Source organism: Aegilops tauschii, chromosome 3 (assembly GCF_002575655.3).
Source record: "Aegilops tauschii subsp. strangulata cultivar AL8/78 chromosome 3, Aet v6.0, whole genome shotgun sequence".
NCBI lineage: Eukaryota > Viridiplantae > Streptophyta > Magnoliopsida > Poales > Poaceae > Aegilops > Aegilops tauschii.
Window position 1 is genome coordinate 317,019,982 of NC_053037.3, and position 72,089 is coordinate 317,092,070.

At 49.6% G+C, this 72,089-nt stretch overlaps 1 long non-coding RNA gene across 1 annotated transcript; it reads right to left on the reverse strand.

The window, feature by feature from the left end:
- Positions 1 to 14,253: 14,253 nt before the first annotated feature.
- Positions 14,254 to 30,842, reverse strand: LOC120975765 (uncharacterized). The gene is made up of 3 exons (XR_005771281.3): positions 30,525 to 30,842; positions 28,677 to 28,702; positions 14,254 to 14,757 (listed from the first exon to the last, which is right to left on the reverse strand). It is a non-coding gene; the product is annotated as an uncharacterized lncRNA (long non-coding RNA).
- Positions 30,843 to 72,089: the final 41,247 nt, after the last annotated feature.

The window sequence follows — 72,089 nt, forward strand, 5'->3', positions numbered from 1 at the left end:
AGCCAAAATTATGCCATGACTTGTTAGAATTGCTCTCTATGCTTCACTTAAATCTTTATGAGCTATGGAATTGCTATAGTGCTTCACTTATATCTTCTTGAGCATGGTGTGCTTTGTTATTTTTGAAGAAATTCTCTCTTGCTTCACTTAAATTAATTTGAAATAAAGAAATATTATGATCATGATCTTCACTTATATTTGTTTGAGCTTATCAAAATCAACACATGAAAATTAGTCCCAAAGTGATAGATATCCAAGAAGGATATAATAAAAACTTTCATGAAGATCATTGGACAAATAAACTTGATTCTTTGTAATAGTTTTGAGATATGATGATGTGATATGTGAGTCATGTTGATGAGTAATTATGCTTTAGTAAGAATATTGGTGTGAAGGTTTGTGATTCCCTATGCAAGCACGAAAGTCCATTGTTATGTAATGAAATTATATCCTACTTGTGGTGCATTATTCGGTGTTAATTATGCTTAATGCTCGCTTATGAGATTTTTGGTTTCTTGGTTGGTCGCTTCTCAATCTTTTGCTAGCCTTCATTTTGCACTAAGTATGATCACTACTTGTGCATCCAAAACCCTTTAAACCGGTTTTGCCATATGAGTCCACCATATCTACCTATATGCGGTATTCTTTTGCCATTCTAAGCAAATTTGTATGTGCCATCTCTAATTTTCAAAATAAATTTCTATTTTGTGTGCTCGTACCGCTCGCAAGGCGGTGAGGGGTGGCCGATATTTTCCAAGCTAGATGTGTTATTCTCACGATGAGTGTTTATTCACTTGTCATTGCACGAGAGTAAGGCAAAGGTATTAGGGATGCCCATTCTCGAAATGAAAAATGAATTTGCTTTATGTTGTCAAATAATAAATTCCTTGGAAAGTGTTGGTATGGAGGGCACCCGTGGATACGGTTAGCCATGGAAATTGAAAGTATGGTGGAAAAAGGAATAAACTTTATTTTCTGTTTGGGAACCGCCTATGATATATCTAGCATGGAAAGTGTGGGTAACTCTAAGTCATTTTCGTTGGTCGGAAAAGCATGCCTCCCAAAATGTTTTTATCTCTATGTTTTTCGCTTTGAGCTCTAGCACCTCTATAAGTCCCTGCGAAGGGCCTTTCTTTTACTTTATGCCATTTTTATTTTTAATTTGAGTCTCCATCTTCTCTTATAAAGCACCAACTAAGGGGCACTATGATCATACTTGAGCATTAGGTGTAGCTAATATGTGAGTGTGTTTCATGAATGGATCAGTAATTGAGCATGATGGGCTAGGGATAACTTATTTTAGCATTGATATTTTGAAAGACATGGTTGCTTGTTGATATGCTTGAGTATTTAAGTTATCATGTCAAAACTAGACTATTGCTTTGAACCATATAAAAGTCCAAATGTCCATGGTATGAAGAAAATAATACGTGATGAACATGTTAGGCAGCATTCCACATCAAAAATGTTGTTTTTATCATTTACCTACTCGAGGACAAGCAGGAATTAACCTTGGGAATGCTGATACATCTCCAACGTATCTATAATTTTTTATTGTTCCATGCTTTTATATTACCATTCTTGGATGTTTTACAATCACTTTATAGTCATTTTATATCGTTTTTTGGTACTAACCTATTGACATAGTGCCCAGTGTTAGTTGTTGTTTTTTGCATGTTTTTTACATCGCAGGAAATCAATACCAAACGGAGTCCAAACGCAGCGAAACTTTTTGTGGATTTTTTTTGGACCAGAAGACATCCAGTGGGCCGGAGAAGCACCTGGGGGTGCTCCGAGAGGGGCACAACCCACCAGGGCACACCTGGAGGCCCAGGCGGGCCCAGGTGGGTTGTGCCCACCTCGGTGGCCTCCCGCACGGCCTCTTTGCTCTATAAATACCCAAATATTCCAGAAACCCTAGGGGAGTCGACAAAAATCAATTCCAGCCACCACAAGTTCCAGAACCACCAGATCCAATGTAGACACCATCACGGAGGGGTTCATCATGTCCATTGGTGCCTCTCCGATGATGCGTGAGTAGTTCTTTGTAGACCTACGGGTCCGTAGTTAGTAGCTAGATGGCTTCCTCTCTCTCTCTTGATTCTCAATACAATGGTCTCTTGGAGATCCATATGATGTAACTCTTTTTGCGGTGTGTTTGTTGGGATCCGATGAACTTTGAGTTTATGATCAGATCTATCTTTTTATCCATGAAAGTCATTTGAGTCTTTGATCTCTTATATGCATGATTGCTTATAGCCTCATATTTCTTCTCCGGTATTTGGGTTTTGTTTGGCCAACTTGATATATTTATCTTGCAATGGGAAGAGGTGCTTTGTAATGGGTTCGATCTTACGGTGCTTGATACCAGTGACAGAAAGGGAACCAACATGTATGTATCATTGCTATTAATGATAACAAGATGGGGTCTATTTCTACATAAATAGATCTTGTCTACATCAGGTCATCGTTCTTATTGCATTACTCCATTCTTCCATGAACTTAATACACTAGATGCATGCTGGATAGCGGTCGATGTGTGGAGTAATAGTAGTCGATGCAGGCAGGAGTCGGTCCAGTAATCTTGGACGTGATGCCTATATAATGATCATTGCCTGGTGTCGGTGTCAAAACCGGCGGATCTCGGGTAGGGGGTCCCGAACTGTGCGTCTAAGGTCGATGGTAACAGGAGACAGGGGACACGATGTTTACCCAGGTTCGGGCCCTCTCTATGGAGGTTATACCGTACTTCCTGCTTGATTGATCTTGATGAATATGAGTATTACAAGAGTTGATCTACCCCGAGATCATATGTTGTGGTCTAAACCCTAGGGGTATGATGATTAATGTAAAAATGATCTATCGACTAGCCTGGCCTTGGCTTATATAATGCACCAGAGGCCTAGGATAATAAGAGTCCTAGCCGAATACGTTGGTGGAGAGGAGTCCTTGTCTTGATCACCAAGTCTTGTGGAATACTCCTTATATAATGCACCAGAGGCCTAGGATAATAAGAGTCCTAGCCGAATACGTTGGTGGAGAGGAGTCCTTGTCTTGATCACCAAGTCTTGTGGAATACTCCTTGTATGCGGCATGGGCTGCCCGAAGCGGCCCATGAGTGAACCGCCATGGGGGTCCTCGGCCCGATCCACCTAGTCGGGAGACGATGTGGTGAGTACCCCCCAGTCCAGGACACCAACAGTAGCCCCCTGAACCGGTCTTCAAGTTGGGGACGCTCCTCGATCCTTCCGAACTGTTCTTCATCTTCGGTCGTCGGTCTTGAAAACTGGTTCAACAAATCTTCTTATCTTCGATCTTGAGGATCGCCGAAGTAAATCCAAAGAGTGTACATGTCGAGTATCCGAGGAGCCCCTTTAAGTTATCGGCTTTTATCAATGCCTTGTATTTTTACGCCCACCTCGGGTTTGAAGTTGTTCCCGGGCGGCGGTGTCCTCTTGCATCCGAGCTCCAACGCTGGAGTGCATTCGAGGTATCTTTTGCAGCCGAGCACCAACACCGGACTGTATCCGAGCTCCCATGCCGGACTGTATCCGAGCTCCAACGCCGAACCGTATCCGAGGTGTCATCGATCACCTTGGCTTGAAGCAGTTTAAAGGAGGTTAGCCAAGCTTAATGCCGGAAATGCCCTCTATAGAGCCAGCCACTTGCGTTCGAGCTTTATGCCGAACTGCTTCCGAGGTGATGCACCACCTCAGGCTTGGGCTGATTGTTTACAGATTTTATTTCCGATGCGTGTAAATTTATTTGCTGTCAATATGTATAACTAGTAGCCCTCAAGGTGCGTGTCAGTCTAAAACCCGAGATGCACCTGAAGGAAAACATGAAACCGCTGATCCTAGTAGCCCCTGGTACTCAGGTCGATGCGCGAAATCGGCCTGAGGATCAACTCCTAGCTCGGCAGCATACGTAGGAATAGAAACGCAGTGTAATATAGTAGAGATAATAGTGATCGGCGAACGGGCCCTTGAGAGAGGGTCTTGAGAAGTTGCTGTAATATATTAGCTTGATGCCAGATAGGTCCAGATGGTACCTGTTGTTGTCCGAAGTCGCATTTGCCTATAGTTCGGTCAAGCCAAACACTAAGCACTTTGAATTTTCTACATTGAACAGGCAATGCAGTAGCCCCCGAGACACTAGTCGGGTGGCAACACCAGATCAGGGGATCGATGTGCCCCTTTAATATTTGTAAATAATAAGCCCGAAGCCCAGTATCCCCCGAGCCTTAATGCGGGTGGCCGAATTAAGGATCGATATCCATAGTAAAATCACAAATTATGTGTAATGACTCTATCTATCCAAGTACTTTACATCATTAATGCTCAGATACGCATTGTACAAAACTTTGTTGACCGATCATCGGCTTCAACCTCTTCGGCCAGTAGCCGAGGAGTGTTTTCCTACTTTATAAATCCGTTATAAGGGCAAAGATTTATGGAAAACAATGCAATCCGGCCATACGGTTTTATAAACAAAGGTACACGGAGAGATATGTTATATTACATTGTAACATAAGAAACATCTTCCAAAGAAAATAGTCTCGCTATCGGTACCTTTCTTTGGGTCGTCATGCTTATCATGATCATGAAACCTCACCTTTGATCAATGTGGGAGGAAAATATTGAGGATTTAGTTCGGGGAAAGTTCCCGAACTCTATGGTATTAATGAACCAAAATTTTCACTTCCGTCGTTGCCGACCAATGTGATCCTTGAAGATTGCTAGCTTTCGGCTTCACCCAGTCTGAGGTACTTACTCGGATGACCCGGTAGTAACAATCGCATAGGTGCTCCCTTTACCACCTAGCCGAACAATCGGGAACGTAGGGGTAAGCACAGGAGCCAGGCAACCCAGCTTGGCCAAAATCTTAAGTCAAATTGATTGCATATTTATGGCTTTATAACGATGATTGTGGAAGGAGGCCCTCGTATATTAAATACAAACGCCGATGATATGTTTATTTTGACTCCGTTGCGACCGTTTATCATTTGAAAGTGGCCCATCATCGGCTTCCACCCCCGTGTAGATGCTATGCAGGGTGTTTTCACAATAACAAAACAACCCTTAGCCGACGTCTCGGTGCCCGAAGGCAGTTGTGTTAGCGGAAATGAGGCAATCAAATATGCGGGCTTTATAACTTTCACTTAGTCATAGGAGCTTAAAGTTGGGAGGCCAGTTACTAGCCCCCAGTTAGTGTTCGGCGACAGTCGAGGTCAAGCCGTAAATACTTTGGCCAATGTTATGAACGAACTGTCTTTAACATGGGGTGACCTCTATCGATCTTATAATTTAACACAGTCATTGGATCGCTGACCAGTTACACTTATTGTGACAGTCAGTGTTCGGCTTTCTCCACTGAGGTGCTTAACCATGCTAGCTGGAAGTACAATCGCAGTGGTTCTCCCTTTGCACACCTAGCTGAACAAAGCGGAACATAGGAGACAAGCACAGGAGCCGGGCAACCCAACTATTGACCAAAGACACAATTCGAAACCGATGCATATAAAGCAATACCAGAGAATGTTTTGCCGAATCTCTAAAGGTGTCCGGCGTTGCACTGCGAGACTTATGCTGGAAACACACAAATAGTTTAAAAGTGCCATAGGCTTAAAAACCAAAAGATTTATGCGGAAACTCCATGTCCGAAGTAAATCAAGTCGATTGGTGCCAATCCGAAAATTGGTCTAAAAAAATTTTGTGCTTTTGTCGTGCTTTAACATGACACATCTGATCTCAAGACTGCAAGTGGGTCAAGATCGGACCCAGGCTATCCGGCTATTGACCACACACTCGAGTCGAGGAAGGAGTGATAGAAAAAGACTTTGCAACGAACAAGAAGAAAACACACTTATTATAAAACGGCTCATGTAAATTTAAGAGCCCCCAGCTAACATGGGTAAATGGTGTTTCTTTTAACAAACAACTCAGGTGAGCACGGTCGAACCAACCACAAATTTAAAATTTAAAACTTTGAGCATGAAAGTGACTTAGCTGGTTAATGTGCTCGGCATCGATGACGCTGTCCGAGTTTACGGCGGACGAGGTCCCAGCCCCTAAGCCGGTCCCGAGATGGAGTAGCGAAGAGCTCGGCACTCCGAAGTGGCGACACAGCACGGCCAATGTCGGAAGGTGGAACCCCCCGTCCATCTGAGGCGACGCAGCAGGCCGACAGTATGACGCCGAAGTTCCTGGGTGGGTTAATGAAGTGATGACGAAGCCCCTGGTCCAGCCGAGGTGACAGCGCTGCCCAATCCGGATCATTTACCTGTGCACGGAAGATAGTGCAAGCCGGAGATAACAGTAATAAAAAAGGTTGCATGATTAATAATTCATGCAAAGTGAGTAATAAAAGAAATATGGCCCGTGCGCCAAACACCCAATGAGGTAGGACCCTCTTGATGATTCCGAAGTCCCCGAGGCAACCGAACATGTCGGTATGGCAATTTAATCAACAAGATGATCATGCGAGCCGATTTATGCCAATTGGGACGACGACGTTGGCTTGCCGAAGTGACCGCGTGACGCAGTCGAAGTCGATCACCTACACACATAAAATAGTGCGGTCCAAAAAGAATAATATAAGTATATATAAAACCTTGCATAATTGCTTTTCGCAAAAATAATTTATTTAAAGAGATGTGGCCTGGCGCCAAAGTCAATGTCGACGCAGGGCGTCGGCGTGATGCGGTAAAGGCGTGGCAAAGCCCGAATTCACAGGTCGGTCCGAGTTCCGGATGCGGCGTTCGCCGAACTATGTACGAAAAATGACCGAACCACCACGTGACTATCGTTAATGCGGCCACCATTTGATAGACCTGTGTACAGATGATGGAACAAACTAGAGTAATAATTCCTTGGGAAAAATAAACCCAAACAAGCAAAATTTGCTAGGATTAATAGCACCTGGTTTATTTGTTGTAGCAGTCCGAAGAAAAGTGACTCCCACAGTTGGGACTCGATCCGCATACCCATTGCCTAATGGGCGGTGAAGCGACGGCATGGCGATGCTGGTAAAGGATGGCTCACCGAGGCAAAGCCCCCGGTCCAGCTAACGTGATGAAGTTGGTCGGTTGACGATGCCGAAGACTCCGAAGTAGGTTGATGAAGGGATGGCAAAGCCCCCGGTCCAGACAAGGGGACAGAGCAGGTAGGTAAGGAGACGTTGCAGCTGCCATGTCAGCCGAGGTGTTGAAGTAGTTCGGCGTGATGGACATCGGCTCGATGAAGCAACGGTGCGGCCATGCCGATGCAGGTCGTAACTCGTGACGTGGTCAATGCTGGCTTGATGAAGTGACCGTGCGGCGATGCCGGTGTGCCCGCTCCATGTAATCCGTGGGGCGGCGATGTTGGTGATGATTTATCCTTCGCGATGCCGAACTCTTGTTCAGCTTGCCGAGATGATGATCCGAAGAAGTTGAGCTCGGCTCAACAAAGCGAGGACGTGTCTAGCGCAGGTTGGCAGTCGTAGAGCAATGTTGTCGGGCTGGTTTGACACCGACGTGATGGTGAAGATCATATTGGAAAAGACTTTAAAATTAGTGGGATGTGTTTGGGAACAAAACACAATACCCCATACAAAACTTCCTTCAAAAAGGATGTCCAAAATCCCGTTCATAAAAAAGATGAACTCGGGTCGGATTTGTTCTCGCGCAGAAAACAGATCTGAAAAGTGATGCACTAATCGGAAGGTTCCCAGAGTTTGGACGGTCGGATCGAGCTGAAATTTTGAGGGGTGGTAGATATAGGAATTCCACAACCGATCAACGGTTGGATCTTCCAAAGGACGTCCGAGCTAGGTGCTGGACACCATGCTCCAAACTCGTCCAGATTCCCATCCAGATTCGACGGGGCTCCGGTAAATCGGAGACCGGCGGAGATCGCTCCGTCGGAATGCGACGAAATTTTACAGTGTTGTTGTAGATTTAATTCTGCACAATTCCACTGAAGGAATCGTCAAAGCGATGCTCGAGGAGGTGTTGGTAGCGGATACAAGTTCCCTGTTCGAAAAAACAGCACGGTCGCCCAAGGGCAATGTTGACGTTGAGCCCCCGAGCTCCATGGATGATTCCTCCATGATCTTGATAGAGATCGGAGTTGATGTTGATGAAGGCCCTTGTCCGAACATGATGATTGGAGGTAGGGCATAGTCCTTGGTGAAGCCAAGGTGACCAGTCGAGGCGACGACGAAGACGCGAACGTCGCAGTTGATCTGCAGGCGAGCCATTGATCCTTTTGCAGACCACACAGCGGAACTCTCAATGAAAGCACCAACGTCGGTGTCAAAACCGGCGGATCTCGGGTAGGGAGTCCCGAACTGTACGTCTAAGGTCGATGGTAATAGGAGATAGGGGACACGATGTTTACCCAGGTTCGGGCCTTCTCTATGGAGGTAATACCCTACTTCCTGCTTGATTGATCTTGATGAATATGAGTATTACAAGAGTTGATCTACCCCGAGATCATATGTTGTGGTCTAAACCCTAGGGGTATGATGATTAATGCCATAATGATCTATCGACTAGCCTGGCCTTGGCTTATAAAATGCACCAGCGGCCTAGGATAAAAAGAGTCCTAGCTGAATACGTTGGTGGAGAGGAGTCCTTGTCTTGATAACCAAGTCTTGTGGAATACTCCTTGTATGCGGCATGGGCTGTCCGAAGCGGCCCATGAGTGAACCGCCATGGGGTCCTCGGCCCGATCCACCTAGTCGGGAGATGATGTGGTGAGTACCCCCTAGTCCAGGACACCGTCACCTGGATATCGTCACGATTATCTGAAGTTCTATCAATTGCCCAACAGTAATTCGTTTACCCACTATTTGCTGTTTTTCTCGAGAGAAGCCACTAGTGAAATATATGGCCCCCGGGTCTCTTCTTTATTATATTTACCTTTGTGATCTATTTTATTTGCTTTTATTTTTAGATCTATTAAACCAAAAATACAAAAATACCTTGCTGCACTTTATTTGCTTTGCGATCTATTTATCCAATCTATTACAACTTTACCCCGTCCTTTTGCCAATTTCTGGCGCCGTTACCCGAAAGGGATTGACAACCCCTTTAACATGTTGGGTTGCGAGTATTTGTTATTTGTGTGCAGGTGTTGTTTACGTAGTGTTGCTTGGTTCTCCTACTGGTTTGATAACCTTGGTCTCATCACTGAGGAAAAACCTACCATTGTTGTGCTGCATCATCCCTTCCTCTTTGGGGAAATACCGACGTAGTTCTAGCAAACATGAACGTTTGATAGCACACAAGGCATTCCTCCAGTATCCGGGAGTTGCATAATCTCATAGTCGAAGGAATATGTATTTGACATGAAGAAAGCGATAGCAATAAAACTGAAAGTCTTCATCTTTGGGCCTTCGTTAAGACGGCCCATCAAGTGACGTCATTGAGCCGGCCTTCACTTAATCGTCTGGGTCCCCACCACATGGTGATCCGCCAAGTCGAAGTACCAATGACCCGGTGCACTCTGGGCTGGGTTATTCCTCCTGCCGGGTCATAGTGCTAGGAAAGATCCCCAACATTAGCCCCCAATTTAGCTTGGATTTATCCATTCTAAATTACATATCTGAAAAATAAAAATGAAGGAAAGGAGAAAATCAAAAGATAAACCCGAGTCTATATTGTCAAGCCGGGAAGGCTGGTCTTGTCATCTTCGCCCCTGCCTTTCCATATACTTTGGCCGGGTCAATTATTTTAGCCAGCTTATGAAGACTTTTCACACTTGGTATCTTTCCATCCTGCTCTGTCCCATGACATCACTTGTTCGTTTCCCAAATTCAATAGATGACATCATAACAGATCTTTTTGAATAGATATGTGTCATCTTATTGGGCGCGAGAATCGAGGAGCCTCTTTAGCAAAAATTTAATGCGCATCCGGGGCTTCGCACCTGCCGCTTTGGGTTCTCATCCCGTATAAAAGTACGACAGAACCTCCGCTCCTCTTTTACTCCTTCCTCTCACACTGGTCTTCTTCCTCTTGCCACTGACACCCCGCGCCGCTCCGAGCTCGCCGCCCCGTTCAACCGTCGTCCACGCCAGCGAGGAGAAACCGCCGGAGCTTTCGTCGGAGGAGCCGCGGCCGTGCCGTCAACTTCTCCCAAATTCGAATCTCCTCCACATATCTATGAGTAACCATTGCCTCCGTTATGCCACTATCGTTCATAGCGCATTCACCGGAGTTCTTCGTAGCTCGTGGTCATTCATCCCCATAGATCTAGGTTTACCTTAATGACGTACTGTCCAGCTTTCATTTCAATGTAGTTTTCATTGATCTTTTCTTCAATATCTGGTAGATCCCATTAGCTCTTATGTTCTTACCGACCCCGCCGTAGTTAGGTCTTTTTATTTTGTTTTTCGGGTAATTTCTAGATCTGCTTTGATAGCTAAACCTCGTATTTTTCTGTTTATGACTTGCTTCATCGTGAAATCCACTATCACTTTATCGATCTCGAGCCTTATCAGTGTCCTATGCGGGTTTAATCTTTAGCCAGCTTGTGAATCCAGTGTAGACAGTATTTCATTGAACCGTTTAGCTTGTCTTGTAGTCACGGCCCGGCTACCTCCAGTCAATCTTAATGCTTGTGTCATTAATTGAGTTGACCCGCTATACTTCAAGATTTGCCGGCTCATGGTCGTCTTTTTATTTTTTGTAAATTCAGGCTTCATCGAAAACGAGCAAATTGCTAGGACCAGCAAGACAGTCAACCGGGCCAAGTCCACTTCTACCCCGTTGAAACTGGAATCTTTGGTGAACTCTGGACTGTTGCTGCCTCAACATGAAATCCATTGGCGCGCACCCGAAGAAGAGACTCATCCTCAACCGAATCAGGGTGAGGTTATTGTTTTTACCGATCACCAGGAGCGAGGATTTTGCCCTCCTGGCTCAAAGTTTTTCCGGGACATACTTCATCATTTCAGCATCAAGCCTCAAGATCTACCCCCATTTCCATTCTGAATTTATGTCAGTTCCAAGTATTCTTTGAGGTGTATTTGCAGATTGAGCTGTCCATCAGCTTCTTCCAAGAATTTTGCTATCTCAACCATCAAACAGAGTCCAAGAACGACCCAAGTCTTGAACTTGGAGGCGTCACCATCCAGAGCCGGCAAAATTTTGTCTCACCAGGAGTCAAGCCAGCGAGCCATCCGAAGGGATGGCACAAGACTTTGTTCTATTGCAGAGACACTTATCCTGCTGATGAGAATTGAGTGTCGGTTTATAAGCTAGACCGGCTTGACTCTTCAGTCATCTTTCCAGGCTTTTCTTCCCATAAATAAAGGGAAAAAATTCAAGCCGTTATACTTAAAGATGAATGCTTTGACAGCTCACGACATTACCGGCGTTGGATTGACCCGGTGTTGGATGAGCTGGCGGGTCCAACCCCTCAACATGAGGAGTCAGCTCATGCACACTTGCACCAGCCATCCAGACGACGCCCTTTGCTTTAGCTGGGTCAACCTCTCACCTAGTGAGTTACTAATAGCCACCATTGAATTACTTGGTGAATCTAGGGAGACCATCAAGACTGTGGGGCTCGCCCCCTTCTGCACAGGCAACCCGGCACCTCTGGTAAATCACTTTTCCTTTTCATATACTCTACTTAAAACCTTTTGAGTCATATTTTTACTTAATGTTCGGCTCATCATTTATTTAGGAGAATTTTCCATGGTGGAAAACCGAACGGGTCCCCACCCCTCCAAAGGATGCTAATGTGGAAGAGCCGGCTGACAATGGCAAGGAAGATAATGAGGTAGCAGATCTTGACTCCCTCAGCCATCTATTTAACCAACTCGCTGATGCAAGAACGGCGCAGAAAAATGCCGAGACCAGCCAAGCCAACAATTTGGAGGTAAACCCTTCTTATTCTGACTTAGAGCCATTTATCCCAAAGAGAACAAGATGAGCCATCAGAAAGGTGCCCTTTCACATCCAGATGCTCACTTAGATCTGCGATTTCTTCTGAAGAAAACTTAGTGTGCTGGCACTTCGAAGTGGAAGACCCGGAACAGCTCTAGTAACCTTAGTGACGGCTTGTCGAACTCGCCGGTTCATTGCAGGCCGCGTGTTGAAGTGCCTCATAGCCCAACCGAATCGTGTCCTCGAGCCAGTTAGATCAAAGAACCTCTTTGTCCGTCTAACCGGGACTACCACCTAACCTCACGATCTTCCAATGAATCAAGCACCACTCAGGTGCCAAAGTTTGCCATCAACCATGGGTAAGTACATGATAGTATATTTTTTCATTTATCTTTGTATTTCTGCTGCTTAATCACTTATCCAATTTTTAGAGCCAAAGCCTTGATAAGGGGGATGGCTCAAATGTTGCTGCTCCAGAAACCGAGGACCCTTCTCTTTCAAGGGTCAACCCAGAAGTCCAAAACGAGCTGGCGGATGGGGCTCGTGTTGATGGAGCGTACCTGACTCGTGAAAAATCAGCCATTTCAAGATGATATTCATGTAAGTCCAACTAAGGCCACCTCTCTTGTCATGGAGATAGAAATTTTGATAAGTGAGCCGCCTATGGATGCGGCTCATGATGAAATTGCCATTACGGGAGAGGTGCACAGAACGCCAGAAACTCCAAATGTCCTGGCCAAGATCACCAACAAGAAGGAGTCGCCCATGGTGGAAAAAGGAAAAGCCAAGCTTGAACTTCCATCCTTGGAAAGTTTAGATGTGGGATCCCTCCACCAAGCTTTTTTGACCCGGTTGTCTGAGAGCCGGGAAACCGAAGCTACCATGGTAGATACTTTGAGGAGAAAATATGAGGTATGCTTCCCTGTTCCTTCTTCCTTATATGCCTTTATATAGCACCCCAAGCTTTAAGAATTGAGAATTATAACAATACTTGAAACTTGCATGAATCTTGACCCGCTTGCAACATGCTTCTGATAGTTTCATACTTGTATAGCCCCCAAGGGCCGGGTCATTATGATATAATGATCTAGGACTTGTATATTGTAGTAAAATTTTGACAACTGGTAACCCCCAAGGGCCGGCTCATCATCACATGATGGGCCGTGTCTTATGTCATGATACTTAGCAAAAATTGAGGATGCATTTGCAACTCCCACGATGCGGCTATATCTCCCACGTGTCAAGGCACGACTTGGAGGCATAACCGCATGGTAGTTTTGTCGCAAGAAGGGTCATCTTCACACAATCCCATGTAATGAACAAGAATGGGATAAAGAGTTGGCTTACAATCGCCACTTCACACAATACATAAATTAAACATACATCATTCAGAGCACAATCAAGGTCCGAGTACGGAACCAAAATAAAAGAAGACAACCCCAAATGCTAGATCCCCGATCGTCCCAACTGGGCTCCACTACTGATCATCAGGAAACGAAACATAGTAACGACCAAGGTCCTCGTCGAACTCCCACTTGAGCTCGGTTGCGTCACCTGCACTGGTATCCTCGGCACCTGCAACTGTTTTGGTAGAATCTGTGAGTCACAAGGACTCAGCAATCTCACACCCGCGAGATCAAGACTATTTAAGCTTATGTGTAGGAAAGGGGTAATGTGGTGGAGCTGCAGCAAGCACTAAGCATATATGGTGGCTAACATATGCAAATGAGAGCGAGAAGAGAAGCAACGCACGGTCGAGAAGCTACAAAAGATCAAGAAGTGATCCTGAAGCTACTTACGTTCAAGCATAACACAAGACCGTGTTCTCTTCCCGGACTCCGCCAAAAAGAGACCATCACGGCTACACACGCGATTGATTCAGTTTAATTAAGTTAAGTGTCAAGTTCCCTACAACCGGACATTAACAAATTCCCATCTGCCACATAACCGCGGGCACGGCTCTCAAAAGTTTATACCCTGCAGGGGTGTCCCAACTTAGCCCATCACAAGCTCTCACGGTCAACGAAGGATATTCCTTCTCCCAGAAAGACCCGATCAGGCTCGGAATCCCGGTTACAAGACGTTTCGACAATGGTAAAACAAGACCAGCAAAGCCACCCGAATGTGCCCACAAATCCCGATAGGAGCTGCACATATCTCATTCTCAGGGCACACCGGATGAGCAGTCCGTACAACTAAAACCAACCCTCAATTTTCCCCGAGGCGGCGCTGCAAGGGGCTCTAGTTTGGACCAACATTCAGAGGAGCACTGGCCCGGGGGTTTTAAATAAAGATGACCCTTGAGTCCGCGGAACCCAAGGGAAAAAGGCTAGGTAGGCAAATGGTAAAACCAAGTTTGGGCCTTGCTGGAGGAGTTTTATTCAAGGCGAACTGTCAAGGTGTTCCCATAACACCCAACCGCGTAAGGGACGCAAAATCAAGGAACATAACACCGGTATGACGGAAACTAGGGCGGCAAGAGTGGAACAAAACACCAGGCATAAGGCCGAGCCTTCCACCCTTTACCAAGTATATAGATGCATTAAAGTAAATAAGAGATAACAATGATATCCCAACAATATCCATGTTCCAACAAGGAACAAACTTCATCTTCACCTGCAACTAGCAACGCTATAAGAGGGGCTGAGCAAAAGCGGTAACATAGCCAAACAACGGTTTGCTAGGAAAGGTGGGTTAGAGGCTTGACATGGCAATATGGAAGGCATGATATAGCAAGTGGAAGGTAGCGCGGCAAAGCAATAGAGCGAACAACTAGCAAGCAAAGATGGAAGTGATTTCGAGGGTATGGTCATCTTGCCTGCAAAGTTCTCAGAGTTGTCGAAAGCTTGATCCTCGTAAGCGTTCTCAACAGGTTCCTCATGTCGGAGTAAATGGCCATGGGTAGCCTAGCCGACTACCCCTAGCTCTTCAGAAAATTTATCAGGCCTTTGGGCCTTCAAGCACTCCAAGCACTTGGGCCGCCTTCCCTGGCCGGCTACCACTAAAGCCGACTCCCGGAAGGCGACCCAGCCTCACCGACTCCTCCCTAGGACGACTGGGGGGTGGCCGACTCTAAGAAGCCGGCCAAGAAGGACGCCGACTCTTAGAAGCCGGCCAAGACCACAACCACTCCTACATAACGGCGACCTGACGGGGTATGGCCACAGTGCGGCTCACGACCCCCGAAGCCCGAGGCGGGCATGGCTACAGGAGGCCGTACGGGAGGGACGTCTCCCGTGCGGCTCGGCACTATAGCCACGCTAGCCTCGACGTCATCCACGACCCACTCCTGTACGGCCCAAGGACTGCGGGCCCCTTCAGCCAGAGAGAGGCGTGAAGGCGGCCCGACTTTTCCTAGTCGGCCAAGAGTATAGCCGGTACTCCCTTCCTCGAAGCAGGAGCCCCATTAAGGAGACAAGACGAGGTGAGGCTACATTGATAGCCCCCGAGGCGGCCCACTGTAGCCATGCTCACCTCGACAAAGCCCTCATCATCAGAGGCGCGGCTACAGTAAGCAGCCGCCGACAAAACCCTAGGCGGTGGGACCGGCCTGTCGACCAAGTAGCCGGCAGCCGGCGGGACCCAGCAGCCGGCGGAGAAGCCGGCGAGCGTAGACACTAACGGCTGGGACCAGATCCCAGTCGGATTACCATTGTACCCCGGGGGGTAGGCCTATATAAACCCCCCGGAGCACCCATGCAAAGGGTTGGCTTCTGGATTGGCCTTGGAGCATAGTTGGCTTCTAAGTTAACACCCATGCATAGCACACACACCATAGATAGAGAGAAGCAGGAGCTAGCCTTGTTCTTCTTCTCCCTTGATCCCAACAGCTCTAGGAGCAATTGTAGCTACCCTTTATCGATCTAGTGATCATGCGGAGACCCCGCAGAGCAGGACTAGGGGTGTTATCTCCTCGGAGAGCCCCGAACCTGGGTAAGATTTGCCGGCGTGCATGTCTTCGCCTCATCCCGTTTCCAGGCACCGGCGACGTTTTATTGGCTCCCACAATGATAGGCCATCCCTTGGCATATGTCGCACCAACCACCCGACATTTGGCGCCCACCGTGGGGCCAGGTGCACCGTCGTCCGGAGACCTGTTCTGGACGGGAACCCTCTTCCTTCCCCGCGAGCGCAGCCAGCCTGCTGCGCCCGATGGCGCTTGCCTCGACGCGCTGCAAGGCTTCGATGACGCCTGCGCAGCGAGCCGCCTCGCCGATCTGCTCGGCGAGACTCGCATCTCCGACAAGCCTGCGTCCAACGCAGGCACCGACTACCCCGAGAGCCGCCTCGTCAGCCTCCTCGACCAACTTCACGTCTCCAGCGAGCCTGCTGCGGACATGGAGTCGGTCGGCTCCACCGACCCGATGATCATCGACTCCGACACCGCGTCGCTCGACGCCTACCCCTCCGACGTGGTGGTCTTCGACGACCCCCTCCCTAGAGCTGACAGCGGCAGCAGCGCTGTCACCGAAGTGCTGGTCATCAGCCACGTCTCCAACTCGGGCGAGAATGCCCGCGACGCTCAGCAAGCGGCGATGCACGACCTCTCCGCCCCCATCCCGGCCGACGCCGACGCCGAGACCCTGGAGGCACGCCGCCTTGCCCTCATCGCGGAGGGCAAGAAGATAGCCTCGATGAGACGCCTCACCGAGGCCCACCAGCGCGAAGTCGACCGCGCCGCCTTCGGGATGCCGCCGCCTAGCGGCCCGAGCCGAGCCGGCTTCGTCCAGAAGCGCGGCGCAGCCGTTGCCAGCATGCTGGGCGCAGATCGCCCCGTTTACGCCACCCCGCTCGAGAATCTGCGAGCCGCTCAGGCGGCTGCAGAGGAGCTCAATGGGCTGGGAGCCGACGAGCTCCCCTACATGACAAGACGGATCCAACAGCTGATCGACGCGGCTGCAGAACGGCACGAAGCTGGCGCCCGAACTGATCGCCATCCCCCGCACCGGGAGCATGCTGCGACGTCCCGCTCGTCGACTGCGAGCGGTGCGCGCCAGAAGAAAGACAAGGAGCCGGCTGCCAGCCGCAGCCGGACTCACATTACCATCGAGCGCGACGCGGATGGCCGCCCTCGAGCTGTAGAGCACCAGGGAAACCTGCCTCCTCCCCCGCCTCGAAGAGAAAGACGCCTCACTCCACCGCCTGTCACCCATCCGACTCTTGGCGACCGACTCGGCCGCCGAGAAGGAGTCAGAGAAAACGACGCCCGCCACAGGATCGACCGCCTTGCTCGATCCTTGGCGCTAGAAGAAGAAGACGATGTCGGCCCGCCATGCTTTGGCCCCCGCATCCGCGACGAGCCCTTCCCCAAAGGGTTCTCGCTCCCCAGAGACACACCCAAGTACAACGGCTCAGTGAAGCCGGAAGATTGGCTCATCGACTACTCCACAGCCGTCAGCATCGCCAACGGCAATCGGCGCGTCGCCGTGAAGTACGTCCCCTTGATGCTGCAAGGCACGGCGCGCACGTGGCTCAACAGCCTCAAGCCCTACAGCATCAACAGCTGGCTGGACTTCACCGAAGTTTTCGTCCGCAACTTCACCAGCACCTACAAGCGGCCTCCCAAGCCTCGCCAGCTCTCCCTCTGCGTCCAAGGGCCCAACGAGTCGACCCGCGACTACCTCATGCGATGGGCCGAGCTCCGCAACTCCTGCGAGGGAGTGCACGAGGTCCAGGCCATCGAGTATTTCACCGCCGGGTGCCGAGAGGGCACCCTCCTCAAGCACCGACTCCTCTGCGACGAGCCGGCTACCATCGATGAGTTGCTGATCACCGCCGACAAGTATGCCACTGCCGACTCCTCCATGAAGACCGAGCTCCGAGTGGACGCCTCAGGGAAAGTAGTTGCTCCGGCTCCCAAGACGCCGGCTGGCGACCCTAACCGGCGCCCCTACCAGAACGACCACAAGCGCAAGGGCCCCATGCCGACTTCCTCCAGTCGGCAGGTGGCCACCATTGAAGACGAGCAGCCCGAAGAGCGGCCCGCTCCCAAGAAGAAGGGAGGCCGGCCGCCTTGGCAGCCGTCCTTCTCCTACGAACAAGCACTCGATGCTCCCTGCAAATTCCACAGCGGCGCGAAGCCGTCCAACCATACGTCACGGAAATGCCACTGGCTCACCCGCATCACCAAGGGCGAAGGGATGGTGCCGCCTCCGCCTCCCGGCCCGCCGCCTCCAGCTCCCCAGCAGCCGGCGGCCCGGCCGGCAGTCGGCGCCATCCAAGACGAGTTCCCCGAAGCGCACGACGCCTACGTCGTCTTCACAAGTCAAGTCGACGACAAGCGCAGCCGACGCCGGCAGCACCAAGAAGTAAACGCAGTCGCCTCTAGCACCGCCGAGTTCATGCACTGGTCGGAAAAGCCCATCAGCTAGAGCCAGGCCGACCACCCAGAGGTGATGCCTTCGCCTGGCTCCTTTGCTATGGTCTTGGACGTCACCCTTGCGACGGAGAGGCGAGCTGCCAGATTTTCCCGCGTCCTGATAGACGGCGGAAGCAGTATCAACATACTGTACCGCGATACCATGGACAAGCTGAACATCAAAGCAAAGCAGCTCATGCCGAGCCGCACCGTCTTCCATGGTATCGTACCCGGCCTATCTTGCTCTCCAATCGGCAAGATCAAAATGGATGTTCTCTTCGGAGACAAAGATCACTTTCGCCGGGAAGCAATATGGTTCGAGGTGGTGGATTTGGAGAGCCCCTATCATGCGCTACTTGGCCGACCAGCGTTGGCCAAGTTCATGGCTGTGCCCCACTATGCCTACCTGAATATGAAGATGCCGAGCTCGAAGGGGATCATCACGGTAGCCGGCGACTACAAGAAGTCCATCGAGTGTGCCATGGCCAGCAGCCGGCTGGCCGAGTCCCTCGTGGTGGCAGAAGAGAAGAAGATGTTGGAACGGGTTGTGGCCATGGCCGGCAAGCAGCCGGCCTTGTCCCCCAACCCCAAGGACTGTGATGCGCAGGGCTCCTTCCAGCCTGCCAAAGAGACGAAGAAGATACCTCTAGACCCGGAGCACCCGGAGAGGTTCGTCGTGATTGGGGCGAACTTGGACAGCAAATAGGAAGGCGAGCTCGCCGACTTCCTCCGTGAGAATCGAGACATCTTTGCATGGTCCCCAAAGGACATGCCGGGTGTCCCGAAGGATTTCGCCAAGCACAAATTACATGTCCGAGCTGATGCGAAGCCGGTCAAGCAACCCCTCCGCCGACTATCAGAAGAGAAGCGAAGAATCGTGGGAGAAGAGATAGCCCGGCTCCTTGCAGCCGGCTTCATCATGGAAGTATTCTTTCCAGAATGGCTTGCCAATCCAGTTCTGGTTTTGAAGAAGAATAACAAGTGGCGCATGTGTATAGACTACACAAGTTTGAACAAGGCCTGCCCAAAGGATCCGTTTGCTTTGCCACGGATTGACCAAGTGATAGACTCCACAGCCGGATGCGAGCTGTTAAGTTTTTTGGATGCATACTCAAGGTATCATCAAATCAAGTTGGACCCGGCTGACCGCCTGAAGACTGCCTTCATCACACCCTTTGGAGCTTTCTGCTACCTGACAATGACATTCGGCTTGAGAAACGCCGGTGCCACTTTTTAGCGTTGCATGCAGAAATGTCTCTTGAAACAACTCGGAAGAAATGCCCACGTCTACGTAGACGACATTGTGGTGAAGACAGAGAAGCGCGGTACCTTGTTGGAGGACCTGAAGGAAACATTTGCCAACTTGCGCCGATTCCAGATCAAGCTCAACCCCGAGAAGTGCGTGTTCGGAGTCCCAGCCGGCCAGCTGCTAGGCTTCCTGGTCTCCGAACGCGGCATTGAGTGCAACCCTGTCAAGATCAAAGCCATCGAGAGGATGGAGATTCCCACCAAGCTGCGAGATGTGCAGAAGTTCACTGGCTGCTTAGCCTCCCTGAACCGTTTTATCAGCCGACTAGGAGAGAAGGCTCTCCCCCTGTACCGACTCATGAAGAAGTCCGCTCACTTTGAGTGCAATGATCAAGCCGACCAAGCCTTCCATGAGTTGAAGAAAATGTTGACCACTCCGCCTGTCCTGGCTGCGCCGACTGAGAAGGAGCCCATGCTCCTCTATATCGCCGCGACAAGCCGAGTCATCAGCACTGTTGTTGTGGTCCAGCGCCCGGAGGAAGGCCGAGCCCAGCTGGTCCAGAGGCCGGTCTACTATCTCAGCGAAGTACTGTCCAGCTCAAAGCAAAACTACCCGCACTACCAGAAGATGTGCTATGGGGTGTACTTCGCTGCCAAGAAATTGAAGCCCTACTTCCAAGAGCACCCCATCACGGTCGTGTGCACTGCCCCACTCGCCGAGATCATAGGCAGCCGGGATGCATCCGGCCGGGTGGCCAAATGGGCCATTGCCTTGGCGCCCAACACGATTTTCTATCAACCCCGCACCGCCATCAAGTCGCAAGCATTGGCCGACTTGCTCGTCGACTGGGCCGAGACCCAGTACTTACCGCCGGCTCCCGACTCCACCCATTGGCGGATGCACTTTGACGGGTCCAAGATGTGCACCGGCTTGGGAGCCGGCATCGTCCTCACCTCTCCCAAAGGCGACAAGCTCAAGTACACGCTGCAGATCCACTTCGCCGCCTCCAACAACGTGGCCGAGTACGAGGCGCTCGTACATGGGCTCCGGCTAGCCAAAGAACTCGGCATACGCCGGATCCTGTGCTACGGCGACTCAGACTTGGTGGTCCAGCAATCATCTGGCGACTGGGACGCCAAGGACGCAAACATGGCAAGCTACCGTTTCCTCGTCCAGCAGATGAGCGGATACTTCGAAGGGTGCGAGTTCCTTCACGTGCCAAGGGCCGACAACGACCAAGCAGATGCCCTAGCACGGATCGGCTCCACCCGACAAGCCATACCGACTGGCGTCTCCCTCCAGCGCCTCCTCAAGCCGTCCATCAAGCCGTCTCCAGAGTCGGATTCCATCTTCGTACCGCCTGCGCCAGAAACAGCCGGATCCGGCTCAAGAAATCCCGCAGGCGGCACGGGGACTTCGACGACTGCCCCGGGGACTGACGTAGTCGCACCCGGCCCAGGGACTTCAGAACCCGGCCCGGGGACTGCAGCAGTCGGCCCGGGGACTGCAACGACACAAGAAGCGGTGGTCGACTCCAATGCAACACCCAACCCACCCACCCGAGTCATGGTGGCCACATTAACAGCAGAAGAAGTCACAGCTCCCTCATGGGCCCAGCCCATCCTCAAGTTCCTAGTCAGCAGAGAGCTGCCGGCTGATGAGATCGCAGCAAGACTAGTGCAACGACGAGCCGCAGCATACACAATAATCAACAGGGAGCTTGTGAAGCGCAGTGTCACTGGAGTCTTCCAGCGTTGCGTCGAGCCAGAAAAAGGAGTGGCAATCCTCAAAGACATCCACCAAGGCGAATGCGGCCATCACGCCGCCTCAAGATCCCTCGTGGCCAAGGCTTTCCGCTATGGGTTCTTCTGGCCGACTGCCTTGGAGGATGCTAAAGAAATAGTCAAGAGCTGCAGAGGATGTCAAGTCTTCAGTTCCAAACAACACCTGCCGGCTTCTGCCCTCAAGACCATTCCCCTCACCTGGCCTTTTGCCGTCTGGGGACTGGACATGGTGGGCCCTTTCAAGACAGCCCGCGGTGGCTTGACACATCTACTCGTTGCTGTGGACAAGTTCACAAAGTGGATTGAAGCCAAGCCAATTAAGAAGCTGAACGGGCCGACTGCCGTGACATTCATCACCGACATCACTACTCGGTACGGCGTGCCGCACAGCATCATCACCGACAGCGGCACGAACTTCGCCAAAGGCGCACTGGCACGTTTCTGCGTGACGCAGGGCATCCGACTGGACTTAGCGTCCGTTGCCCAGCCGCAGTCAAACGGCCAGGTCGAGCGAGCAAATGGACTTATCCTTTCCGGCATCAAGCCCCGACTGGTTGTACCACTGGAGCGATCGGCCGGCTGCTGGCTCGAAGAGCTGCCGGCTGTCCTCTGGAGTCTGCGCACTACACCCAACAAGTCAACTGGCTTCACTCCATTCTTCCTTGTGTACGGTGCCGAGGCTGTCATCCCAACAGACATCGAGTTCGACTCGCCTCGGATCACCATGTACACGGAGGAGGAAGCTAAAGAAGTAAGAGAAGACGGCGTCGACCTACTGGAAGAAGGCCGGCTGTTAGCCCTCAGCCGGTCCACCATCTACCAGCAAGGCCTGCGCCGCTACTACAACCGCAAGGTCAAGCCAAGATCCTTGCAAGAGGGCGACCTTGTGCTCCGGCTGATCCAGCGAACAGCCGGCCTGCACAAGCTCTCGGCCCCTTGGGAAGGCCCCTTCGTCGTCAGCAAGGCACTCAGCAACGACTCCTACTACTTGATCGACGCGCAAAAGCCAAGAGCACGCAAGAGAGACGACTCCGGCAAGGAGTCGGAGCGACCATGGAACGCAAACCTCCTAAGACGATTTTACAGCTGAAAAGCAATATGTATCACGCTACCCCTTTTGTATTAAGTTACAAACCAACAGGCCCCCCGAACAGTACTCGGGGACTGCCTTTTATTTATCTATGAATGACGAGTGTCATATCCATGAATGTATTATTACATTTTGAATTCTTGTCCGGCACCGGGTCCGACTAGTCGGCCCGGGGACTGGCCGCCTTGAGCTATATTCTAAGTTCTTCCCGAAGTCAGCAAAGTAGTGCGCCGGCTCCCAAGTCCTCTCTTGTTGAAAGTCGCAGCTCAAAGAACTGACTGTCCGACTAGCAAGAGAGAAGACAGAAAGGACGCCCACACGAAAAACGGCTAAGGAACAACTAACCTATATAGCAAAAAGACGGCCTCCATATATGCCTGCCGGCTGTCACAGCAGCCGGGTGGCCGGCTTCCTAAAAAACTTAGCTTAAGTCCGGCAGAGCTAAAAGTACTTCCCCCTCCCCAATCGGCCAGGCACTCCCCGGCTACAGATTGCAGAGCAACTATTTGACTAGGGAGGCGGCAACCAAGGGAGGGCGGCAAAGGAAAAAAGCAGAAGGACAAAAAGCGAAAGTACAAGGAAAGACCGATTGCATAACTTATATACATAAAGCCGCCCACAGGCCGGCAACAGACTTAAGTTTGAATACACCCAGTGGGTGGAATTTTGCAGACTTAACCAAACATTGTTCAAAAGTAACAAGACAGGAAAACAAAAGAAAGAAGACTAAGGCGCGACTTGGAGACCGAGCTGGTCGGTGAAGGCAGCTCGCCGGCTGAAGGAGTGGCCGCCTAGCTGGTCCCGGCTTGACCACCTCCCGCGGCAGGAGACGCACTCGCACGTGACATAGTGCTGGAGGCGCGGTCAGGCTGGCCGGCTACTCCACCAACCGGCTCGGCGTCTTCACCCTCCTCCTCCTCCTCTTCGCCCTCGTCGCTGGAGTCGATCTCCTCCGCCGAGTCCTCGCCATACGCCGGGTCCAGCCCGAACCAATCTTCCGGCTGGGCGACTCCATTGTCGTCCACCTCGGGGGCGAAGACGTTGGTGTCGGTGTAGTCGGCGATCGCTGAAGCCCGCCGAATGATGGCCGGCCGCCGGCTCCAGCTCCGTGTCGGCTTGCTGCCGCCAGGTCGCCAGCTGGTCCAGGTCCAGGCCGGGATACCAGGCCTTGACGAACTCCAGCGCCCGCCTGGCGCCGGAGCGAGCCGCTGACGCCTTCCAAGCCTCGAAGCGGCCGACTGCCACCTCCAGCCAGTCGGCGGTCCGACTGGGGGTGCGAGGGACCACTTGGCCGGGCCAGAGGGCGGCCAAGACCTGCGATCCCGTGCGCTGAAGCCGGCGGAGCAGCCTGTGAGCCGGCTGGATGCGAGCCTGGATCGCCAGGAGCTGTTCCTCCAGCGAGCGGCCGGCGGTTGGCGAGATCTCGAAGCCGGCTTGCCTCTTCGCCTGGCGACGGGCTTCGATGGCCTGGTTGGCGGCAGTGGAATAGCCGGGGAAGTACTCTGCGCGAAGAAGAAAAGGAAAGAAAAACACCAAAATCAGAAAAACAAGTCAAAATGGCAGATGGCAAGAAAGGACGAAGGGGTAGACGACTTACCATAAACCAGATCCTCGATCTGGCCATAGCCGGAGACCAGAGTCTGCCTGGCCTCTGCCCAGCCGGCCGCCTCCGTCTTGAACTCGGCCTGGAGGGTGGCTTCGCGATCTTGCACAGCCTTCAGCGCCGCCTGGTGGCCTTCCTCCTGGTCGGCCAGCTTCTTGACCAGGCGGTCGCGCTCCTGCACCAAGGCGGCGAGCTCCGCGTCCTTGGCACGAAGAGCAGTTTGGGACTCCCCCAGCTGTGCCCTCAGACCGGCGTTGGCCGCTGCAGAGATAGAAGAAGAAGAAGAACAATGAGAAATCATCAAGGAAGATCCGAGCCGACTGCTCAGCAGTCGGCCCAAATCTCGGGGACTACACCCAGTGGGTGCGCTGACGCGCCCCCACATGAGATAAAGATCAAGTCACATACCTCGGCTTTCAGTAAGATCGGCGGTCTTCTGAGTCAGCTCCCGAGCCTGGGAGTTGAAGGCGGCCGCTCGGAGGTTGTGGTAGTCCTGCAAGACGGACAGAAGACCGACGTGAGAACAAAAGCAGCAAAAACAAAATCTCCAAGAAGTTCCAAGCCGCCTACTCAGCAGCCGACTCGGAACTCGGGGACTACACCCAGTGGGTGCGCTGATGCGCCCCCACGAGAGAAATCAAGTTCAAGAAAGAACAAGATGAGAATACTAACCTGGATGGCTGCCCGCGTGGCGAGGAATTCGTCGGTGAACTGCCTCAGCGCCGCGGCTTGGCTTTGCAGCCGGGTCCGGACGTCTTGTGCAGCGACGTTCACCACGGCTGACCCTCCACCCGGCGTCCACCCCGAGGTAGCGCTGGCCGCCTCCGCGTCTCGGGCCGACGAGCTGGAGCCCACGGCCGGCTGTGGCTCCGACGCAGCCTTCTGCGGTTCAGACGCGGCCTTCCCTGCACGCCGGCTTGGCGGAACCCGGACCGCCACCTCAACCCCCGCGGCCGGCTCGCCCTCCGCCGACTGTGCGGGCGCAGGCTCAGGCTGGCGGCCTTGGGTCGCCCTAGTCGGAGGAGTCGGCCCCGGCGCCTCCCCCAAGATGACGACGTCGTCGCCGCTTCCTCCCAGCCCCGGCTGGGAACCGCTGGCTCCCCCTGGCGAGGGATCCACGTCCCCGGGCGCCATGGTGCGCAGGGGGGTGACCATCAAAGCCTCCCCTGCCGCCGCTTCGGCCTCGGCCTCTGCCTGGGCCTTGGCTGCGGCCTCGGCGAGCGCCTTCGCCGCCTCCTCCTCCCGAGCTGCCTGGGCGGTGGCTGCCCTCCGTGCCTCCGCCTCCCGCGCTTCCTGCTCCTCCCGCGCCTCCCGCGTGTTCCTTTCCGTCGCCTCCAGGAGGGCGGCGCGGGGATCCACGCGGCGGGTGGTGCTCCCAGAGCCCCCTGGTGACTCGACGACAGAGCCGGCAGCCGCCCGCTCAAGTGACAGCGGAGCTTTGACCATTGAAAAAGAAGACGAAGATTCAAGAACCACCAAAGGAAAGAAAGAAGGACAGTACATGGAAAGAGAGAACTTACGCCAACACATTCTGCGGCTGTTTCACCACTTTGCGGAAGCGAGCCGCCTTCGCGGCCGCCTCTTCCCGCCTGGTGGCCGCCGCCCCACCCCTGGGCTTCTTCATCCGGCTACCGAACATGCCCTGGGTGGCGCGACGTTTCTGGCCTCTACCCCGAGCAGGCTGCGCGTCGGAGGAGCCCGCGCCGCGTACGGATGCCGGCTGGCGATGCGGGACGGCTTCGTCCTCGTCCGGCCAGTCGTCGAAGGTAGCGGTGAACCCGGAGCCGCCTGCTTCGCCGCCGGCTTGGCCGCCGGCCGGCTCGGCGGCATCCTCCATATGGACCGCCCCCAGGTCGGGGTCCTCCTGGTCGTGTTCGGTCCGGTCGGGGACGAAGCGGCGCTCCACGTCTGCCCCACCGGCCGGCCGAAGCAGAGGACTCTGTCAAAAGAGCAAGCCGTCTGAGTTAGTGTCGGCCTAGAGGAACTCGGCGACAAAGCTGAGAGAGAGAGAGAGAGAGAGAGAGAAAGAGACGAGGGGAGCGTACCGTAGGCGGAGGATTGGCGCGGCTGTATGGCTCCTTGCCGAATTGCCAGTCTTCGGAAAGTTGGCAGTTGGCAAGGTAATTCACCATGTCGGCGGCGTCGGGCTGCGGCATCTCCTTGGTGCACATCCGGCTCGGATCGAGCTGGCCGCTCATCTGACAGATCAGATGAGGCCGGCTCTGGAGCGGAAGGACCCGGCGCGTGACGAACGCGGCCAGGAGGTCGGGCCCCGTCAGGCCCTCCGACTGGACCATCACCCGCAGGCGGGCGATGGCGGCGTTTCCTCCCTGCGACAGCGTCACGGCCCGGAAGGACCACTGGGGCAGCCTGCCCGCCGGTGGGCCGGCCACGTAGGCCGGCAGGTTGAGGTAGTCGCCCCGGGGAGCGATGCTCCGCACGTAGAAGTATGACTTCTGCCACTTCTTCACCGATTGGATCAGCGTGGTGACGGGGAAGGGGTTGTCGGCGCCTGATCTCCGCGACGCGATGAAGGCGCCGGTCTGAGCCGGCACGCCCCGCACGCGCGTGCCCAGCTTCGACTGGAAGAACTCCCCCCAGAGCTCGAGGGTGGGGAGGACGCCAAGATAGCCCTCGCACAGGGTAACGAAGGCCGACAGCAGCACCACCGCGTTGGGGGTGAGGTGGTGCGGCTGGAGCTGATAGAATTCCAGCCAGGAGCGGAAGAAGGCGCTCACTGGCAGGCCGAAGCCGCGCAGGAAGTGCGAGCGGAAGACCACCCGCTCGCCCTCCCGCGGCGCCGGCCTGACTTCCTTCTCCGGCGCGAGGCGGACCTCCACCTTGTCCGCGCTGGGCAGACGCCGGGTGTCGCGGAGGAAGTTGATGTGGTCGTTATGGACGATGGAGCCATCCCAATCCCCGCCAAGCTGCTCTACGTGGGGAGGCATAGCGGAAGCAAGCATGGCGGCGGAGGAGCGTGCGGAGGAAGAGCGCGACGGCGAGGCGCTGACGCGAGAACGAGCAAGGCAAGAAGACGGTGGAAGTAGGAGGAGCGTGCGAGGGCCTGCCGCCCTCCACCTCCCCCTACTTATAGCCTCACGCGGCCGAAGAGGCCGGATGTGGGGGGAGACGTGGGATTAACTGCGCCCACTCCCCCCACGTCTCGCGTTTATTACGCATAAGTGCGAGCCGAAACTGCCGCACGGAACGTGCGGGCAGTTTCGGGATACAAAGGATCCGCGCCTGGGCCGGGGCGCGGACGTGGCGGGCCCCCTCCCTGCAGCGACGTCCCGTCACGCGCGTGGGCTGGCAGGCTTTCCGGCCACGTGGCACGCTAACGGCCCGAGGCCGGCCCGCGGCCCGGTGCACGTACCTGCGGGTTCCCGCCCCCCCCCCCCCCCCGACTCTAGAAGAATTCGACTAAGGCGGCACGCCTGACCAAGGCCGGCTCCCAGCTGCCGGCTCGTCACGATAGGAAGCTGATCGAGCTTCTTGAACCCCACTCCACCTCGAAGCCCAATCAGCTTCGGGGACTACTGTCGGAGTAAATGGCCATGGGTAGCCTAGCCGACTACCCCTGGCTCTTCAGAAAATTTATCAGGCCTTTGGGCCTTCAAGCACTCCAAGCACTTGGGCCGCCTTCCCTGGCCGGCTACCACTAAAGCCGACTCCCGGAAGGCAACCCAGCCTCACCGACTCCTCCCTAGGACGACTGGGGGGTGGCCGACTCTAAGAAGCCGGCCAAGAAGGACGCTGACTCCTAGAAGCCGGCCAAGACCACAACCACTCCTACATAACGGCGACCTGACGGGGTATGGCCACAGTGCGGCTCACGACCCCCGAAGCCCGAGGCGGGCATGGTTACAGGAGGCCGTACGGGAGGGACGTCTCCCGTGCGGCTCGGCACTGTAGCCATGCTAGCCTCGACGTCATCCACGACCCACTCCTGTACGGCCCAAGGACTGCGGGCCCCTTCAGCCAGAGAGAGGCGTGAAGGCGGCCCGGCTTTTCCTAGTCGGCCAAGAGTATAGCCGGCTACTCCCTTCCTCGAAGCAGGAGCCCCATTAAGGAGACAAGACGAGGTGAGGCTACAGTGATAGCCCCCGAGGCGGCCCACTGTAGCCATGCTCACCTCGACAAAGCCCTCATCATCAGAGGCGCGGCTACAGTAAGCAGCCGCCGACAAAACCCTAGGCGGTGGGACCGGCCTGTCGACCAAGTAGCCGGCAGCCGGCGGGACCCAGCAGCCGGCGGAGAAGCCGGCGAGCGTAGACACTAACGGCTGGGACCAGATCCCAGTCGGATTACCATTGTACCCCCGGGGGGTAGGCCTATATAAACCCCCCGGAGCACCCATGCAAAGGGTTGGCTTCTGGATTGGCCTTGGAGCATAGTTGGCTTCTAGGTTAACACCCACGCATAGCACACACACCATAGATAGAGAGAAGCAGGAGCTAGCCTTGTTCTTCTTCTCCCTTGATCCCAACAGCTCTAGGAGCGATTGTAGCTACCCTTTATCGATCTAGTGATCATGCGGAGACCCCGCAGAGCAGGACTAGGGGTGTTATCTCCTCGGAGAGCCCCGAACCTGGGTAAGATTCGCCGGCATGCATGTCTTCGCCTCATCCCGTTTCCAGGCACCGGCAACGTTTTATTGGCTCCCACAATGATAAGCCATCCCTTGGCATATGTCGCACCAACCACCCGACACCTCATTCACGTACTCGTCTCCCGGCTCTACCCAAAGCAAGAACACAAGCGAAGGACCAACAATCAATCACGGTGCAATGCACAAGCAACATGATGCAAAATATGGCATGATATGCGAGATGTGATATGCAATGCATAAGCGTGCTCCGGAAGGAAAAGGATGAACAAGGCATCAACTTGGCAAACCAAGTATGCCACTGGAAAGATGAGATGATTTCGGTTGAAATCGATATAAAAGATCACCGGAAACGGATACACGGTTTGCAAATGGCAAGCAAAACAAGGATGGCACAATTCTGCGATTAACAGCATGATGCCATCTAGAATGCAGCACGAATCTAAACTACTGCACTCCAACATAACAACAAAGCATATGGCAGTGATGTATACAAGATGCTTGACAAAACTTGAACACTGAGCTACGGCTAAATCACACGCAGAGCAGGTTCAAACAAGCATGGCAAAAGTGCAAAAGATAACAGATTCACAGACTTGGAGAAAATACTAAACATGGCAAAACAGCAGCAGGTAGCAATGTTTAGAGCTGGCAAACTACATGCTACAGGAACATCTCATGGCAAACAAAGACATGGCATGATAGTACTAAAGACATAGAACAAAACTCCCTTACGGAATATGAGTCAAAAGGGCACAGAAAATATGATTATATCCATGCAAACATAGCAAGTTTTATAAACAGATTCAGACGTGAAATTTCAGGACATGGCAAAAACAGATTCATGTTGGCATGTTAACAAGCTTGATTAACTCACTAAAAGACATATCATGGCATGGAACAACTTCTAGCATGAAGTAGACATGAAAATGAAGCTATCCATGTGCAAAACTACCACATAGCATATTTGCATGAATATACACATTAAAGACAAAACAACAACATGATGTAAAATGACATGTTCATGAACTTGCTCAAATGCAGAAACTAATGCCACCACTGGATTAGTGGGATTTTTTCTACCCCGAAAACATATATAATATGTTGGGTTTGCTGTAGAAAAATCATCACAAGTGCAATAAGTTAAAAACTGCCCTAAATGGAATATGACAGAAATGACATTTTCCTTATTTGGAAACTTCCAAATATGGACTTGCCCGAAATGGAAAACGGGGACTTGCCATAAATGGAAACTTGCTGGTCTAAAAATAAAAATAAAAAGGAGGGAGGGGTTACTAGAGGATGACATGTAGGGCCCTGCAATCAGTGTCATGCTAAAACAAATAAAAGACCCCAGAAAAAATATGCACCGCCTGGGAATCGAAACCGAGACATCCTGCTAGAGAGCGCGCTGGAGCAACCAGTCGGACTATGCATGCGTAGGTGACCTGGAAGGGGCTCGGCCCTTTTTGAAGCATTGGAAGGACGAGCCTTCTTCTCCACTGCACGGGGAAGATGGTGACGGCGCCGGCGGGCAACGACGACGACCACTGGAGCAGTGGAGCACCGGCGGGGGTGCGGGATTGGGAGGCAGTGCTGCTACTGATCGTGCGTGTGCAGGCACGCATGTGTGGGTGTGCGCTCACATGAACTTGCGTCCATGGCGGCTAGGTGCAGCGAGGCGAAGTGAAAGCGAGGCTAAGCGGAGGCGAGTTGCGGCACAAGCACGGGATGCGGGACGCTGCTCTCCTGCGAGGGTGCGAGCAGGTCGTGGTGCGCGAGGGGATCCAGAACGGGGAACACTCGAGCTCGCTACGGTAGAGCAGCAACTACATCAAAATTCAGGCTTCTCCGGAGCATCGAGATCATGGCGAAGGCGCGATCCTAGCATCTCCTACGGGGATCATCCAGCGTTGAGAGGGAGGATTGAGGAAGCCGGGTATACCTCCTTACCCTAGGACAAGAAGACGGTGACGGAGACGAGCCTACGGCGACGCAGTCGACCTCTGAACCTTGGCGCGGTCCTGACCGAGAAGAAGATGGAAGCAGAGGACGACGGGGAGGTAGATCCAGGGGCCGTGGCGTCGGGTGCATCGAGGTAGGAGACGGTGAGGTACTTGGAGTTCCTCTCCACGGTGGCCGATGGGGTCGGAGGCGCGGCGACGAGCTACTCCGAGCTCTAGCTCAAGCTCGGCCGGAGCATGGTGGGCAGGGCGACGGCGTTGGCGTGGCTAGCCTTACCTGCCGGCGGCGAGGGAAGGAGAGGGTCTGAAAAGGTCGAGGGGAGGCCGGGGTAGGGTTTGGACATGCTTTATAGGCTCCTAGGGTGCAGGACGGCCGTCAAATCACCCGGCGCGCCGACGTGGCTCCTGTGGATGAGCTGCCGTACAGGGGAGATGATGCTCCTGTTGCTCGCGGGCTGGATGGCTGTACTGGCTGGGCTGGCCAGTTGGAGGGAAAAAGGGCCCAGGTAAGGAGAGGTAAGTCTCCCATCTCTTTTCTTTCTAAAATCTGTTTATCTAAATACCCAGCTGAAGAAAAGAAAAAAAGCCAGGGGGCTAGGAGAGGAGCTTTGCAGATATAAAAAAAATACCCTCCAGCTCCTAGAATTATGCTCTATTTGATAAAATTGAGTTGGGCATTTTTAGAGGTATAAAAATAAAACAAGTTTGAATATAATTCAAACTTGAGGCATTTTTTAACCTAACCAAAACAATTTAGATGGAGCTGAAATTTGGCAGAGAGGTAAGTGACATGGTGATAGAATATTGAGGGAAAGTTGAACATTAATGGAGGAGGGTAAAATGGAACTTGCAAAAGAAAGAAAGAGAAGGAGAGGTGGTGATGCATGGATCACACATAGAACATGCAACAGCATATCATGCATGCATATCATGGAAATGCAAGTAGACATAAGCACAACACAACATTGATATGCACATGATGCAAACATATGATGGCTAAAAGGAATACGACAAGAAGCACTAATGCAATATGACAAGGTAAGCATGGCAATGAAATGAGTAGAACAACATAACAAAGCAAAAAGAGACCAAAAGATGGAACCCCGAAAGGAATTGGATGGAGATAAACATGGATATATTGCCAAATATGGAAGTTTTACATCTGGGGTGTTACAACTCTCCTCCACTACAAGAGGATCTCGTCCCGAGATCTAGGACTGAAAGAACTCCGGATATTCGGAACGGAGGTGATCCTCGCGCTCCCAGGTGGCTTCTCGGTCGGAATGGTGCGGCCACTTAACTTTCAGGAATTTGGTTGACTTGTTGCGAATCTTGCTCTCAGTTTCTTCAAGAATAGCAACGGGGTGCTCATGATAAGACAGATCTTCTTGGAGGTCAATCTCTTCGAAGTTGATAGTGCGCTCAGGCGTCTTGAAGCACTAGAAATAGAAATGAACTAATATATAGATAATCGAAATTGAAAAGAACTGATGGGAAAATCAAAATAAAATCTTTTTAATTAGTTCTCCTTTTTTGGAATTTTCTTATTATCCTTTCATTTTTTTTATTTTTTGTTTTACGAGATTTTTTCTAAAGTTTCATTTACGCCTAATTAACATCGAGTAGACCCTGGTATTCTTTATTTCGATTCAACAAAGTGCCAATAGCTTCTGGATGTTGGCTAAGTGATTCAATCTTCGCCTTGGCCTCATCTTAATTTCCTATTCCACTCTTATGGAATAGAGTACCGGTATTTTACCCGAGCCGATCTTACCTTGGCTCGCAAACCCCAAGTTTGTCTATGAAGAGTTTGCTTATTGAATACGTTTGTTTCTTTCATTTTTTTTGGGGGCGGTGAAGGGAAAGCTCCCATTGGTAGAAAAAAACCCACAACCCCTGCGAAGCTATGACACATGGAACACATCGTGCACGTTTGCGAAGTTGGAGGGAAGCTCAAGTTGATAGGCGAGGTCGCCTCTTTTGCCAATGATCTTGAAAGGACCCACGTATCTCGGGGCAAGCTTCCCTTTGATACCGAAGCATCGAGTGCCTTTCATTGGAGAGACGCGGAGGTAGACATGGTCTCCGATTTCAAAACCCACATCACGGTGCTTGTCATCATAATAGCTCTTCTGGCGCGATTGCGCGGCTTTGAGATTCTCACGAATGACTTTGCACATTTCTTCGGCTTCTATGATCAAGTCGTTTCCAAGAAGTTGGCGTTCACCTGTCTCGGACCAATTGAGAGTAGTACGACACTTCCTGCCATAGAGAATTTCAAATGGGGCCTTGCCCGCACTTGCTTGGAAGCTGTTGTTGTAGGAGAACTCGGCATATGGGAGGCAATCTTCCCACTTCATACCGAAGGAAACGACACAAGCTCTGAGCATATCTTCAAGGATTTGATTGACTCGCTCGACTTGGCCACTTGTTTGAGGATGGAAAGTTGTGGTGAAGCGAATGTTGGTGCCCATGGCCTTCTGAAAGGAGTCCCAGAACTTATAGGTGAAAATGCTTCTGCGGTCTGAAGAGATCAATTGCGGAATACCATGCAAGGAGACAATTCTGGAGGTGTATAGCTCTGCCAACTGAGCTGTTGTGATAGATTCTTTGATTGGAAGGAAATGAGCCACTTTGGTAAGCTTGTCGATGACAACGAAAATAGCATCATTCCCACGCTTGGACTTGGGAAATCCAGTAACGAAGTCCATCTCGATATGATCAAACTTCCATTCTGGAATAGCAAGAGGTTGGAGGAGACCAGCTGGTCGTTGGTGTTCTGCTTTCACCCTTCTGCAGATGTCACATTCATTTACGAATTAAGCAATTTCTCGCTTCATTCGAGTCCAGCAATACGACTGCTTGAGGTCATGGTACATCTTCGTACTTCCAGGATGAATGGATAGAAGGGAATTGTGTGCCTCGTTCATAATGACTTTCCTTAGATCACCTTTAGGAACCACAATTCGATCCTCGAAGAATAGAGTGTCTTTGTCATCAATGCGATAGCACTTGTATTTGGAAATGCCCTTGTCAATACCATGTTTCACCTTCTTCACCATGGTATCCAAGAGTTGTGCCTCACGAATTTGATCTTCCAAAGTAGGAGAGACTAGGAGGTTGGCAAGAAAACCTTGAGGAACAACTTGGAGATTCAGTTTGCGGAAAGCTTCACAAAGGTCCGGTTGGAAGGGCTTGAGAATTAAGCTGTTGCAGTAAGCCTTCCTGCTTAAAGCATCTGCAATGACATTGGCCTTGCCTGGAGTATATTCAATACTCGGATTGTACTCTTGAATCATTTCGACCCATCGAGTTTGCCTGAGGTTGAGGTTGGGTTGAGTGAAGATATACTTGAGATTCTTGTGATCGGTGAATATGTCTACTTTCCTTCCCAACAAGAGATGTCTCCATGTTATTAATGCATGGACAACTGCCGGCAAATCAAGATCGTGAGTGGGGTAGTTCTTTTCGTTGGGATTCAACTGACGAGAGGTATAGGCCACAACTTTCTTCTCTTGCATTAACACAGCACCGAGACCTTGAAGAGAAGCATCACAGAAAACTTTGAATGGTTTGGATTCATCAGGAGGAGTTAAGACAGGAGCTGAGACAAGCTTCTCTTTGAGGGTGTTGAAAGCAACATCACACTCATGAGTCCAGACATACTTCACATGCTTCTAGAGGAGGTTGGAAAGAGGCCTTGCAATCTTAGAGAAATTCTCAACGAATCTTCGGCAATAGCTTGCAAGTCCCAGAAAACTGCGGAGCTGCTTGACATTCTGAGGAGGTTCCCAGTTCACAATTGTAGAAACCCTCTCTGGATTAACAGCAGTGCCCTTGGTGGAGATGATATGACCAAGGTAAAGAACTTCATCAAGCCAAAACTCACATTTGGAAAACTTCGCATAGAATTGATACTCTCTGAGCTTGTCGAGCACCAATCGCAAATGTTTGGCATGATCCTTCTTATTCTTGGAGAAGACCAAGATATCATCGAGATACACTAGGACGAATTCGTTTGTGTAGGGGTTGACGATGAAGTTCATCACTCGAGAGAATGTTGGAGGAGCATTGACAAGGCCGAAAGACATGACAGTATATTCATAGGAACCAAAGCTAGTTCTGAATGTTGTCTTGGGGATATCTTGTTCACGAATGCGAATATGATGATAACCCATACGAAGGTCAATCTTGGAGAATACTTTTGAACCTTTAAGTTGCTCGAATAGCTCATTGATGTTGGGAAGTGGGTACTTGTTCTTGATAGTCTTCTTGTTCAATGGGCGGTAATCGACGCAAAGTCGGTCCGTGCCATCCTTCTTCTGGACAAAAAGAACACCACAACCCCATGGAGATGAACTCGGTCTGATCAGACCCAGACGCTCTGGTTCATTGAGTTGTTTCTTCAATTCCTTCAACTCCTCTGGTCCAAGCTTGTAAGGACGCTTGCAAACAGGTGCTGTAACGGGCTCAAGATCGATAACGAATTCACTGGCCGATGAGGAGGCATTCCCGGAAGCTTTTCTGGAAAGACGTCTTGATATTCACAAACGACTGGAATCTGAGAGATGGCATTCAACTTGCCCTTCTCATTGAGAGAAAATAGTCGAATGGTTTCATCACGAGCGGCATAGATGATCACATCCTCAGAAGAGTGTGTCAATTGAATCTGCCTGGCAGCACAATCAAGCTGAGCCTTGTGCTTGGAAAACCAGTCCATGCCGAGAATTAGATCAATATCCGAGTCACCAAGAACAATTGGAGAAGACAGAAATTTATAGTTTCCCATTTTGATAACGGAATCCGGAACGAATACTCGAGAAGACATTTGTCGAGCCGGAGAAACAATAGACAAAGGTCTCGGCAATACTTGAGTAACCAAATCATGCATAGCCACAAAAGGTCTTGAAATGAAAGAATGCGATGCACCAGTATCAAATAAGACTTTTGCAGGCATATCATTAACAGGGAGGTTACCCATGATCACTTCTGAAGAATCCTCTGCCTGAGCTGCGTTCATCATGTTGACCTTTGCAAACTTGGAATTATGCTTGATCACTGCATTGCTGGAAGATCTCACAGGAGGAGGAGACGGAAGGCGCCTTTGGTTGAAGCACTTGTTCGCATAGTGACCTTTCTGCTGACATTTGTTGCAAGTCACCTGTGAGAGCGGACGATGATAAGGAGCACTTGACCTTGGAGCTTGAGTCTGAGACTTGTTCTGATAGCCTGGGTTGGGTGGGTGGGAAGATCCATGGCCACCTTTGTTCTTGTGTTGATAAGGCTGACGAAGCGGAGGAGGTGGAGGAAGCCAAAACTTCTGTTGCGTAGCTGCCACTAGTGAGGAAGAAGAAGACTGAACTGCGTCCCTGACTCTCTTCTTAGATGCCTCACACTTGAGCTGGGCAACTTCTTGCTTTAGTGCCATGTTATAGAATTGATCAAACTCAGCCGACTCAACAAGAACGAGAGCTAACTACAGATCTTCTCTAAGGCCACCTCTGAATTGATAGATCATGCTCTTTTCATCAGGAACGTCTTGTTTAGCGAAGCGAGCAAGTTTCTGAAACTGGATGTTGTATTGATACACGGACATGCTGCCTTGCTTGAGACTGCGGAACTCCTCACACTTGCTCTCAGCAACACTTTGTGGAATGTGATGAGCTTTGAAGTCTCGGCGGAAATCATCCCAGGTAATCACTCGACCTCCTCTGGAATCTCTGTATTGTTGATACCACTCAGCAGCTTGATCCTTGAGTTGAAACAAAGCAAACTTGACAAAGTCCTCAGGTCTGACATTGCTACATTCAAAATGTTTGCAAATGTCCACGAGCCAATCATCAGCGTCTGTGGCCTCGACATAGTTGCTGAAGGACTTCGGCTGGTTTGCGAGGAACTGGTTGAGGGTAGCAAACTGAGGATGATTGTTGCATTGGCCTTGATTTCCTTGGTTGCCTTGCCCTTGGTTGCGCTCTTTCAAGAGTTGCAAAAGCATCTGAGTGTTGGCGTTGGTGGCTGCCATGATAGCTTGCCATGCCTCCGGAGGCGGAGGAGGTGGCGGAGGGTTTGCCTGACTCCCATCATTGCGTTCTGGATTCTGACGCGTTGGCAGAGCCATCCTGAAGAGGGTGACATCCGTTAGCATCTTGATAGACAGATAGACAAGTTGAATCAACGGATAGAAATTGCAACATATAGTCTTCACAATAAACATTCGGACAAGGATGAACGAATGAATTCCAAAGTTAACATCACACGTCCATTAAGGTGAGAAGCCACTTGATAAGAGATTGATGAAAGAAATACCAAGGTACGAATGGAACAGATAAGTGGTAAGGATTACCCAATCACCAACCAAATATCTGTGGGAAGAAATGCTAGAGCTACTTGAATTCCCACCTATAAACTCCCGAAACTTTCTGGTTATGCAATCAGGTGTTGGGGATACAGGGGACGCAATATATCTCACCCAAACTAACAATCCCTAGATCCAGTTGTATCCATCCGTCAACACATAACCAAGAAAACTCCGGAAATCGTGTACCTCAACCTTCGAAAAGCATCCGTTATATGAGTTATGGCAATACTCCCGAACTCCCGCCCCAGTACTGGGTGGCGTCGAGGTGATCTCACCAACAAACTGCATAAAAGAGATTTTTGATGTCGGCGAAACTCAGGTATTCCAGAACTGCAACGATAAAATTGTGACGACAACACCTCGGAGCTCAACTCCCCGGGACACTGCCACAACCCCTAAATGTCAGGAGGCACCAAGAACAATGTTCTCGTCACAAAACCATCGGAACGATTCCATGATACCCGCGTGATCCTTAAAAAAATTAGTGAAATTTGAGGAGAGGAAAGTCAAAAACATCTACGTCAGGAGGCCTCACCAGAGCGACGAAGGGACTGAGGAGTAAAAAGAATCCTACTCTCCGATATATATAATCCTAAGACTCAAAACATTTTTGTTCTAGACTAAACAACGCCAGCGATTCGATCAAGCAGGGGGCTCCTAAGTCGGGGATGGCTCTGATTACCAACTTGTAACGCCCACGATGCGGCTATATCTCCCACGTGCCAAGGCATGACTTGGAGGCATAACCGCATGGTAGTTTTGTCGCAAGAAGGGTCACCTTCACACAATCCCATGTAATGAACAAGAATGGGATAAAAAGGTGGCTTACAATCGCCACTTCACACAATACATAAATTAAACTTACATCATTCAAAGTACAATCAAGGTCCGAGTACGGAACCAAAATAAAAGAAGACAACCCCAAATGCTAGATCCCCGATCGTCCCAACTGGGCTGCACTACTGATCATCAGGAAACGAAACATAGTAACGACCAAGGTCCTCGTCGAACTCCCACTTGAGCTCGGTTGCGTCACCTGCACTGGTATCCTCGGCACCTGCAACTGTTTTGGTAGAATCTGTGAGTCACGAGGACTCAGCAATCTCACACCCGCGAGATCAAGACTATTTAAGCTTATGTGTAGGAAAGGGGTAATGTGGTGGAGCTGCAGCAAGCACTAAGCATATATGGTGGCTAACATACGCAAATGAGAGCGAGAAGAAAAGCAACGCAGGGTCGAGAAGCTAGAAAAGATCAAGAAGTGATCCTGAAGCTACTTACGTTCAAGCATAACACAAGACCCTGTTCTCTTCCCGGACTCCGCTGAAAAGAGACCATCACGGCTACACACGCGGTTGATTCGGTTTAATTAAGTTAAGTGTCAAGTTCTCTACAACCGGGCATTAACAAATTCCCATCTGCCACATAACCGCGGGCACGGCTCTCGAAAGTTTATACCCTGCAGGGGTGTCCCAACCTAGCCCATCACAAGCTCAAGTTTCCCCGAGGCGGCGCTGCAAGGGGCTCTAGTTTGGACCAACACTCAGAGGAGCACTGGCCCGGGGGTTTAAAATAAAGATGACCCTTGAGTCCGCGGAACCCAAGGGAAAAAGGCTTAGGTAGGCAAATGGTAAAACCAAGGTTGGGCCTTGCTGGAGGAGTTTTATTCAAGGCAAACTATCAAGGGGTTCCCATAACACCCAACCGCGTAAGGAATGCAAAATCAAGGAACATAACACCGGTATGACGGAAACTAGGGCGGCAAGAGTGGAACAAAACACCAGGCATAAGGCCGAGCCTTCCACCCTTTACCAAGTATATAGATGCATTAAAGTAAATAAGAGATAACAATGATATCCCAACAATATCCATGTTCCAACAAGGAACAACTTCATCTTCACTTGCAACTAGCAACGCTATAAGAGGGGCTGAGCAAAAGCGGTAACATAGCCAAACAACGGTTTGCTAGGAAAGGTGGGTTAGAGGCTTGACATGGCAATATGGGAGGCATGATATAGCAATTGGAAGGTAGCGCGGCAAAGCAATAGAGCGAACAACTAGCAAGCAAAAATAGAAGTGATTTCGAGGGTATGGTCATCTTGCCTGCAAAGTTCTCAGAGTTGTCGAAAGCTTGATCCTCATAAGCGTTCTCAACAGGTTCCTCGTTCACGTACTCGTCTCCCGGCTCTACCCAAAGCAAGAACACAAGCAAAGGGCCAACAATCAATCACGGTGCAATGCATAAGCAACATGATGCAAAATATGGCATGATATGCGAGATGAGATATGCAATGCATAAGCGTGCTCCGGAAGGAAAAGGATGAACAATGCATCAACTTGGCAAACCAAGTGTGCCGCTGGAAAGATGAGATGATTTCGGTTGAAATCGATATAAAGATCACCGGAAACGGATACACGGTTTGCAAATGGCAAGCAAAACAAGGATGGCACAATTCTGCGATTAACAGCATGATGCCATCTAGAATGCAACACGAATCTAAACTACTGCACTCCAACATAACAACAAAGCATATGGCAGTGATGTATACAAGATGCTTGACAAAACTTGAACACTGAGCTACGGCTAAATCACACGCAGAGCAGGTTCAAACAAGCATGGCAAAAGTGCAAAAGATAACAGATTCACAGACTTGGAAAAATACTAAACATGGCAAAACAGGAGCAGGTAGCAATGTTTAGAGCTGGCAAACTACATGCTACAGGAACATATCATGGCAAACAAAGACATGGCATGATAGTACTAAAGACATAGAACAAAACTCCCTTACGGAATATGAGTCAAAAGGGCACAGAAAATATGATTATATCCATGCAAACATAGCAAGTTTTATAAACAGATTCAGACTTGGTGAAATTTCAGGACATGGCAAAAACAGATTCATGTTGGCTTGTTAACAAGCTTGATTAACTCACTACAAGGCATGTAATGGCATGGAACAACTTCTAGCATGAAGTAGACATGAAAATGAAGCTATCCATGTGCAAAACAACCATATAGCATATTCGCATGAATATACACATAAAAGACGAAACAGCAACATGATGTAAAATGACATGTTCATGAACTTGCTCAAATGCATAAACTAATGCCACCACTGGATTGGTGGGATTTTTTCTACCCCGAAAACATATATAATATGTTGGGGTTGCTGTAGAAAAATCATCACAAGTGCAATAAGTTAAAAACTGCCCTAAATGGAATATGACAGAAATGGCATTTTCCTTATTTGGAAACGTCCAGATATGGACTTTCCCGAAATGGAAAATAGGGACTTGCCATAAATGGAAACTCGCTGGGCTAAAAATAAAAATAAAAAGGAGGGAGGGGTTACTAGAGGATGACAGGTAGGGCCCTGCAATCACTGTCACGCTAAAACAAATAAAAGACCCCAGCAAAAATATGCACCGCCTGGGAATCGAAACCGAGACCTCCTGCTAGAGAGCGCGTTGGAGCAACCAGTCAGGCTATGCATGTGTAGGTGACCAGGAAGGGGCTTGACCCTTTTTGAAGCATTGGAAGGATGAGCCTTCTTCTCCACCGCACGGGGAAGATGGTGACGGCGCCGGCGGGCAACGATGGCGACCACTGGAGAAGTGGAGCACCGGCGGGGGTGCGGGATTGGGAGGCAGTGCTGCTGTTGGAAATATGCCCTAGAGGCAATAAAAAAATGGTTATTATTATATTTCCTTGTTCATGATAATTGTCTATTGTTCATGCTATAATTGTGTTATTGAAAATCGTAATACATGTGTGAATACATAGACCACAATATGTCCCTAGTGAGCCTCTAGTTGACTAGCTCGTTGATCAATAGATGGTTACGGTTTCCTGACCATGGACATTGGATGTCGTTGATAACGGGATTACATCATTAGCAGAATGATGTGATGGACAAGACCCAATCCTAAGCATAGCACAAGATCGTGTAGTTCGTCTGCTAAAGCTTTTCTAATGTCAAGTATCATTTCCTTAGACCATGAGATTGTGCAACTCCCGGATACCGTAGGAATGCTTTGGTGTGCCAAATGTCACAACGTAACTGGGTGGCTATAAAGGTACACTACGGGTATCCCCGAAAGTATCTGTTGGGTTGGTACGAATCGAGACTGGGATTTGTCACTCCGTATGACGGAGAGGTATCTCTGGGCCCACTCGGTAAGACATCATCGTAATGAGCTCAATGTGACTAAGGGGTTGGTCATGGGATGATGTGTTACGGAACGAGTAAAGAGACTTGCCGTAACGAGATTGAACAAGGTATCGGTATACCGACGATCAAATCTCGGGCGAGTGCTATACCGGTAGACAAAGGGAATCGTATACGGGATTGATTGAATCCTTGACATCGTGGTTCATCCGATGATATCATCGTGGAACATGTGGGAGCCAACATGGGTATCCAAATCCCGCTGTTGGTTATTGGCCGGAGAGATGTCTCGGTCATGTCTGCATAGTTCCCGAACCCGTAGGGTCTACACACTTAAGGTTCGATGACGCTAGGGTTATAGGGAATAGATGTACGTGGTTACCGAATGTTTTTTGGAGTCCCGAATGAGATCCCGGACGTCATGAGGATTTCCGGAATGGTCCGGAGGTGAAGATTTATATATGGGAAGTCCAGTTTCAGTCACCGGAAAGGTTTCGGGGTTTATCGATATTGTACCGGGAACACCGAAGGGTTTCCGGGGGTCCACCAGGAGGGTCCACCTGCCCCGAAGGACCTAATGGGCTGTAGTTGGGTGGGAACCAGCCTCTTAGTGGGCTGGTGCGCCCCGCCCCCCCCCCCCCCAAGGGCCCAAGGCGCCTAGGGTTGGAAACCCTAGGGGGCCGCTGCCCCCCCCCCCCCACCCCCCGGGGGGCGGGCGCCCCCCCGAGTTGGAAACCCTAAGGGGGCCTCTGCCCCCCGAGGGTCCGCCCCCCCCCTCTAGATGGATCTAGGGGGCCGGCCCCCTCCCCTTCCCCTATATATAGTGGGGGTTTTGGGGCTGCCAGAGACACGAGTCTCCCTCTCCCTTGGCGCAGCCCTACCCCTCTCCCTCCTCGTCTCTCGCAGTGCTTGGTGAAGCCCTGCTCGAGTGCCACGCTCCTCCACCACCACCACGCCGTCGTGCTGCTGCTGGATGGAGTCTTCCCCAACCTCTCCCTCTCTCCTTGCTGGATCAAGGCGCGGGAGACGTCACCGGACTGCACGTGTGTTGAACGCGGAGGCACCGTTGTTCGGTGCTTAGATCGGATTCGGCCGCGATCTGAATCGCTTTGTGTACGACTCCACCGACCGCGTTCTTGCAACGCTTCCGCATCGCGATCTTCAAAGGTATGAAGATGCACTCCCCTCTTGTTGCTAGTAAGCTCCATAGATTGATCTTGGTGATGCGTAGAAAATTTTTAATTTCTGCAACGATCCCCAACAGTGGCATCATGAGCTAGGTCTATGCGTAGTTTCTATGCACGAGTAGAACACAAGTTGTTGTGGGCGTCGATTTTGTCAATTTACTTGCCGTTACTAGTCTTATCTTGATTCGGCGGCATCGTGGGATGAAGCGGCCCGGACCGACCTTACACGTACGCTTACGTGAGACAGGTTCCACCGACTGACATGCACTAGTTGCATAAGGTGGCTAGCGGGTGTCTGTCTCTCCCACTTTAGTCGTATCGTATTCGATGAAAAGGGTCCTTATGAAGGGTAAATAGAAATTGGCATATCACGTTGTGGTTTTGGCGTAAGTAAGAAACGTTCTTGCTAAGAAACCTATAGCATCCACGTAAAAATTTGCAACAACAATTAGAGGACGTCTAACTTGTTTTTGCAGCATGTGTCGTGTGATGTGATATGGCCAAAAGGATGTGATGAATGATATATGTGATGTATGAGATTGATCATGTTCTTGTAATAGGAATTACGACTTGCATGTCGATGAGTATGACAACCGCCAGGAGCCATAGGAGTTGTCTTAATTTATTTATGACATGTGTGTCAACATAAACATCATGTAGTTACTTTACTTTATTGCTAAACCGTTAGCCATAGTAGTAGAAGTAATAGTTGACGAGACAACTTCATGAAGACACGATGATGGAGATCATGGTGTCATGCCGGTGACGATGATGATCATGGTGCCCCGAAGATGGAGATCAAAAGGAGCAAAGTGATATTGGCCATATCATGTCACTATTTGATTGCATGTGATGTTTATCATGTTTTTACATCTTATTTGCTTAGAACGACGGTAGCATAAATAAGATGATCCCTCATTAAAATATCACGAATTGTGTTCCCCCTAACTGTGCACCGTTGCTAAGGTCCGTTGTTGCGAAGCACCACGTGATGATCGGGTGTGATAGGTTCTAACGTTCGCATACAACGGGTGTAAGCCAGATTTACACACACAATACACTTAGGTTGACTTGACGAGCCTAGCATGTACAGACATGGCCTCAGAATATGGAAGACCGAAAGGTCAAACATGAGTCGTATAGAAGATACGATCAACATGAAGATGTTCACCGATGATGACTAGTCCATCTCACGTGATGATCGGACACGGCCTAGTTGACTCGGATCATGTATCACTTAGATGACTAGAGGGATGTCTATCTGAGTGGGTGTTCATTAAATAATTTGATTAGATGAACTTAATTATCATGAACATAGTCTAAAACTTTGCAATATGTCTTGTAGATCAAATGGCCCACGCTAATGTTGCCCTCAACTTCAACGCGTTCCTAGAGAAAACCAAGCTGAAAGACGATGGTAGCAACTACACGGACTGGGTCTGTAACTTGAGGATTATCCTCATAGCTGCCAAGAAAGCATATGTCCTTGAAGCACCGCTAGGTGATGCACCTGTTTTCCTAGCAACTCAAGACATTATGAACGCCTGGCAGTCGCGTAGTGATGATTACTCCCTGGTTCAGTGCGGCATGCTTTACAGCTTAGAACCGGGGCTCCAAAAGCATTTTGAGCAGCACGGAGCATATGAGATGTTCCAAGAGCTGAAAATGGTTTTCCAAGCTCATGCCCGGGTCGAGAGATATGAAGTCTCCGACAAGTTCTACAGTTGTAAGATGGAGGAGAATAGTTCTGTCAGCGAGCACATACTCAAAATGTCTGGGTTGCACAACCGCTTATCTCAGCTGGGAGTTAATCTCCCGGATGATGTAGTCATTGAAAGAATCCTTCAGTCGCTCCCACCTAGCTACAAGAGCTTTGTGATTAACTTCAATATGCAGGGGATGGAAAAGACCATTCCTGAGGTATATTCAATGCTGAAATCAGCGGAGGTGGAGATCAAAAAGGAACATCAAGTGGTGATGGTGAATAAAACTACTAAGTTCAAGAAAGGCAAGGGTAAGAAGAACTTCAAGAAGGACGGCAAGGGAGTTGCCGCGCCCAGTAAGCCAGTTGCCGGGAAGAATCCAAAGCATGGACCCAAGCCTGAGACTGAGTGCTTTTATTGTAAGGGAAACGGTCACTGGAAGCGGAACTGCCCCAAGTACTTAGCGGATAAGAAGGCCGGCAATACCAAAGGTATATGTGATATACATGTTATTGATGTGTACCTAACCAGCGCTCGTAGTAGCTCCTGGGTATTTGATACCGGTGCGGTTGCTCATATTTGTAACTCAAAACAGGAGCTGCGAAATAAGCGGAGACTGGCGAAGGACGAGGTGACGATGCGCGTCGGGAATGGTTCCAAGGTCGATGTGATCGCCGTCAGCACGCTACCTCTAAATTTACCTACGGGATTAGTTTTAAACCTCAATAAGTGTTATTTAGTACCAGCTTTGAGCATGAACATTGTATCTGGATCTCATTTAATGCGAGATGGCTACTCATTTAAATCTGAGAATAATGGTTGTTCTATTTATATGAGAGACATGTTTTATGGTCATGCCCCACTGGTCAGTGGTTTATTCTTATTTAATCTCGAACGTGATGTTACACATATTCATAGTGTGAATGCCAAAAGATGTAAGGTTGATAATGATAGTCCCACATACTTGTGGCACTGCCGCCTTGGTCACATTGGTGTCAAACGCATGAAGAAACTCCATGCAGATGGACTTTTGGAGTCTCTTGATTATGAATCATTTGACACGTGCGAACCATGCCTCATGGGCAAAATGACCAAGACTCCGTTCTCCGGAACAATGGAGCGAGCAACCAACTTATTGGAAATCATACACGCTGATGTGTGCGGTCCAATGAGCATTGAGGCTCGCGGTGGTTATCGCTATGTTCTCACCCTCACGGATGACTTAAGTAGATATGGGTATGTCTACTTAATGAAACACAAGTCTGAGACCTTTGAAAAGTTCAAGGAATTTCAGAGTGAGGTTGAGAATCTGCGTGACAGGAAAATAAAGTTCTTATGATCAGATCGTGGGGGAGAATATTTGAGTCACGAATTTGGCACGCACTTAAGGAAATGTGGAATTGTTTCACAACTCACGCCGCCTGGAACACCTCAGCGTAATGGTGTGTCCGAACATCGTAATCGCACTCTGTTGGACATGGTGCGATCTATGATGTCTCTTACCGACCTACCACTATCATTTTGGGGATATGCGTTAGAGACTGCCGCATTCACTTTAAATAGGGCTCCGTGGAAATCCATTGAGACGACACCGTATGAATTATGGTTTGGGAAGAAACCTAAGTTGTCGTTTTTAAAAGTTTGGGGATGCGATGCTTATGTCAAGAAACTTCAACCTGAAAAGCTCGAACACAAGTCGGAAAAATGCGTCTTCATAGGATACCCTAAGGAAACTATTGGGTATATCTTCTACCTTAGATCCGAAGGCAAGATCTTTGTTGCCAAGAATGGATCCTTTCTGGAGAAAGAGTTTCTCTCGAAAGAAGTAAGTGGGAGGAAAGTGGAACTGATGAAGTACTGCCTCTTGAACCGGAAAGTAGCGCAGCTCAAGAAAATGTTTCGGTGGTGCCTGCACCGACTAGAGAGGAAGTTAATGATGATGATCAAGGAACTTCGGATCAAGTTACTACTGAATTTCGTAGGTCCACAAGGACACGTTCCGCACCAGAGTGGTACGGCAACCCTGTCCTGGAAATCATGTTGTTAGACAATGGTGAACCTTCGAACAATGAAGAAGCGATGGCGGGCCCGGGTTCTGACAAATGGCTTGAAGACATGAAATCCGAGATAGGATCCATGTATGAAAACGAAGTATGGACTTTGACTGACTTGCCCGATGATCGGCGAGCCATAGAAAATAAATGGATCTTTAAGAAGAAGACAGACGCGGATGGTAATGTAACCATCTATATGGCTCGGCTTGTCGCTAAGGGTTATCGACAAGTTCAAGGGGTTGACTACGATGAGACCTTCTCACCCGTAGCGAAGCTGAAGTCCGTCCCCATCATGTTAGCAATTGCCACATTCTATGATTATGAGATATGGCAAATGGACGTCAAAACGGCATTCCTTAATGGTTTCCTTAAGGAAGAATTGTATATGATGCAGCCGGAAGGTTTTGTCGATCCTAAGAATGCTGACAAGGTATGCAAGCTCCAATGCTCGATCTATGGACTGGTGCAAGCATCTCGGAGCCGGAACATTCGTTTTGATGAGATGATCAACGCGTTTGGGTTTACGCAGATTTATGGAGAAGCCTGTGTTTACAAGAAAGTGAGTGGGAGCTCTGTAGCATTTCTCATATTATATGTGGATGACATACTATTGATGGGAAATGATATAGAACTCTTGGAAAGCATAAAGGCCTACTTGAATAAGTGTTTTTCAATGAAGGACCTTGGAGAAGCTGCTTATATATTGGGCATCAAGATCTATAGAGATAGATCAAGACGCCTCATTGGTCTTTCACAAAGCACATACCTTGAAAGTTATTGAAGAAGTTCAATATGGATCAGTCCAAGAAGGGGTTCTTGCCTGTATTACAAGGTGTGAGATTGAGCACGGCTCAATGCCCGGGCACGGCAGAAGATAGAGAAAAGATGAGTGTCATCCCCTATGCCTCGGCCATAGGGTCTATCATGTATGCCATGCTGTGTACCAGACCTGATGTAAACCTTGCCGTAAGTTTGGTAGGAAGGTACCAAAGTAATCCCAGCATGGAACACTGGATAGCGGTCAAGAACATCCTGAAGTACCTGAAAAGGACTAAGGATATGTTTCTCGTTTATGGAGGTGACGAAGAGCTCGTCGTAAAGGGTTATGTTGATGCTAGCTTCGACACAGATCTGGATGACTCCAAGTCACAAACCGGATACGTGTATATTTTGAATGGTGGGGCAGTTAGTTGGTGCAGTTGCAAGCAAAGTGTCGTGGTGGGATCTACATGTGAAGCAGAGTACATGGCAGGCTCGGAGGCAGCACATGAAGCAATCTGGATGAAGGGGTTCATAACCGACCTAGGAGTTATTCCCAATGCGTCGGGCCCGATGACTCTCTTCTGTGACAACACTGGAGCTATTGCCCTGGCCAAGGAGCCCAGGTTTCACAAGAAGACCAGGCATATCAAGCGTCGCTTCAACTCCATTCGTGAAAATGTTCAAGATGGAGACATAAATATTTGTAAAGTGCATACAGACCTGAATGTCGCAGATCCATTGACTAAACCTCTTCCACGAGCAAAACATGATCAACACCAGAACTCTATGGGTGTTCGATTCATCACAATGTAACTAGATTATTGACTCTAGTGCAAGTGGGAGACTGTTGGAAATATGCCCTAGAGGCAATAATAAAATGGTTATTATTATATTTCCTTGTTCATGATAATTATCTATTGTTCATGCTATAATTGTGTTATCCGGAAATCGTAATACATGTGTGAATACATAGACCACAACATGTCCCTAGTGAGCCTCTAGTTGACTAGCTCGTTGATCAATAGATGGTTATGGTTTCCTAACCATGGACATTGGATGTCGTTGATAACGGGATTACATCATTAGGAGAATGATGTGATGGACAAGACCCAATCCTAAGCATAGCACAAGATCGTGTAGTTCGTCTGCTAAAGCTTTTTCTAATGTCAAGTATCATTTCCTTAGACCATGAGATTGTGCAACTCCCGGATACTGTAGGAATGCTTTGGGTGTGCCAAATGTCACAACGTAACTGGGTGGCTATAAAGGTACACTACGGGTATCCCCGAAAGTATCTGTTGGGTTGGCACGAATCGAGACTGGGATTTGTCACTCCGTATGACGGAGAGGTATCTCTGGGCCCACTCGGTAAGACATCATCGTAATGAGCTCAATGTGACTAAGCGGTTGGTCACGGGATGATGTGTTACGGAACGAGTAAAGAGACTTGCCGTAACGAGATTGAACAAGGTATTGGTATACCGACGATCGAATCTCGGGCAAGTGTTATACTGGTAGACAAAGGGAATCGTATACGGGATTGATTGAATCCTTGACATCGTGGTTCATCCGATGAGATCATCGTGGAACATGTGGGAGCCAACATGGGTATCCAGATCCCGCTGTTGGTTATTGGCCGGAGAGATGGCTCGGTCATGTCTGCATAGTTCCCGAACCCGTAGGGTCTACACACTTAAGGTTCGATGACGCTAGGGTTATAGGGAATAGATGTATGTGTTTACTGAATGTTGTTCGGAATCCCGGATGAGATCTCAGACGTCACGAGGAGTTCTGGAATGGTCCGGAGGTGAAGATTTATATATGGGAAGTCCAGTTTCACTCACCGGAAAGTTTTCGGGGTTTATCGGTATTGTACCGGGACCACCGAAGGGGTTCCGGGGGTCCACCGGGAGGGTCCACCTGCCCCAAAGGACCTAATGGGTTGTAGTTGGGTGGGAACCAGCCCCTTAGTGGGCTGGTGCGCCCCCCCCCAAGGGCCCTAGGCGCCTAGGGTTGGAAACCCTAGGGGGCCGCTGCCCCCCCCCCCCCCCCCGCAGGCGCCCCCCAGTTGGAAACCCTAAGGGGGCACTCCCCCCCCCCCCGAGGGGCCGCCGCCCCGGGGGCATCCGCCCCCCCTCTAGATGGATCTAGGGGGCCGGCCCCCTCCCCTTCCCCTATATATAGTGGTGGTTTTGGGGCTGCCAGAGACACGAGTCTCCCTCTCTCTTGGCGCAGCCCTACCCCTCTCCCTCCTCGTCTCTCGCAGTGCTTGGCGAAGCCCTGCTTGAGTGCCACGCTCCTCCACCACCACCACACCGTCATGCTGCTGCTGGACGGAGTCTTCCCCAACCTCTCCCTCTCTCCTTGATGGATCATGGCGCGGGAGACGTCACCGGGCTGCACGTGTGTTGAACGCGGAGGCACCGTTGTTCGGTGCTTAGATCGGATTCGGCCGCGATCTGAATCGCTTCATGTACGACTCCACCGACCGCGTTCTTGCAACGCTTCCACATCGCGATCTTCAAAGGTATGAAGATGCACTCCCCTCTCGTTGCTCGTAAGCTCCATAGATTGATCTTCGTGATGCGTAGAAAAAATTTAATTTCTGCAACGATCCCCAACAGCTGCTACTGATCGTGGGTGTGCGCTCAGATGAACTTGCGTCCATGGCGAAGCAGAGGCGAGCTGTGGCACAAGCATGGGATGCGGGACTCTGCTCTCCTGCGAGGGTGCGAGCAGGTCGTGGTGCGCGAGGGGATCCAGAACGGGGAACACTCGGGCTCGCTACGGTAGAACAGCAACTACATCAAAATTCAGGCTTCTCCGGAGCATCTAGATCATGGCGAAGGCGCGATCCTAGCATCTCCTACGGGGATCATCCAGTGTTGAGAAGGAGGATTGAGGAAGCCGGGTATACCTCCTTACCCTAGGACAAGAAGACGGTGACGGAGACGAGCCTACGGCGACGCGGTCGATCTATGAACCTTGGCGCGGTCCTGACCGAGAAGAAGATGGAAATAGAGGATGACGGGGAGGTAGATCCAGGGGCCGTGGCGTCGGGTGCGTCGAGGTAGGAGACGGAGAGGTACTTGGAGTTCCTCTCCACGGTGGCCGATGGGGGTGGAGGCGCGGCGACGAGCTACTCCGAGCTTGAGCTCAAGCTCGGCTGGAGCATGGTGGGCAGGGCGACGGTGTTGGCGTGGCTAGCCTTACCAGGCGGCGGCGAGGGAAGGAGAGGGTCTGAAACGGTCGAGGGGAGGCCGGGGTAGGGTTTGGACATGCTTTATAGGCTCCTAGGGCGCCGGACGGCCGTCAAATCACCCGGCGCGCCGACGTGGCTCCTGTGGATGAGCTGCCGTACAGGGGAGACGATGCTCGTGTTGCTCGCGGGCTGGATGGCTGCACTGGCTGGGCTGGCCGGTTGGAGGGGAAAAGGACCCAGGTAAGGAGAGGTAAGTCTCCCATCTCTTTTCTTTCTAAAATCTGTTTATCTAAATACCGAGCTGAAGAAAAGAAAAAAAGCCAGGGGGCTAGGAGAGGAGCTTTGCAGCTATAAAAAAATACCCTCCAGCTCCTGGAATTATGCTCTATTTGATAAAAATGAGTTGGGAATTTTTAGAGGTATAAAAATAAAACAAGTTTGAATATAATTCAAACTTGAGGCATTTTTTAACCTAACCAAAACAATTTAGATGGAGCTGAAATTTGGCAGAGAGGTAAGTGACATGGTGATAGAATATTAAGGGAAAGTTGAACATTAATGGAGGAGGGTAAAATGGAACTTGCAAAAGAAAGAAAGAAAGAGAAGGAGAGGTGGTGATGCATGAAGGTGGTGATGCATGGATCACACATAGAACATGCAACAGCATATCATGCATGCATATCATGGAAATGCAAGTAGACATAAGCACAACACAACATTGATATGCACATGATGCAAACATATGATGGCTAAAAGGAATATGACAAGAAGCACAAATGCAATATGACAAGGTAAGCATGGCAATGAAATGAGTAGAACAACATAACAAAGCAAAAAGAGACCTAAAGATGGAACCCCGAAAGGAATTGGATGGAGATCAACATGGATATATTGCCAAATATGGAAGTTTTACATCTGGGGTGTTACACCCCCAAGTGCTAGTTAGTGTGCTTGCAACTGCATGGGACTTGAACATATGACAAATTTTGACTGTTTTAGCCCCCAAGTGTCTGCCTGTGGCGGCTCAGGACTTGAAATAGCACTCCTGACTTGGCAATTCAAAATACGCAGGAAATGTTGGATGAGGCTGAGTCATCTGTGGCCGACTTGCAAAGGAAATTGAAGAAGGAGAGATGGCGCAAGACAGAGGCGGAGAATTTGTCTTCAGACCTCCAGAAATCCTTGCGCCAAGCAACTGATGCACTGTAGGATGCCAATGCCAACTTTGAGAAGGAGAGGTCTGACTTGCTAAAAAGAGCCAAAGATGTTGAGGCTAAACTTGAGTCGGTCAAGCAAGAGTTGGCGACTTTAAAGAGCCAAATAAAGGACATGTGCATAGCCATCTTTAGTAAGAATAATTTCTGACTAGCCGCCGCAAATTGCCGGCTCATTGCATCATTCTAATCCCTGGTATGTTGTGTTTCTGATGTATGGCTACAGGCAGAAAAAGCCATAACCTTGTGGAGCAACCTTTGGTGAAGCTAAAAGCCGTGTACAAATTTCTTGAACAACTATATGTGGGCGGCTCGTACTGCATCATGGCAGTCAAAAATACCAAGGCGCCCCCCATTATTTCATGGATATGCTGAAGGAGTTGTCCATAGTACCAGAGGGGGTAAAAGAACTGGAGAAGTCTGCTTGCCGCCAGGGGGTGCTGCTTGCCTTGGCACGTGCCAAAGCTTATTTCCCTGAGTTGGTGCCGGCTCAACTGGCTGACGGCTTCCCTGAATTCAACATAGATGGAACGCCTTTTGGTAATGTAGACTATCTACATTGTGTTAGGGAGAATCATGTGGTGGCGAACCAGCTTGCAGAGGAAAGTGATCTGACCAAGTATCAAGCCACCTACTCGGAAGCCGGCAAGCGCCTGAGTCCTCCTAGGCTGCAGCCCTTTGAGCTTAATCCTCCATGTAAGCAAGTCTTCGCACCTGGCGTTAATTCTTCCACCGTGATGATCAAAGAGTCGGTTTTTGAAGCTTTGGATGCAATTCAGTGGCTGGCAGACAAAGGAACATCCTCCAACGGCCAAGAAAAGCCGACACAGGATGACCCGGCTTGAGCTTTGGATGACCAAAGAGTCGGTTTTTGAAGCTTTGGATGCAATTTTGTGGCTGGCAGACGAATGAACATCCTCCAAGGGCCAAGAAAAGCTCGCACAGGATGACCTGGCGACGGCTGTCAAGATGATTTTCACCCCTTACTTGGTCGACTCGCCAATAACTTCATGGGCCGGTTTGCAACTGCATGCCTTGTTTGCTTTATAGAAATAACTTGGTGCAAATTATACCACGGGTGCTGGAATATATACAGGGCCGGGTCAATTTGGCAACCCGACAATTAGAATAAGCATGTGTTATATATAACCCGGTATGTTTATCCAAAGAAAATTTTTGTAAAATAAAAGCACACACACAGAGAGAAATATTAAAACAAAACAATTAACAATAATAAGCCGGCTTTCGAGGCACGACATAAAGACCGGCTTTCGAGGCTCGAGTCTAATTCGCTTCTGTGAAGTAGGCATTGTAGCCCTTTTTGGTTTAACCTAGCTGTGTGAAGGCCGGCTCTAATGTGACTTAAGCCGGCGTTTTCACCTTGATAAGTTCAGGGTCAATTTTGATTGACTTATCAAGAGTACGTCGGGTCACCTTTTTGGAGTAGCATCAAGCTAACAGGCAGGTTTAACCAAGTTTTATAATGGCATATGCCGGGTCAAGAGGGATGTTAATAGCTAAACTCGATGAGTTGGAAGCCCCCAAGTGACCTATGATCAAAGAATAAAGACTCATGCACAATATATGAGATGAAATGACATATACGCCAAGTTTCGGGGATGTCGGTTTTATTATATTGATCATAAAAAGATATATACATAGGATAGGTATGTACAATGAACTGGAGCCATTGGCTCTAATATGCATCAAACAATTTCAGATTCATAATACTCAATCCAACACAAAGAACCTCAAAGAGTGCCCCAAGATTTCTACTGGAGAAACAAAGACAAGAACGTGCATCAGCCCCTATGCATAGATTACCCCAATGTCACCTCGGGAATCTGTGAGTTGAGTGCCAAAACATATATCAAGTGAATCAATATGATACCCCATTGTCACCACAAGTATCCATAGCAAGACATACATCAAGTGCTCTCAAATCCATAAAAGTGTTCAATCCGATAAGAATGAAATCTCAAAGGGAAAACTCAATTCATCTCAACAAGATAAGAGAGGGAGAAACACTATATGATAAAACTATGTTAACAAAGCTCGAGATACATCAAGATCGTGCCAAACCAAGAACACGAGAGAGAGAGAGAGAGAGAGAGAGAGAGAGATATTAAACACATAGCTACTGGTACAAACCCTCAACCCCGAGGGTGGACTACTCGCTCCTCATCATGGTGGCCACCGGGATGATGAAGATGGCCTCTGGTGATGATTTCCCCCTCTGGCAGGGTGCCGGAATGGGTTCCCGATTAGTTTTTCATGGCTACAGAGGCTTGCAACGGCAGAACTTCTGATCTAGGGTTGTTTCTGGGGGTTTCCGTATTTATAGGATTTTTTGGCATTGGTTTCACGCGAATATGGGTTTCGAGGGGCCCACCACCCACCAGCACACGGGCAAGGCCCCTGGCAGGCCTTGGTGGGTGGTGGACACCTCATTCACCTTCCAGTCCTCCCACGAAGCTTCTAGTGCCTCTCTTGTTCCAAAAAAAATCATCAAAAAGTTTTGTTGCATTTGGAGAACTTTTATTTCTGCACAAAAAACAACACCACAGTAGTTCTGCTGAAAACAATGTTAGTCCGGGTTAGTTCCATTCAAATCATACAGAACCATATAGAATTGTTGTCAACATGGCATGAATACTTCATAAATTATAGCTAATGTACCAAAACCATATAAAATGCATGCAATGCAGCAATCAATTTCTATTACTACCGGCATTCAAACTAAGCTAACTACCGTTCCTCTAACGCATTGACGGTCTAGCGTGCCCTACAGTCAGTGCGGCTCTAATACCAAGCGTTGTGACACCCCAGCTCAGAGCAACCGGATTACCTTGCATTGCCAGCCCAGAGATCAAGTCTTCTGGAACACACAACAATTTGGTGCGGAAAGCAACCGCTTTATTGATGCTAGCGGAAACATACATCAAGTAGAGAGGCCAAGCGGCACACACTATGCGGCTGAACAATATGTACATTATTTATTGAACATGAAGGGGCCTCGATCACGATAACTAGGCGGCAGCGGAACGACGACGAAGTGGAACTCCATAGCACAGGGACACCGATGTGGACACGATCTAGACACGGGAAGCAGCCCAATCCGATACAACTTTCCTGAAATCTGGCATGACACGCCAGGTCAGTACATTGAATGTACTTGCAAGCACATAACAAGCATAAGCATAATGGCAAACAATATCATGACAATTAATCAGGTTAATTGCAAGACATACTACTGATGCAGTGAAATCAACTTGTGCACCGAGTCCCACGGACTCTCTTACTAGACGGGTTACCTCGTAACCAAAACGGTTATCATACCCGGATCACAAACGAAACCAACACTTTGGTTCCCACCACGATCATCTTCATGATATCACAAATCATCACATAACCAGTGCCAGACATAAAATTAGTGTGCAAGATTACTTATTAATGTTGATCCATGGTGTGACTTACTCACGAGCTATGTTCATAACCGAGGACGCGGCTATCGATAGATTTAAATACACTCTGCAGAGGTAGTGCACTTTACCCACACCACGGAACCCATGGCCTCATCTTCCCATTCGGGTGGACCAACGGCATTCCGACAAAACCCTCTCATTGCCATGACACTCTCCCGGCCACTCTAACTAACTCCCCACTGGCTAAGTCATGGGTGGCCCCGTGCCTACCAAAGGCATCAACGGCCACCGTCGTGGAAAAATGGTCCCAAACGGGGACAAGGTACCATAACAACAAATGGGCACACAAGGTTATGTCTGCTTACCAAGCCAGGGTACCGGACGCCCATAACCTTCCCTCATTGGAGGTACCGAGCAGAGGCATGAAAACGGACCGAATAAACACCTTCCCATAAAGGCAAATGTGGTTGCACTGGGAAAAACTCGATTCTGTGGCACCATGACTCGATCAACGTTATGTTCAAGTTGAATTAACATCAGTTTTAACTTGAAATAAAATAACTCGAGTCACAATATGCCATGATCATGCAACTATTCGACATGCAATACATATCACTTAAAGTAAACATATCAACATCATCAAATTTTTCTACTTGCACTACTCATCACTAAACTTTACTGATTCTAATTTACTGGTTTTAACACTCATCATTTTGATTATATCATAATATATTAAAAGCAATTTATCACATCAGGAAACTACCATAAATCATAAAAGCATAACCACATAATCAAAAATTTCTTCTACTGACTTAAACTAGTTCATGCATTCAACCAGTACTATAAACTAAGCATTTCACCAAGGACCAAGTAACTAACATAAGCAATATTCATTTAAATAATTAAATGCATGAAAATAATTCATATTCAAGTTGGAAAAATCATAGATATTTAAATGACACCATACAAATGTTGGTGTGGCTTGCCTTAGTGCAGAGGAGGTTCACACTCCTCCTGGTTATCTTTAAGACAAGTTTCTTCCTCTGAAAATAAATAAAAACAACAAAAGAAAATATCAAGAATCATTTTGAAAATCACCAGAAATTCTATACAGTAAGGAAAAATCTCCATTTTGGTGTGCTGCTAGAACTTTTCACAATGCAAAAAGAATCAACTCATTTGGACTTATGGTTTAAAAGTTATGGCTGGTCAAAGTTTCTGGTCAAATATTTGATTTAAATTTGAATTAAAAGAAAAACAGGGGCGACCTCGATGACGTATTCCTGGAATACGCCTCCACTCATACCGCTTCGGCCACGAGTGGTGAGGCTAACAGCGGGCCCCACACGTCAGGTCTAGGGAGAGAGAGAGACAAAACAGAGATGGGTGGCGCTTCACCGGCGCTTTCTCCGGCGAGGAGGGCTCGGCGGCCAGATCGAGAGGGATGGATGGATAGAGGAGACGCTCGCACACCTGCCTGTATCCGTGGCGTGGCTAGAGGTGGACGGACGGGGTCGGAACGGGCTTCTCCAGCGGAGGCAGAAAGCGGAGCTCGCCGGAGTTGAAGAAGACTGCGACATGGGGCGGCACCAGTGGGCCACTAGGGAGTCGCCTGAGGAGTGGCTTGAGCTCGAGGGTCACCGGAGTGAGGAGGAGGGGTTGGGGGGATTGCCGGCGAGCTCGGGTCGGGGACGGCGGCCAGAGGCTTTCCCGGCCGGGTTGCGGCTTGCTACGGGTTTGTGGAGGTTGGGCGGTGAGCTTGGAGTGCTCAGAGAGGCTGGAGGGGTCCGAATTTATAGGCAGAGGCGGGTGGGGGTATGTGGCTCCGCCGGAGCTCTCTGGAAGCAGTGCACGGCGATGCGGAATGCCAGCAAGGAGGGGGAAAAGCTTCAGAGCGCATGCGGGCACTGTGAAGCTCGAAGACGAGTAGAGCAGGCGGTTGGAGAAGAAGACATGGGCACAGACGCACTATGGCTTTGGCCACGACGTGCCCATGCTTGCCGCGGCTGCTCCGGCATTGGTGAGCGGCAGGGAGGGGTCAAGGGCGATGAGAAGAAGACGGTAGCGCGGTGCGACAGTCGTCGGCGAGCTCTAGAACAAGCACGCGCGAGATAGACGCGCGGGCGCAGTGCAGAGCATGTCGGACGCGTTGCCAGGGTCGTGTCTTCACGCGGTTAGCACGCTGGCATGGTCAAAACGACACCCACGCGAGGCCAAACCATGCCTACTGTGTTGTCCGTGCAGTGTTTAGTCTAGAGGAAGAGATGGCACACTGCCAGGCCGACCAGATGAGACTAGAGCTTCTTGGCAAGTTTCTGGACAAAAACTTGGACGCCAAGTTTGGATGGCTTCTAGAAGGAGATTAGGGCTAATCTTCTGGAGTTAAGCTTTTCTTAGGAGGGTAATGAGGCTCAAGAAAAATCAGCCTCATTGGATCAAGGAAAAGTATACTTGTTGTAGAAACTGCATTTTGGGGTTCGAACAGAAATGATTTTCTGTAGCAAAAATATTCCAAGAAGTTATGCAATTTTTTTGCTCAGGGAGGTGTGCCAAGGTCCAAAGAATATTTGGGAATTTTTTCAGATTTTTGGGATCAAGAAAAATGAGGGTTGCTTTGGAGCACAAGTTTCTGAATTAAGTTTCAGAGAAGAACAAGAATAATTTTCTTTTATGAAAAATATTCCTTGGGTTATTTTGGGATTTTTCAGAGAAAGAATGATGGTTATGAGAGGGATGGGTCACTTCGGTGAAAATCAAGGACATGCCCAAGTGGTTAAGTCCATTTGAATTGATTCAAAAAACCCCAAATTCAAAGCAGAGGCAAATGAAGTTCGGAAAAAGAGAAAAGGCAAAAACCAGGCTGTCACAAACCTCCCCCACTTAGGAGGAATCTCGTCTCGAGATTCAGTTGCTCGGGAAAACAATTCTGGGTAGGCTGTCCTTAAAAATTCCTCTCTTTCCCAGGTTGCTTCTTCCTCGGTGTGATCCTCCCACTGAACCTTATAAAACTTTATCACTTTACTGCGAGTGACTCTTTCTGTCTCATCCAATATTCTGACCGGTCTCTCCTCATAGGTTAAATCCTTAGCAAGTTCTATTTCTGCCATATCAGTCCTTTTCTCGGGTGGCGAAATACACCTTCTTAGCTGTGAGACATGGAACACATTGTGCACTTCTGACAATTCTGGTGGCAATTCCAACTGATAAGCGACCGTGCCAACTCTGGTCATAACTGGGAATGGACCAAAATATCTAGGTGCCAGTTTTCCTCGGGTCTGAAATCTCTTGACTCCTTTCATGGGTGTGACTCGGAGGTACACATGCTCTCTGGGTTCGAAACTGATCTAACCGTGCTTTGCATCATAATAACTCTTCTGTCGGGACTTGGCCAACTGCAGTCTATCTCGGATCTCCTTGACTTGCTTTTCAGCTTCCATCATTAAATCATTTCCAAAAATGCAGCTATCTCCGGTTTGGGACTAGTTTAGCGGAGTGCGGCACTCCTGGCCATACAGAGCTTCATAGGGTGACATCTTCAGGCTGGTATAGAAACTGTTGTTGTGGGAGAATTCAGCATACGGCAGACAATATTCCCACTTGTGTCCTTGGGCCAAAGCACATGCTCGGGGCATATCTTCGAGTATCTGATTTACTCGCTCAGTCTGCCCGTGTGTCTGAGGATGATAGGTTGTGCTGTATTTTAGGGCAGTCCCCAAAGCTTGATGGAGACGTGACTAGAATGCTGAGGTAAAGAGAGAACCTCGGTCGGAAGTAATTGTTCTTGGCACTCCATGCAAACTGACGATCCTGGACACATATAATTGTGCGAGTTGATCGGCTCTATAGGTGGTTCGGATGGGAATGAAGTGAGCTACCTTTGTTAGCGTGTCCACCACAACCCATACTGCATCATTGCCTCGGTGAGTCCTTGGTAGGCCTATGATGAAATCCATGCAGACATCATCCCACTTCCATTGTGAGATGGGTAAAGGTTGAAGGAGTCCGGCGGGTTTCCGGTGTTCCACCTTGAATTTGTTGCATATATCGCATCAAGCGACAAAATATGTGATGTCTTTCTTCATTCCATCCCACCAAAGTATCTGGCGAAGGTCTTCGTACATTTTGGTACCTCCTGGGTGAATTGAATACGAAGATTTGTGTGCCTCAACCAAGATCTTCTTTCTTAGGTCTGCTTGCTCAGGTAGGCAAATTCATCCTCGAAACCTTAGCGTACCCTGCTGATCCTTAGAGAAATCCTGGGTCTTGCCTTCTAGCATACACTTGACATGGTGTTGTAGCGCTAAGTCATCTGTCTGGGCCCTGCGAATCTCATCCTCAAGGGTAGGAGTAACTTCCAATAGATTGGCAAGACTGGCATCAACTATAACCAAATTGAGGTGAGCGGTCTCTTCTTGGAGTTCGGGAGGCAAGGACTCCATCATGGCATTCAGACTGGCAGGCTTGCGGCTGAGGGCATCGGCAACCATGTTGGCTTTACCCGGATGATAATTTATTCCATAGTCATAATCCTTGACCAACTCGAGCCATCTTCGCTGTCGAAGGTTTAAGTCCGGTTGAGTGAATATATACTTGAGACTCTTGTGGTCGGTAAATATCTGACACCTTTTCCAATGAGGTAGTGTCTCCAAATTTTTAAAGCATGCACAACTGAGGCCAACTCCAAATCATGCGTTGGATAGTTCCTTTCGTGAGGTCGTAACTGCCGAGATGCGTAGGCCACAACCTTGCCATCTTGCATGAGTACACATCCAATGCCTCTCCTGGATGCGTCACGGTATACATCAAAGCTGCGGTAGATGTCTGGGAGAGTCAACACAGGTGTTGTTGTCAGTCTGGTCTTTAGCCCATTGAAGCTCTTCTCACAATCCTCAGTCCATTCAAACTTCTTATCTTTCTTGAGGAGCTCTGTCATTGGCTTGGCAATCTTGGAGAATCCTTCGATGAAGCGGCCATAGTATTCGGCTAGTCCCAGGAAACTTCGGATCTCGGATACTATCGCGGGTGCAGTCCAATCAAGCACGTCCTTCACCTTACTTGGATCCATGGCTATCCCTTCTGCTGAAAGCACATGCCCTAGAAATCCAACTTGCTTGATCCAAAACTCACATTTGTTGAACTTCGCATATAGCTGATGGTCACGGAGCCTTTGCAAAACTGCTCTGAGGTGTTCCTTGTGTTCTTCTTCACCCTTTGAGTAGATGAGGATGTTATCGATGAAGACCACCACAAACTTATCCAAGAAATCCATAAATACCTTGGTCATCATATGCATGAAAAAGGCAGGGGCATTGGTGAGGCCGAAAGACATAACTGTGTATTCATAAAGACTGTATCGAGTAGTGAACGCGGTCTTAGGAATATCTACTTTGTTGATTTTTAGCTGGTAATATCCGGTCCTCAAATCAATCTTGGAGAATACTTTTTCCCCACTGAGTTGATCAAACAAATCATCAATCCTCGGTAGTGGATATTTGTTCTTGATGGTGACATCGTTCAGCTGGTGGTAATCCACACACATTCGAAGACTGCCGTCTTTCTTGTCCACAAATATTGCGGGTGATCCCCATGGTGAAGAGCTCGAATGGATGTATCCTTTCTGAAGCATCTCATCGAGCTATTTCTTTAATTCCACTAATTCTGAAGAAGGCATCTGATAATACTTCTTGTATAACGGTGCGGTTCCGGGGACAAGATCAATTGCAAACTCAAGCTCCCTGTCTAGCGGCATTCCTGTTAATTCCTCAGGGAATACATCTGGAAACTCACTGACCACAGGAATTAATTCCAATTCTTCAGCCACAGCCATGAAAACCATTTCCTTCTTGGGTATGCTCCTCCGGGCATAGAATTTTGTGGTTCGACCTTCCTGACTTGTCATGGTGACTTCTCTGGTCGCACAATTTATGCATACTTGATATTGGGTTAACCATTTCATTCCCAAAATAATATCCAACTTGGCAGACTCGATGACTATCAAAGAAGTTGGAAATTTGACTCCCTTGATATCAATTTCCAAATTATGATAGACCAGATAGCTTCTGAGCACGGATCCCGGGGATTGTACCATCATACTTTTTCCCAAAATCGAACAAGGAAACTTGTTTTGGGCAACAAAACTCCGCGAAATAAAAGAGTGGGAAGCCCCAGAGTCAAATAAAATTATTGCAGGTATGCTATTAATAGGAAACATACCAATGACAACTTCCGGGTCCTCTTGGGCTTCATCTGTGGAGAGGTGGTGAACTTGCCCTTGGATGGTCCTCTGGACCGAGTAGGGCTCCAGATGATTGACTTGTGGCCTGAATGGGGCGGTTGGCTTGCCGTTCTTGGGGAACTGTCTGGCATAATGTCCGGTTTTCCCACAATTGAAACGGGAATTGTTGCGCTGACATTCTTCGCACACCGGGCTAGTCACGACGTTCTTGACTTGAGTAGTGGTCTTGTTAACATTTTGTTGCATGTTTGGTTAGTACTCAACCTGAGTCTGCTGCCAAGTACGAGCCTTCTCACTGGTTGTCCATCCTTCTTAGGCTCAAATTTGCACTTGTGATCAATATTAGCGGGCCTGTTGTCGTGCACGAGCTTGTGTTCCCTTTCTGTGATGAGGGCTTTGTTTACCAGAGTTTGGAAATCCGGGAAATAAAACATGTTGAGAGTGCATCTAAGGTGTTGGTTCAGTCCTCCAAGAAATCTGTCGATCTTCCTTTCTTCTGTGGCCACATCATAGAGAGAATAACGGGCCAAATGGTTGAACTTGTGCAAGTACTCACTTACTGATAGGCTTCCTTGTGTGAGAGCGAGGAATTCGCGTTGCTTGACCTTCATAATACCAGCGGGAATATGGTACTTGGGGAAATGGTCCTTGAATCTACTCCAAGTAATTTCTTCGTCCGCAGGCCACATAGCCTTAGCATTATCCCACCATATAGTGGCAGCTCCTTCAAGATAATGCGTAGCGAACGTAACCTTGTCGGCTTATTTAGTGCGAGCAATCTCAAGCTTCTTCTAAATAGTCCTTAACCAATCATCGGCTTCCAAAGGATCGATAACATGACTGAAACTGGGAGGCTTGGTCCTTTGAAAATCTGACAGCTTGGAGTGATTACTATTCTGATTTCCATTCTGCCCAACCATAGCTTGCACACTTTTCAACAGCTCAATCAGATCGTTGTTCCTTCTTTCTTCAAAAATACGCATAATTTGCTCAGTGGAGGACGGATGTGGCGGTGGAGGCGGTGGTGGCTGATATGGCTTGGGGGAATGTCCTGCCTGTGTTGATGAGCGACAAACAGGAACATCCTCACAAGCCTGGCTGCTGCTGCCTCCCCGCGTCATCCTATTGTTTGTTTTTTCCAATATAAAGCAACCGAGATGAGAAATATCCAAAAATGGGAAAAGGCCAGCGACAAGCCGAAAGAAAGTAGCAAAAAAAGAAATCATGGTGAATAATAAAAAGGTACCAACATAATTATACATAGACTCATACATGAAAGTAAACATCATAACGGGCTCGACTACCCTCATACATGAAACTAAGCATCATGACACATACGACTATATCCGTAAATCAACCTCATGACAACTGCGGATACTCTACCGATCTAGTGCTCGGCTGGTGCTGCAGGCTCCTCTCCTAAGCCGGACTCAGATCCAAAGCTGATAGTGGAAACCTCGGGGTTAAAAGTGACACAACAACGGTGCCTCGAGGACTCTCCCTCAGGAGCAGGTGCGGGGTGAAACCTAAGCATAGGGGCTACAGGAGTAGCGACAAGGGAAGCCCACGCAACAGGGGCATTGCAAGGAGTCACTGTCAAAGGGTTTGTGGTACCCTGAGTGGTCACCGGAGTAACATGAGTAATAGAGGCTGGAGGAACGAACGGAGTGAATCCGACAGTAGGTGGAGGGTTCCTATTCGGAGCAGCGGCAAGGGCTATCCAGGCTCGGGTTAACTCTCGGGCGAACTCACAGATTAAGAGATAGCTGGCAGTGATATAGTGAGAAAGGTGGCTAGCAGGACGATCACACGCCGGATCAATAAAAGGGAAGCGGATACGCCCATTCTCGTGCAGAGACGGGTAGAAATAGAAACCTGGATGGGCTTGCATGCGAACCTCGTTGTAGCGCAAGTCTACAAGAGCCTCGAGTGCAGCAAACTGGATGGCCTGAGATGGCGTCGAAGCAAAACCACCATTAGAGGAACGGGTGTAAGCGCCGGAAGGAGAATTGCAGTGTAAAGTGACCTCCGCATAATACTCGTATAGCAAACCGGCCAGATGCTCCCGATACACCTGATACACTAGATCAGCACCCTCTGGTTAGAGTCGACGCCACACATTCTGAAGCGGGTGCGGCGAGGTGTACGGTGCTACCTCGGACTGGTATAGCAACGGAACTGGAGCCATCTATGTCGGTGCAACAAACCCTGGGTCTGTTGCCCAAACTGTGCACAGGCACAAGAGCAAGATTGAAGCACCAGCCCAAGTCACAGATTGAAGGACCAAGAAATTTGAAGAACCAACATGCAGCTCAGAGAGACGGAGATCAAGCTGGAAAAGCAGAGTATCGATAAAAGAAGGGCCTCCCTTGCCGGGCAGGCGAGCCCGGCAAGGGGCGAGGCCACCACCAGAAGCAGGCAACCAAGGCACCCCGGCAGGGTCTGCCGGGGCTCACAGAGGCAAAACCACCCCACCAACCACTCAAGCACGACCCACGTCGTCAATCAGTGCGGTGTCGAGCCGCAAGGTGATTAAGTGTTAGCCATTCGCCACATGGCGGCCATTTCCTACGGAAGAAACCCACAGATGACACCCGTCCTGCGACGTGTCAAGAGAACAGGTGCGGAGCTGGCGAGATAGCCGGGCAAGCCTTGCCGGGCAACCAGTGATTTGACACTAAGCGGTGCATTTAATGCACCCTGTCAGCCCACAGAGTTAGGTATGGTAGCACTGTTTGCTATCATATCAGTGGATATTGACTACTTTACCATTGTGGTGACCCCTTAATCTATAAAAGGAGGCACATGGCACCCGTAGGAAGGGTTGGAAAGTTGACAAACCCACACCCCCATACGCGCGTAGTCGCTGCTGCCCTACGGCAACCCATGCTGGGCAAGTGTACTGCGTTTCACCATCCCCATTCCACCATCAATCCAATAAAGCAGGAGTAGGGTCTTACGCCTCGCGGCAGCCCTAACCTGGGTACATTGCTTGTGTGCTCTCTGTCGTGCTGTCATGCGTTGGTCTGCTCTTTGCGCAATGCGACGTCCCCCTGCCGAACTAGCAAGGGGCCTCCTGGTCCCGTAGGTAGCCGTGGATATTGATGGTGTCCTGGACTAGGGGGTACTCACCACGTCGTCTCCCGACCAGCTGGATCAGGCCGAGGACCCCCATGGCGGCTCATTCATGGGCCAGTTCGGAATGCCCATCCCGCATACAAGGAAGACTCCACAAGACTTGGCGCCCAAGACAAGGACTCCCCTAAAACCCTACGCCTCTGGTGTCTTATATAAACCGAGGCCAGGCTAGTCAATAGGCAACTCATATTCATGAGAACAATCTCGTGGTAGATACATGTACTGTGTACTACACCCCATATGAATACAATCAAAAGCAGCATGTAGGGTATTATCTCTTCGAGAGAGCCCGAAGCTGGGTAAAATCCCGTGTCCATGTTACCATCGCTCCAAGACGCCTAGCTTAGGACCCCTACTATGAGATATGCCGGATATAGAACCGACAATGGTGCTTTCATTGAGAGTCTGCTCGGTGATCGTCACGGATCGGTGGGATAATCAGGTGATATTTTTTCAGTTAGATCTATTTAGTATAAACTGTCTTTTTTGCAAGATTACGGTTGCTACCATGAGGTACCCTATTCGCAGTTAAATCAAAATCAGAAAAAGTGTTCGGCGACTGGTCGTATGCCAGGCCCGGCCTCCACTGCGACTCTCACGCGCCGCGGCCGAGGAGCCAGCAAGCGGCGCCCCAGCCAAGGAACTGTGCTGCATGGACTAGTATTGCTGGCATGCAGCAGCACACGAGCTCGACTCGGGGGCGGCCGCAGGGAGATTTGATCTTTTCTTTATTATTTAATTAAGCTGGGGTTGTTTACGCTTCTTTACTAATGATCCTTTTTCATGCACTTTCCCGTGGACCAATCAACTGGAGTACTAGTCGTGACACATCAATTGGTTTGACCGATGCAACACGCTAGCATATGGCTATATCCGCACTCAAGTAGAACTATTCCAGTTATTTGTCTCGTATGATTTAATCTGAGAAATTCGGTTCTTCTGATTTGCACTGTTCTGGTTTTGCAGGTTATCTAGGATCGATCGACTGACGGCGCCTTTACGCGAGATGCTACATGTTTGATCCAAAGATAGGAGAGCGGCGCGTGAAGCCTCACCCAAACCGAGGTTGGCATAGGCCGATCTAACACGTCCTAGAGCAATCAGATCGGCGCGCAATTTAAGGACAAGCTGCCATAGTATCCATGCTGGCTATAGCTCCTCTTCACAAAGTACCAAGGGGTCACGTGGCCTTGGCAATCTACAGCACAGGCCGACCAATCTCTATGTTGACCAACCTTTTCCAGCTAAACACTCGCGCATACACGTACAAAGGATGGATCGGTTTGGACTTCACGTGGGTACTAAGCACTAGTACTGTTGGAAGTTGTTTTTCATTCGGTTGCCATGACTGCTACCGAGAAAACCATCAGGTAAATGATCCGGGTTGGGCAGCCCTGTCACCTCGCCATACTGACATACCATGTCACCTCGGCTGGACACGGGCTTCGTCGTCACTTCATTAACCCACGCCGGTGACTTCGGCGTTATACTACCGGCCTACTCCTTCGCCTCGGTCGGACTGGGGGTTCCACCTCGCTACATTGGCCGTGCTACATCGCCACTTAGGAGTGCCGAGCTCTCCGATCGGCCAACTCAGGACCAACCTGGGGGCTAGAACCTTGTCCCGCATCAAGCTCGGACCGTGTCATCAATGTCGAACACACTAACCAGCTAAGTCGCTTTCATGCTCAAAGTTTTAAATTTTTAATTTGTGTTCGGTTCGACCATGCTCACATACATTTTTTTAAAGAATTTCCCCTTACCCATGTTAACTGGGGGCTCTTAAAATTTATATGAGCCGTTTTATAGTAAATGTGTTTTCTTCTTGGTCGTTGCAAAGTCTTTTTCTACCACTGCTTTTTCGACTCGAGAATATGGTCAATAGCCGGACAGCCTGGATTCTCTCTAAAGCCTCTCGAGTTTAGTTCGCTAAAATGGCCTCGGAGAAGCACTCCGCTTTCGGGATTAGGAGGTTGAAGCTGATGCTGACCTACTTGCAGTTTAGAGATCGGATGTGTCATGTTAAAGCACAATAGAAGCACAAATAACTTTAAAACCAATTTTTGGATTGGCACCAAAAACTTGATTTAGTTCGGGCGTAAAGTTTTTACCGAAGTTTTTTGGTTTTCCAAGCCTATGGCACTTTTAACCCATTTGTGTGTTTCCAACATAAGTCTCGCAGTACAACGTCGAACACCTTTAAAGCTTCGGCAATAGCAATGGGGGGATGCGGCTAGAGCCGAACCCACCAAAAGCCAAGGTACTCCGAGGAGTCCTCGGTAAAACATTCTCGGATATTGCTTTATATGCATCAGTTTCAATTTGTGTCCTTGATCAATAGTTGGGTTGCCCGGCTCCTATGCTTGCCTCCTACGTTCCACTTTGTTCGGCTAGGTGTGCAAAGGGAGAACCACTACGATTGTGCTTCCAGTTCGGATGGTTAAGCGCCTCAGTGGAGAAAGCCAAAAATTGACTGTCATAATAAGCGCAAACTGGTCAGCGATCTGATGACTGTATTGAACTATAAGATCGATAGAGGTCACCCCGTGTTAAATGACGGGCCATTCATAACATTGGCCGAAGTGTTTACGGCTTGACCTCGGCTGTCGCCGAACACTAACCGAGGGCTAGTAACCGGCCTCCCAACTTCAAGCTCCCCTGACTAAGTGAAAGTTATAACGCCTGCTGCTACCTCTTGAGCACTGCGTTGGTTTTCCCTTGAAGAGGAAAGGGTGATGTAGTAAAGTAGCGTAAGTATTTCCCTCAGTTTTTGAGAACCAAGGTATCAATCCAGTAGGAGGCCACACTCAAGTCCCACGCACCTACACAAAAATAAGAACCTCGCAACCAACGCGATAAAGGGGTTGTCAATCCCTTCACGGTCACTTACGAGAGTGAGATCTGATAGAGATGATAAGATAATATTTTTGGTATTTTTATGATAAAGACTAAAAGTAAAGAAAGCAAAATAAACGGTAATAGAAATAGCTTGTTGACGGGAGATTAATATGATGGAAAATAGACCCGGGGGCCATAGGTTTCACTAGTGGCTTCTCTCAAGAGCATAAGTATTACGGTGGGTAAATGAATTACTGTCGAGCAATTGATAGAATTGAGCATAGTTATGCGAATATCTAGGTATGATCATGTATATAGGCATCACGTCCGTGACAAGTAGACCGAAACGATTCTGCATCTACTACTATTACTCCACACATCGACCGCTATCCAGCATGCATCTAGAGTATTAAGTTCATAAGAACAGAGTAACGCTTTAAGCAAGATGACATGATGTAGAGGGATAAACTCATGCAATATGATATAAACCCCATCTTTTTATCCTCGATGGCAACAATACAATACGTGCCTTGTTGCCCCTGCTGTAACTGGGAAAGGACACCGCAAGATTGAACCCAAAGCTAAGCACTTCCCCCATTGCAAGAAAGATCAATCTAGTAGGCCAAACCAAACTAATAATTCGAAGAGACTTGCAAAGATAACCAATCATACATAAAAGAATTCAGAGGAGATTCAAATATTGTTCATAGATAATCTTGATCATAAACCCACAATTCATCGGATCTCAACAAACACACCGCAAAAAGAAGAGTTACATGAAATAGATCTCCAAGAGAATCGAGGAGAACTTTGTATTGAGATCCAAAGAGAGAGAAGAAGCCATCTAGCTAATAACTATGGACCCGAAGGTCTGACGTAAACTACTCACACATCATCGGAGAGGCTATGGTGTTGATGTAGAAGCCCTCCGTGATCAATGCCCCCTCTGGCGGGACGCCGGAAAAGGCCCCAAGATGGGATCTCACAGGTACAGAAGGTTGGGGCGGTGGAATTAGGTTTTCGTGGTCGCTTCTGATGGTTTGGGGCTACGTAGGTATATATAGGAGGAATAAGTAGGTCGGTGGAGCCACGAGGGGCCCATGAGGGTGGAGGGCGCGCCCAGGGGGGTAGGCGTGCCCCCTACCTCGTGGCTTCCTCGTCTGTTGCTTGACGTCCACTCCAAGTCCTCTGGATCATGTTTGTTCCGAAAATTACGTTCCCGAAGTTTTCATTCCGTTTGGACTCCGTTTGATATTCTTTTTCTGCGAAACACTGAAATAGGCAAAAAAACAGCAATTTGGGCTGGGCCTCCGGTTAATAGGTTAGTCCCAAAAATAATATAAAAGTGTATAATAAAGCCCATTAATCATCCAAAACAGAATATAATATAGCATGGAACAATCAAAAATTATAGATACGTTGGAGATGTATCACCTGCATATCTGATTGCCTCGTTTCTGCTAAACACAACCGGCTCCGGGCACCGAGACATCGGCTAAGGGTTGTTTTGTTATTGCGGAAACACCTTGCGTAGCATCTACAAAGGGGTAGAAGCCGACGATGGGCCACTTTCAGATTATAAACGGTCGTAACGGAGTCAAAAATGCATATATCATCAGCGTTTGTATTCAATATACGAGTGCTGCCTTCCGTAATTATCGTTATAAAGCCATAAATATGCATCAATTTGACTTAAGATTTTGGCCAAGCTGGGTTGCCTAGCTCCTGCGTTTACCCCTACGTTCCCGATTGTTCGGCTAGGCGGTAAAGGGAGCACCTCTGTGATTGTTACTACCGGTTCATCCGGATTAGTACCTCAGACTGGCTGAAGCCGAAAGCTAGCCATCTTAAAGGATATAATTGGTCGGCAATGACGGAAGTGAAAATTTTGGTTCATTGGACCATAGAGTTCGGGAACTTTCCCCAAACTAAATCCTCACTATTTTCCTCCCACATTGATCGGAAATGAGGTTTCATAATCATAGTCAGCATGACAACCCAAAGAAAGGAACCGATAGAGGGACTATTTTTCTGTGAAAGATGTTTCCTACGTTAATAGTAATATAACACATCTCTCTGCGCTTTGTTTATAAAACCGTATGGCTGGATTGCCTTGTTTCCCATAAATCTTTGCCCTTATAATGGCTTTATGAAGTAGGGAAACACTCCCCCGCTACAGGCCGAGGAGGTTGAAGTCGATGGTAAGTCAACAAAGTTTTGTACGATGCGGATCCGAGCATTAATGATGTAACGTACTTGGGTACATAGAATCATTACACATAAATTGTCAGCAAAAGTCAATTTTTTCGCAGCCAATCTTTTAAAGAGTCAATGGCACAGTCTCTTGAGACAACCGAGTAGCTAACATAACACTCTCATAGTTCCCTATTGGCATGGATTTCCTATCTATTAATCCCCTTGAGGCCAACCTTGGAGAGCTCAGGTTTTGTTAGCTCTAACTCATTTATTAGATCTTTATTCTCTTTCCGAGAAGTTTGTGTTAAACACAACAACAAAAATTGTCAAACGGATATCGATCCTTCATTCGGCCACCCATGCCCACATTAAGGCTCGGGGGCTACTTGGCTTCGCGCTTATCATTTACAAATATTAAAGGGGCACATCGATCCCCTGATCTGGTATTACCACCTGACCAGTGGCTCGGGGGCTACTGCATTGCCTATTCAATGCGGAAAATTCATAATGACCAGTGTTCGGCTTGACTGAGCTATGGCAAACGCGTCTTCGGACAACAATAGGTACCATCTGGACCTATCCGGCATCAAGCTAATATATTACGTCAGCTTCTCAAAACCCTCTCTCAAGGACCCATCTGCCGATCACTACTTCCTCCAATATATTACACCGTGTTTCTATTCCTAAGTATTCTGCCGAGCTAGGATTTGATCCTCAAGCCGATTTTGCGAATCAACCTGAGTCTCAGGGGCTACTGGGATCAGCGGTATTATGTCATCCTTCAGGTGCATCTCAGGTTTTAGACCGACACACACCTTGAGGGCTACTAGCTATATATCTCGGCAGAGAAGAAATTGCACCAATCGAAAATATTCATAAAAAATCATCCCGCAGTCGGGGTGGTGCACCACCTCGGAAGCAGTCCGGCATAAAGCTCGGGCGGCAGTGGCTGGCTCCATAGAGGGCATTTCCAGCATTAAGCTCGGCTAAACCCCTTTGACATCTTTGAGCCAAGGTGATCTATAACACCTCGGGTACAGTCCGGCATTGGAGCTCGGATATAGTCCGGCGTTGGAGCTCGGGTGCAGTCCAGCGTTGGAGCTCGGATGCAAAAGGACACCGCCGCACGGGAACAATTTCAAACCCGAGGTGTGGCGTAAAAAATTACAAGGCATTGATAAAGGCAGAAAACTTAAAGGTCTCCTTGGATGCCCGATGTGTGCACTCTTCGGATTCAGCTCGGCAATCCTCAATCAAAGATAGGAAAGATTTGTTGAACCAGTTTTCAAGAATGGCGTCCAAAGATGAAGAACAGCTCGGAAGAACCGAGGAGCGTCCCTGACTTGAAGACCGGTTCAGGGGGCTACTGACGGTGTCCCGGACTAGGGGGTACTCACCACATCGTCTCCCGACCAGCTGGATCGGGCCGAGGACCCCCATGGCGGCTTATTCATGGGCCAGTTCGGACAGCCCATGCCGCATACAAGGAAGACTCCACAAGACTTGGCGCCCAAGACAAGGACTCCCCTAAAACCCTAGGCCTCTGGTGTCTTATATAAACTGAGGCTAGGCTAGTCAATAGGCAACTCATATTCACGAGAAAAATGTCATGGTAGATACATGTACTCTGCACTACACCCCATATGAATACAATCAAAAGCAGCATGTAGGGTATTATCTCTTTGAGAGAGCCCGAAGCTGGGTAAAATCCCGTGTCCATGTTACCATCGCTCCAAGACGCCTAGCTTAGGACCCCTACTACGAGATATGCCGGATATAGAACCGACAGATATCCCGCGACATCTTTGGCGCGCCAGGTAGGGGGGTCGCTTGCGCGAACCTAAAAGCATGCGCAACGCGTCATCTTCATCACCATCTTCGTCTTCGACGATGCCATCGACCATGGCGCCTAAGAAGAAGAAGTCTGGCCCTTCGGCCCATCCGTCCACCTCGAAGGCTCCGCCGCCCGCGGCCTCTAGTGCCTCGGAGGATGCAGGGGCGAGCGAGGACGTGAACGCTGCCGGGGGCGTGATTGGAGCAGGTGGCACCATCGCCACTCCCCCCACGGCCGACATGGGGGCTGGAGATGTCGAAGGAGAACAGCATCAGCAATGCCTTGGCGGTCACGCTCCACAAGGTGCGGGCGAGGGGGTCACTCCATCTGCACCCTCTCCTCCCACTGACGGGCACAGCCACAGCAACAGCGCTCTGTCCAGGGTAAACCGTCGCCCTCCGGCCGCCCCCACTGCGTGGGGCGGCCGCAGCCCATGTGCCTCCTCCCGGACGAGTCGACCAGACCGCTGCGCTCGGCGGAGCCGCTGACCCTCAAGCACTACCGCCGCATGACCCCGCTGCCCAGGTGGTCGTCCCGCAGCTGCGTGGACGCGACACCACCACCGTCGCCGCCGCTGGCACCATCAGGAGCCAGGCGACGGTGCGGTCGACGTCATCAACATCTATGCCAAGCACAGCCACAGAGGCTATGGCGCGAGCTCAGTTGCTACTGAGGTTTCCGCCAGCGGTCGAGCAGATGGATGAATGGCGTGCCACCCTCCAGGGCCTGCTCGGTTTCGCCGAAGCTGGGGGCTCACGACGACCTGGCTCGCCACAACCTCCCCAAGCGACAGCAACCGCCTGTACTGCTAGCCGAACGGAGGGGGCGTCCCCACAGTGCAGTCCCCACCACGGCAGCCGACGCGGGCGCAGCTGAATCACGGCCCCGACGATGTCTCGATGGCCTCTTCTGACCCTCGAGCACGTCCAGGCCAATGTCGAGCCTCGGAAGATAGGCGGCGGGGAGACATGCGCGTCGTCATAGATCGGCGCCACGACGACCTCCGCCAGACCGACAGGTGCGGCGACCTCAACGCCGACGAGCCTGCGCTCGGTGTTGGCGGGTGCCTGCCTTTCGAGGTCGGCTGCCCTGCCTTTACACGAGAGCTGCGGCAAGTCTGTTGGCTGTCCGTTCGCACGTTCAAGCCAGAGATACCTGAGAAGTATGACGGGAGGCTAAACCCGGCAGAGTTCCTGAGCATCTACACCATCGTTGTTCAGGCTGCCGGGGGAAGAGATG